The 72,089-nt window shown below is 38.2% G+C and overlaps 3 protein-coding genes and 2 pseudogenes across 5 annotated transcripts; 2 read left to right on the forward strand and 3 right to left on the reverse strand.

The window, feature by feature from the left end:
• The first annotated feature begins 12,837 nt into the window (after positions 1-12,837).
• LOC143592767 (putative inactive dual specificity protein phosphatase-like At4g18593) lies at positions 12,838-14,097 on the forward strand (annotated as a pseudogene). The gene is made up of 2 exons (XR_013145981.1): positions 12,838-13,077; positions 13,764-14,097. The product of XR_013145981.1 is annotated as a putative inactive dual specificity protein phosphatase-like At4g18593 (transcript).
• Positions 14,098-14,244: 147 nt separating this feature from the next.
• Positions 14,245-15,501, reverse strand: LOC143592768 (uncharacterized). Its single transcript, XM_077072604.1, has 2 exons — positions 15,138-15,501; positions 14,245-14,586 (listed from the first exon to the last, which is right to left on the reverse strand). Exons 1-2 carry the CDS (start codon positions 15,303-15,305, stop codon positions 14,341-14,343), a joined length of 414 nt encoding a protein of 137 aa, XP_076928719.1. The 5' UTR covers positions 15,306-15,501; the 3' UTR covers positions 14,245-14,340.
• An 860-nt stretch (positions 15,502-16,361) lies between these two features.
• LOC143592769 (cytochrome P450 CYP82D47-like) lies at positions 16,362-18,086 on the forward strand (annotated as a pseudogene).
• Positions 18,087-21,257: 3,171 nt separating this feature from the next.
• LOC143592766 (protein SCAR3-like) lies at positions 21,258-24,898 on the reverse strand. Its single transcript, XM_077072603.1, has 5 exons — positions 24,812-24,898; positions 24,618-24,685; positions 22,520-24,518; positions 22,360-22,461; positions 21,258-21,682 (listed from the first exon to the last, which is right to left on the reverse strand). The coding sequence occupies exons 1-5, from the start codon at positions 24,896-24,898 to the stop codon at positions 21,569-21,571; spliced, it is 2,370 nt and encodes a 789-aa protein (XP_076928718.1). The 3' UTR covers positions 21,258-21,568.
• A 10,920-nt stretch (positions 24,899-35,818) lies between these two features.
• LOC143592772 (protein SCAR1-like) lies at positions 35,819-36,969 on the reverse strand. 2 transcript variants are annotated; one of them, XR_013145984.1, is made up of 4 exons: positions 36,700-36,969; positions 36,156-36,319; positions 35,949-36,072; positions 35,819-35,874 (listed from the first exon to the last, which is right to left on the reverse strand). XR_013145984.1 is itself a non-coding variant. In XM_077072605.1 (3 exons), exons 1-3 carry the CDS (start codon positions 36,852-36,854, stop codon positions 36,062-36,064), a joined length of 330 nt encoding a protein of 109 aa, XP_076928720.1. In that variant the 5' UTR covers positions 36,855-36,969; the 3' UTR covers positions 35,902-36,061. The 2 variants fall into 2 exon arrangements, 1 of the variants encoding a protein (XP_076928720.1); XM_077072605.1 differs by lacking the exon at positions 35,819-35,874 and having other exon boundaries at positions 35,902-36,072.
• Positions 36,970-72,089: the final 35,120 nt, after the last annotated feature.

Below are 72,089 nucleotides of genomic sequence, written 5' to 3' on the forward strand. Positions count from 1 at the left end.
GGTTCCATAGTAACCCGAGAACCTCTACCAAGGTTTCATATACCTTTTAATATCAATGATTTGGAGGAACAAATATGATTTTGATGAGAACAAAGATAAAAGAGATAGAAGCTTAGGGTTTTCGGCTTGAGAGAATAAGATAATCTCAGATTCAAAATAATAACATCAATAATGCATGTTGATGCCTTTTAAACTTCAAAACATTAAGTCTGGGCCGAAAACCCGATGGGCCGATAACACGTGTTATACATGGGCCAAACCATCAAAACCAAGTTACTTTCATCACAAAAACTGTTATGGGCCATTCTGATTTGGGCCGAAAACAGATTTTCAAACCCAAACATGGGCTTACTCCATGTTTTTAAACCGATCTCTTATAGCATTCGTTTCAACAAGAGTGATCATGAGGTAAAAATAAAATTAATAAAAATAATGATAAGAATAGAAATAAAATAAATAAAATAAATCTAAAAATTTAATCACTTGGTCTTCTTGTAATCTAGCAAATTTTGGGATCAGATTTCAGTTTTGATAAACAGGCAACCTTCTAAGAAAAAAATTTGATCATGGAATCATATTGATTAAGATGCTTTCACAATGATTCATTTTCGGCATATTATGACATAGAGAAACAGGTCGATAGCAAGTATAAAGATACTTAGCATGATTTTCATTGCATAAGTGATACGAGTTATTATCAATTAGGCTTAAATATTAGATGGGCATCACTCATGGACCTGTAATGCCTCCTATCTCTTCTAAAAGCGTATTTGGCTTTCCCCAGATCACCCTAATTTGACTCCAACCCCTAGTGCTTGATCAAAAGATTTTCTTTATACAGACAAAAACTTTAGGCTTTAAGGTTGAAAGTTGAACTTACACGCCATCCGGACTTACATATCTTACATTCAGAGTGTTTAGGACTTATTTGAATGCCCCCCCTTGTAGTTCTAGTTTGACCCTTTAAGCTTTTGAAAACGAACTTAATAATAATATGTTTTTAATATCTTAAAAGGACAATATTTTTGGTGATCAAGACACTAACGGCCTCGTGTATGACTGGGTAATAACTTTTCTGCCTATTATTCAGAGAGATGTGTCTGGAGACATGCACACATCTTCAAAATGACTCTCCACGGTAAGTTTAGCAGATTTAGTTTATATCACTTCAACTTTACGCATTATGGAAAGCTACCATACAGATCAATGTCAGTTCAAAAGCCTTTTAAGCCTAGTAACTTCAAACGTTATGCACACATAAGCAATTTTACTATCATTTTCCAAAGGTTGGATCAATTTTCATTTAAAAACAATTTTGAGCTTCTAAGGAGCTCGTAACTGAATAATTACATCACTTCCCACTAAAGTTCCAGAAGACAATTTTAAATTCAGTCGCCCCAGTCACTTTTGTTTCTAAGGAAAATGGCTATCCTGTATGTCTACAGGTAGATAACAGGACCAAACATGTATAATAATACATGTCCCTCGAACTTTGAGTAATCGACATAATTTTAAGCGAGATAATTAAAACAAAACATGCCACAATGGCCCAGTTGCTTTCAGTCTTCAGGTGAATGGCTATCACGTATGTCTACCAGTAGATAACAAGACCAAACATATACAGGGTTATGTCCCTCAAACTTAAGTAACTGACGTAATTTTAATCGAATATGTAAATATATATATATATATATATATATTAATAAAACACACACTCTTTTTGAATTTTTAATTTTCTTCCCCTAAATTTGTGCAATAAAACATTTATGTACAAATTTAACCTCAAAAAGACTCAATTATCGAAACGAAGAATTTTAAGAAACCCCACAAGCACATTAAATCTGGTTATTCTAACCGGTTTTGTAAATAAATCAGCCACATTATTATCTGTTTGAACTTGCTCAAGATGAATTAATTTACGGTCGTAACAGTCACGAATAAAATGAATTTAATGTCAATGTGCTTGGTTTTTGAATGTTGAACATGATTTTTAACAATAGCAATAGCAACATCCTTATCGCAAAATATTGGAGTATCAAGAAATTCTAAACCGTAATCCAGCAATTGATGTTGCATCCAGATAACCTGTGAACAGCAGGCTGACGCAGCATCGCAGTGGATGTAGACACCATTTGTTGTTTCTTGGACTGCCATGAAATAAGTCAATCACCCAAGAATTGACATCCAGCAGACGTAGATTTCCTGTCAATATCATCTCCACCGTAATTGCTATCAGCAAAAGCATATAAGTCAAAATCTGAGTTTTTGGGATACCAAAGACCTAGCTTCGGTTGCCCTTTCAGATATCGAAAAATACGTTTAACAGCAATTAAATGAGAGTGTTTAGGATTAGCCTGGAAACGGGCACATTAACAGACAACAAACATGATGTCAGGGCGAATGGCGGTGAGATACATTAGGGATCCGATCATTAATCGATAGTAAGTTTGATCTACGGGATTCCCTTCAGAATTGGATGAAAGAAGAGGTCTTTCTGCATAGGAGTTTCCGCGCTCTTAGAGTCTTGAAACTCAAACTTTGCAAGCATGTCTTAGACGTATTTTCTTTGATGCAGCAGAATTCCCGTCGAACTCTGACGAACCTGTAATCCCAGAAAAGTTGTCATCTCCCCTAACGAACTCATTTCAAATCTTTTCTTCATGACTTCTTCAAATTTAGAGCATAGTGCAGTACTGGTAGATCCGAAGATGATGTCATCTACATAAATCTGAACCAAGATCAGGTCTTTCCCAGTAGTTTTGATAAACAGTGTTTGACCGATGGTTCCTCTCTTGTACCCATGCTCAAGTAGATGAGTCGTCAAAGTTGCATATCATGCTCGAGTCGATTGGTGTAGACCATAAAGGGCTTTGTCTAGTTTGTAAACATGAGTTGGATGCTTGGAATCAACAAACCCTGGTGACTGATCCACATAAATCTCCTCCTTGACTTCTCCATACAAAAACGTTGTCTTGACAACCATTTGGTAAACTGTGAATCCCATGTAGGATGCATATGCCTGAAAAATCCAAATGGCCTCAAGTCAAGTCACAGGAGCATACACTTCAGTGTAGTCTAAACCTTCAACCTGACGAAAACCACGAATAGCAAGCCGCACTTTATTTCGAACAATAACACTAGTATCATCTTGCTTGTTACCAGTGGCGGATCCAGAATCAGTGGATGCAAAAAAAGTTCAACCTAGAACTCGTCAATTCAAAATAAAGTAAGTCAAACCAAAATGGGTCAGGTCAAACCGAAACAGATTGAGTAAAAAATTTACATTAAACAAACTACGTATAGAAATGTAAATAATAAATTTCATTAAAGATAAACAAATTACATATTACAATTGACCTCTACGTGATTTCATCTTTTGAAAACGGTAAATTACAGCTTCATTCGTAACACTTAAAAATGCTTCTTTTTCAACACTAAAATCACATAAGCATTCAAAAAATCTTCACCAATTCGATTACGTAAATTTGTTTTTATGATCTTCATTGCCGAAAAACATCTCTCAACCATTGCTGTTGTAATAGGCAAAACTAATGTTAACTTTAATAATTGATAAACCAAATGAAAATATATTCTTTCCCTGTTTCCACCATAACTCTAGCAAGATCAGCAATACCTTTCATATTAGCAAATCTTTTATCTTTTCACACACTGTCGATGTATAAACCAAGTTGAGATGCAAGAACAATTTTGTCCCCATTAATTTTGTCCCCAATAATTCCAAATTTTCAATTAAAGTGATTGAGCAATTAACTAATATGGGCTTAATTGTTATTGTTCATAACAAAATTAAATTTGGGCGTAAAAACTTTGACTTAAAATTTTAAAAGTTAAGTTTGGGGCACTAAAAAAATTATGGACTTGAGTCTTTGGACCTAATATATTACAAATTTATAAAGGAAACTATGGACTTGAGTGGGTGCAAATGCTCCCTTTGACCGAACACTGGATCCACCCCTGCTTGTTATTGAATACCCATCTTGTATCTAACGCTTTCTTTCCAACGGGCAGCTCAACTAATCTCCAAACCTTCAGTTTCTCAAATTGATTCAATTCCCCATGCATGGCGTCCGCCCAGCTTGGCTCTTGTAGCGCCATTTCAACTGACTTAGGCTCAATCTGAGAGATTAAACAAGAAAATAAACAACTATTGATGTGTCATATCTGACTTCTCATTGACACGCCTGTTTCAAGGGGACCTATGACATTGTCAATTGGATTATCTCATTAAATTCTTTTCGGAATTGAATGACCGGGAACAAAGCTAGTAGAAGGTAAATTTGTTGGATCTTCAAGAATTTGAATAAGAGGGTTCTTCCATCCAGATGTCGCCATACTATGTGAGTATGAAATACTGGCAATGTATTCATTTGGTATGACATCTAGGAATAGGGTGCTTCCAAAAATTTGATAAATAGCACTCTCCCCCTTAACTAATGAACCATCGACTGCAGGCTATGGTGAAGAAACAGTCTCAGTGACACTTTCTTGTTGACTAGCTGGCAATGGCTGAGTGGTATCCAATGATTCCGACGTATCAACACTTAGCACTGGAGACCTATGAGAATCATTAGGAATGTCTTCTTCTTCATCAACTGAATGTGCAACACCAACATCCGAATTTTATGTATCCATAACAGGAAACACGTTAAATGGCCTAAACAACTCATTATAATCAAATAACCAGTCAGGACCGACACGAGCATCAGTCACATTTTCTTCTAGCTAGTGCACGTCATAAGACTCCACTATCTGCTTCGTTGACTTATTGTAAATTCTGTAAACGGTACAACCAGCATATCCAACAAAGTAACAATCGTCAGCTTTGGCTTCAAACTTTGGAGTCGTTTCAAGATTCAGCAGAGTGCATGGACTTCCAAAAGCTTTAGATTGAGTAATTCAGTTTTGAGTTCTTGAATTCCGTGCCGTTGTCACAACGAATACCCTTCAGCTTTAGATTGAGTTGATTCTCCAGAGCACCATAAAGCGTTTTATCAATTCTGCAGTCTCACTCTTATTTGACAAGAAAAATACCCAAGTGAAACGTGAGTAGTCATCAGTAATAACTAAACAATAAGAACTGCGAGAAAGACTCAAAACATGAACTGGACCAAACATGTCCATATGCAGCAATTGAAAAACTGATGAAATGGTATTAACAAGTTTTGGCTTGTGACATTTACGATTGTGTTTACCTAAAGCGCAAGCCGCACATTTTTCAATTGTTACAAAATCCTTGACAAGCAAGCCATGCACCAAGTCGTTTTTAGCAAGACGGTTTAGATTTTTAATGTTGGCATGACCAAGACGACGATGCCAAAGCATGTCATTATTATCTGACACTTTTGAAAATAAACAGGTGATTTCATCATGGACATTTTTGTTCATGTCGATCACGTAAGCATTATCTTTTCTTTGTGATCAAACAAGAATCCAATCTTTTGGTATGATAATACCAGGCTTTAAGATTAAACACTCTTTGTTAGTAAAATGGGTCGAAAAACCTTTATCACAGATATGCGAGACACTAAGCAGACCATGCTTCAACTTAGGAACGCAATTAACATTTTCAAATTTTAGAACACCATTACTTGCAATACCCTTTTGAGTGATCTTCCCCTTCTCTTCTCCCGCAAAGGAAACATATCCACCGTTAAATATTTGAATGTCGTGCCGTTGGGAGATGTCTCCTGTCATGTGCCTGGAACAGCCACTATCAACATACCAAGGTCTGATGATATTCCTCCATAGTTGTTCCTGCATGATGTTCGAGATTAGTTAGTTTTTGGTACCCAGTCCATAGTAATACTGGGTAAACCTGATTTATCTAACTTTGTCACGGATTACCATGACATATCTTCCCGATTATCTAAGATTGAACTTGATAGCTTGATCATCGGAGATTTAGGAAACCACTTATATATTGTTTTAGAAGCTTTGTTATATGTATGAATGGATGACTTAGTCTCTGGTTTGTGGGCGGAACACACATATGACTTTGACTTCCGAACTTGTTTCGATCCATAAACCAACTTGGTTCTTAAGACAGAAGCACAGTTTCTATCACTTATCCGAAACATGTTAGGCTTGGTTTGATGAAGACTAAACCTATTAGCCTTGTTTCTTTCCCAATCACCATCAAAGGGATTTGCCTCATGATACCTTGATTTAGTTTGAGAAGTATTTTGCGGCATATACCTCTGAAAATATCCATAATATGGGATATATGGACAGTGTGGATAGTTTCTACAAATATGACCAGGAATGCTACAGTTAAAACATGTTTGACGTTTAATGTAAAACTCATTGTGGTCTTCTCCTGGTCTAGATCTGTTGTGTGAGCTAGTTTGCTTTACTTGGTATTTACCACCTGACTTATTGCTTGATTTATCACAATTTTGAAAATTTGAACTTCCTTATTTAACAAACTTAGGAGATGAATATTTATGAGAACTCTTATTATATCACATTTATTTAAAAACACCCCACCGGATTTCAATGTTTTAGAAGAATTAACCACACATTTGTCTTTGTTGTTAAAAACAGAGCCCACACAAACATTTGAAGTCATAGAATTCAAAGCATGTAAATTTAAAAAAATATGAGAATTAATGTCTTTATTATTCAAAACAGGCAAATCATCATCCTCATCAGTCCAGTCCTCGACAATTACTTCATCTGCACGTGAAGTAAACACATTAGTATCATTCACCCCTAAGGTTGATTCCGTAACTTTTACTAAACTAGGAGCATTTTTGTCATTTTTAGCTAATTTACCATACTGCATGGTTTTTACCCTTTATTCCTACTATTTGGTAAGAGGAAGACTAGTGTAGTTCTCGTTATATGGAGGGGGTACAACACTGTACCATATACCCTCACCAGTGTTTTCTTTCCACCATAATTGATTTTCGATCATGGAGTTAACAACAGCACTGGAGCCATCGAATTTCTTAAAGTGTAGTTAAGCTCTTTCAAATTTATTAGTTAACTTGAGGATTTCTAACTTAGAGGCTTCCAATTCATCAGTTAAATCAACAATTTTCTGTTTAGAATCTAAGTGGTGATAGCATTTTATGCTAAAATCATATTGAAGTTTAGAAAAATCCCTTTTCTGTGCCTCAATTTTATCTTTGAAAGCTTTCTTAGTTTTCTTAAGAGTGAAATTTCAGATTTTATTTCTTCAATTTCTCTAAGCAAGTTACTATTGTGGGATTTGTATAAATATCCCTTATTAATACAAGCTTGTGAGCATAATTCGGAACTTACCCCAGATGAGCTGGAAGGAGTGAAGGTCATGAAAGCAAATTGAAGTTCCTTTACTTATTCCTCAGCATCATTCTCTTCTTTAGCAACTTCAATTCGGGCAAAGTTTGCAGTCTGGTTATTTATGTTGAGAGAAGCCATCTGATCATTCCAAGAGAATTGTTGAGCTACCAAACCTCGCTTACCTTCACATGTACTTGTTGCATTTTCTCCTCTTGCATTTCCCGCTGGGACCAGTGCCCTTTCTCTGTTTCCTTCCTTAGCTGGGTTAGTGCACTCACGAGCAAAGTGACCTGGCTCGTGAAAGTTGTAGCACCTCAGAGTATCTTTGTTAAATCCCACCTTCTGATTAGCTTGCACATTCCAGTTGTTTCTGCCCATTCTCTTTGTAAATTTCTTCGCGCAAAAAACTGCCATGACGATTTGCCAAGAGATATCCATTTCCTCCACATCATCAGGATGGATTTGATCCAACTCAGTAGCAACAACTGGTTGAACCAAATCTCCAGCAAGAAAGGCGTTGTAGCAATTCATGAATCCTGCCATTAAAGTGATGTTTTCTTGAGTCTCCTTTGAGATAGAGGGAATCTGATTGGGAGTCTTACTTGAAGGTACAACAGATGGTTGGGGCTTAGCAGCAGAGGTAGATTGTTGAACAAGTTGAGGAAAAACCACGAGAGTTGGTTGTGGTGATGCCTGAGTGAATTGACCCTAGCAGACTTAAACATAGAAAAGTTATTTTGAGACTGATGCAGTGGAGTGTAATGCCCCTGAGAAGATTTGAACATTGAGAAGTTGTCTTGCGAAATGAGAGCATTGTTAGAGGAAACACTGTAGCCGGCTGCATTGTAGGAGTTTACATGATTTATGGCACACTGCTTGTCATCCATGTCACAAGCTTTGATGATTTCCATTACTTTGTCAGAGTTAACCTATTGAGATCCTTCGTCTTCTTAATCACAGCAACATTCATATCCCAACTATGTGGCAGGGACTTGACCAGTTTATTATTTGTCTCAGCAGCGGTCAAGTTCATGTTTGCAGATCTCATCTCAGTCACTAGAGATATAAATCTCTACAATTGTGTTTCCAAAGACTCTCCCAGAACATGATTGAGCATATTGAACTTCTATCGTAAGAGATCTTGTCGGCTTATTCTCATGTCCTCATTACCCTCTTACACCTCAATAAGGGCTTCCCACAATGCCTTTGCATACTGTAATTCTCTAAATCCCAAGGCAATTTCGGGTGAAAGTTCCATGGTTAAAGTAGCAAGAGCCTTGTCGTCCTCTTCAATCTTTTCAAAGTCTACATTGCCGTACAATTCAACGGCTTCACAGCCACTTCTTCAGAGTTTTCACGTTGATAAGTGATAGCTTGAGGACCTCGAACAATGCTTCTCCAAATCTTGGCATCTTTCATCTTCACATACTTTTCAAATCTAAACTTCCACTCGGCAAACCCCTCATGAGACAGCAAACGGGGTACACGAGTAGCAGTTCCCATGATGGAGTCCAGTTCTTGATGCAGTGCAACATTTGATTGATTATTAGTTACTTGGTCCATCTTGGATAAATAGTTAATGATCCGGTCCAGTATATAAGTCCATATAATATTTCAGTTTTCCTAGGGTCCAACAAGAACATGCCCAGATGTACAGTCACAGCCGAGAACGATCAACTTTGACCGAGAACCAAGAAAGTCAACCGAGAACCTCGAAAATCAACTGAGAACAATCACTACAGTAGCTGAGAACTTGGAAAGTCAACAGAGAACACTCTTAGTTGACCGAGAACTCCCAAAAGTAAACCAAGAACACCAGTAATTGACCGGAATCTCCCAAAAATCAACAGAGAACACTCGGATTTGGCCGAGAACTAACATAATTCACCGAGAATGACGAAGTGATGGCCGAAAACGGTGCAAATTTCCTGAGAACTTCCAAGAAACCCAAGGAAGCTTTGACCAGATAACTTTGGTAACAAAATAAATCCTGAAATCTCTGGGATTTGAATTTTAACCAAAATTAAGTCAATCTTCAACCCAAAAGAACCTCTTTCCTTCTCCGACGAATAGATCAACGGAAAATCAAATACTCTGGCCACCAAACCAATCACAAAATCACAATACTTGAATCTGTGATATCACAACCGAGCCTAGAATAGGTCAATAGGCTCTGATACCAATTTTAAGTCCTGTTGAACGGATCTTTCAATGTGATATCACACAATCTCGTGATTAGGCGGAAACTAACACGAGTTGATTCAATAAGATGTAAACAAACACAATAGGAACACGATGAATATGCTTCAAAACACACGTATATTAAACGTCTAATGCTTAAGCACAACGGGTTACACAAAACCACCGATATCTCTCATGTCTCTCTCTATCACGTCTCACACGTCTAACCCTATAGTAAACCTAGTTGTATTGTTTATATAGAGACTACATACAAGTCCAATACTACCCAAAAGCCCACCGAGATCCATGTGATCTCGGTTTACAATATAAGCCCAAACAAATTACAAACCACATTAATACTAGCCCAACATTCAGGTCGGGTTATTCGGGTTTGAGAATAAAAGCAATTGACCCAAGAACCGACCTAAATAAGTTCGGGTTGTTCGGGTTTCGGGTTAATTCGGGTCGGGTTTCGAGTTAACAAGTAAAAAAAATCAACTTTAACAAAATCATAATTATATAAAACCAATATATTGTAATTTAGAGGACATCTAGTATTCAAATACAAAACATGATTGAATATATCATTAGTATAGAATGTGATTATAGGACATCCAACGTAGACAATCCGTTACAAACTAATTATAGATTGAATAGTAATGAACATAATTAGTATGAAACATAATATAGAACATGTTTATATACATTATTACCTTGAATCAATTATAACGAAAACAAAGTTTCTGTCAAATCGCTAATGTTATTGTCCAATGGAATTGAAAATAAAGAATGATCGATCAGTTATTAATATATATTAATAGATATAAATACCATTTAATATTTAGGGTTCATTAAATTGGCTTTTGAGGCTGATTAATACATGTTGAGTATAGTGCCTTAAATGGCGCTACAGTGATATACGCATGCTGAAGTTATAACATCGTCACATCCTTTGGTTAACCTACTTCTGGTTATTCGGGTCAATCCGAATGTGTGGATTTCAACCCAAATAGTTAATTTCGGGTTCGGGTTAGATGTTTAAACGGGCTGGATGGATTCGGGTTGGGTTATTCGGGTCTTGGGTCGCCTCGAGTCAGGTTTCTTATTCAGGTATGGTTACAAAACACACCCCTACCACATAACATATATGCCAAAAAAGCCATGTTTAGTGGCCCAAAGAAATCTATAGAGGTTCAACACTATAATGTGTTTTTCTTCTTAAATGACAAGTTACGTATTAAACTACGAATTTAAATGTTTACTTTATAGTTAAAATAGAGTCTTGCAAATTGTAACACCTATATCAGTAATCAACATCGTAACTATACTTGATTCTATGGTATGTAAATGCAAAAAAAAAAATGTAAACAAACCTTTATTATGTCTCTCCTTATATATCTAAAAAGTTAAACACTACAACTTTAAGAATTAACACTTCAGAACATTATTATAAAGTATAATAAAAATAAAGTAAATAAAAATCATAGAAATTAAGAAAATGGAGGTTTCTACAACAAAAGATAAAATATAGGGGGCAAAAGTAAAACAAATAAAACACCTAAAACGACATCGTTAAATACCTGGGATTCGGTCGTTTTTAGATTTTAAACCGTAACCCTGTGAACACGGACATAACATTGAACCCACATACAACAAGAAAGAACCCTAAAACACCGACTGATCCTAACCAGTAAAACATCCAAATCGCATAAAAGGTACCAACCTTACTTTCATTATGTATGGTTTTAATTGATGTTCATATAATAATAATAATAATAATAATAATAATAATAATAATAATAATAATAATAATAATAATAATAATTTGTTCACAGATGGAATCGAATTCGATTAGGCGTGGGTTTAAGAATCCCAATAGCCCTACTAGAATCCTAGTTTATAGATTTTTGTACAATTTTCAGTATTTGAATAATAAGACAGTGTTAGTATAACTCGCTAGACGGGTGGTGGGTTACCAACTAGCGAATAATCATATTGGAATTTTTATATGTAACTAGTATTTTTCCCAGTGTCCGTAAAATTCGGGCGGTGGTAAAACCCAAGCGTTGAGACAGTAAGTCGACACAAATTCGGTCGGTTTCGGTTACGTCGGTTATTGTACTGGATTTTTTATTTTTTAAACTTCCTTTTTCATTATATAGAAACATAGATATTACATCAACATAGCAGGTAGGCGGGCAACAAGCTGCGCCGCCACCCCTTTCTGAATTGCAAACCCTAACCTGCTAAAGACATACCCCTGGCCCTTTGGAGTCGACACATTGCTATGCACAACCCGTTGGACCCTGGTTAGGAAACGGATAGCTTCCGGTGCCAAGGAGCCAAAGGTATCAAAAGCCAGAGGGACAAAAACATGTTGGTTCTCTTCGCAGGCTTTAGCATGTTTCTCCACCTTCTTCGTTTCAGCCCTTTTCATTGCTTGCCCAGCTACAAACCCATTATCCCTCAAACCAACTAAAGGAGATACCCCTGTGAGGTCAACACAAGCGTGTTTCCCCCCGGCCCAGCCAAAGACGAGCAAATCTGCCGGTCGTAGAGTGGACCAATGGAGTGGATTCGGTCGGTAAAACTCAATCGTTGGTAAAACCCCACCGTTATCAATCCGGGCGTTGAAGCGGTCCCGTCACGTTCGTTACGGTATCGGAACTAAAAAAAGTTAGCATTCAGTTGGTCTCCGTTAAGTTTGCTATGGTACTAGTATTGAAACAAAATGCGATGAGTTTACGCAAATCCGGTTCGTCATGTTTGTTACGATACCATAACCAGAACAAAATTGGTTTTCGATCGATTTTTGTTACGCACGTTACGGACTTGAACTATAAAAAAAACAAATATCACCAATAAGGTGCCGCAAAGTGGCCCAATGGGGACTTTGTGGCACCAAAATTCCAAATTATTATATATAAATATAATAATAATAATAATTTGTCTAAGTTAATACATGTTTTGAAAAATTACATGTAAAAGTTCACATAAGTACTTCATAGTTCAGCTACTATAGTTCAAACATAAACAATTAAAAGTAAACATAACAAATTAATGTGAAATACCAATAACTAGGGTTATCGGGTTAAAACCAAGGTCCGATCGCCTTTCAAAAAATTTAAAACAGAAAAATAAAAAGTAAATCTGATTTGGGCTGACCAACGATTAGTTGCACCGAACCAATAAGCTAATAATTAATCAGTAGCCCACCGACTAGCGATTTTTTTTTCAAGGCAATTTTATTTTTATTTTTATTTTTATTTTTGTCATCTGTGGAACTTGAACCAAATATTTCAAGAATAAATGGTTGATTATTCATTTAATCTTTAACTGAATTGAAGTTGTAGGGTATAAACGAGCACTCAAGTGGCATCTACAATGGAAGCAGCCAATCACGCTGACTGGAATCTGAAGTGAAGCCTCAAATGATTTACCGGTGCAAGAAGTGTAGAAGAATTGTTGCTTCAGAGGATAATATTGTTTGTCACGAGCGCGGTGAAGGTCAAAAAAGCTTTAAGTGGAAGAAGAGGACTGGTGATGCAACAAACGGGCCGCTTGAATGTTCGTCCATTTTTGTAGAGCCTTTGAAATGGATGCAAGCAGGTCAGTAACCAAACTCCCTGTTTCGCTAGTGTTGCAAAAATGAACAAATGCGTCGGGTCGGGTTCGGTCAGGTTTCAAACTAATTTTTTTTAAATCTTGGTTTTTAAAGCATATGGTACTTTCTAATAAAATGGATGCAAGCAGGTCAGTAACCAGATTCTATATGAGGTGTAACGGGTCGGTTTTTGAACTGAAGTTTGTAAAATGGGTTGGTTTTTAAACTGAAGTTTCTTAAATGGGTCGGTTTTTAAACTGAAGCTTTTAAAACGGGTCGGTTCTTAAACTGAATTTACTAAAATGGGTCGGTTTTTAAACTGAAGTTTGTAAAATGGGTCGGTTTTTAAACTGAAGTTTTTAAAACTGGTCGGTTCTTAAACTGAATTTACTAAAATGGGTCGATTTTTAAACTGAAGCTTCTAAATAGTTAGTTATTAAAGCCTGATCCTTTTTAATAAAACGGATGCAAGTAGGTGAGTCGGTCTCGAACTAAAGTTTTTAATAAAATGGATGCAAGTTGTCAGTAACCAAACTTTTCATTCACTAGATATGCCAAAACGGACGGGCCTGAGATGGGTTGTTAACAGGTCAGGTCAAGTTTCAAGCTCAAGATTCTTAAATTTTGGTTTTTACAGCATAATCCTTTACCAAAGTATATTCCTTGTAACCATAATCATGTTATTCAACAGTTGAAGAAGGGAATGTGGAACAAAAGCTTCAGTGCATCGGCTGCAATGCTCGTTTGGGTTCGTTTAATTGGGCTGGCATGCAATGTAGCTGTGGTGCATGGGTAAATCCGGCATTTCAGCTCCACAAGAGTCGTATGGATGAATGTCCGTTTTAATATTTCCTACTTGGTACAAGTTTTGTGTTAGAATTTAATTACATCTTATGCTTGTTTTATTCGTTTTGCCATGTTATCACGATAAAATTTTTTATAATAGTATGCATAATAATTTTTCTAATTTTTTGAGCAAGGAATACAAGAATAACAAACGTACCCAATGTAGCGTCACCTTGATTTATTATAATATTAGGGGATAAAGTGGTCGCGTCATTAGAGATCCTAGAGATCTTGGCTTCAAAACCTTTTTATGTATTATTATTTTTGTTTTACTTATAAGTATAGTAATTCGGATAACGGAAAATGTAGATAAGAGAATCAGAGTAAACAACCATACGAAAGTACTAATAATAAAAAGAAGAAACAACGCTTATTTGCTAGTGTTTCAACACCACTTTGTTACATAATCGGAGTTTCTGAACCTACTGGCCGGTGGCAAACGCCTCTTCCGGGAAAACCTTGGTGATTCCCGCAAGACTCTTGAAATGAATCTTTCCAGTGGGCGGATCCTCGATGCTGATGTCATTTACCGGCGGCCACAACATCAACTCTTTAGCCTTCACTCCCTTTAGTTTCTTGATCCTCTTCTTCTCCACATAACCGGTGATCTCTAAGTCATAACTAACGAGCTTTTTGATCATCTTGAAATTATGCTCGACTTTTTTCGCCTGTTGATAGGGGTTTGTATTAGATTGAAGAAACTGAATTGAAATAACCAAAGAAAAACCGATTGGTTTTATACTTTTATATGTTCCTAGAAACCGAATTCTTGGCCAGGCTTCGGTTTTGTGTGCAATTAAAACTGAAAACCTTAACCAAATTCAATTTATAGACTATCATTCCAAATTGAATTTATAGAATATCATTTTTTGGTTTGAATTTTAAGTGATTTATTATAATGTAATAAATGGTAAATTAACCTGAATGTGTAAAACTACTAATAAAATGATTTGGGCTCAACTTTCTTTTTGGGCTAATTTTTTTGGTTTTTTGGCAAAAAGTTTCAATCACAGATGGTAATAATCAGTTATTATTTAGGCTAAAGTTTTGAGTTCCAAAATCATTATTTTGAATAATTTTTTTGGTCAAAAATTTCAAGCGCAAATAGTAAACCAAAACTGATCCAAGCCAAGCCCAAAAACCGAAACCAAACGGATTTCAAATACTCAAAAACCGAATGTTTAGTTTGAGCCCAACATTGACCCATGCACACCCGTACCTGCAAAATCCACATGTAACCAGTGGTCTTAACAAACCCGACTTCAATGACATTAGCAAGCGGTAGGAGACCCAATGGAAGGCCGTGCTCTTCAAGAATGGAGACCGCAAATTTAAGACCTTCTTCATGGCCTGTCTTCAACGTTGCTCCCTCTTTTGGGTCCGCCATTGATGTTGGATTAAAGCTTTTGTTTAACGAGTGTGTGTGGGTTGTGATTATTTGGCTTGATTTGTTTTATAAGGATGGTTATGAGAATGAGACAATGCTGGTGGGTAATTCGAGGTGGTCACAACTTTGAAACGTTCACCAGTGAATTGTCTGCTAGCATTGTGAAACATGATTACATGTTAAATCATTTTTATTGAACACTCATGATTTAGAGTGTGTTTGGAAAGTAAAAAAAACTACATAACCATATAATCAACTAATCAAGTATATGGTTTTATTTCTTTCTATCAAGATATAAGTTGTTAATGAATAAAGACAGATAAACAATCTAGTGTCGATGTGTCATGGACGTATCTTGATAAGCTCTTTGTAAATCGTACGATGTGATTTATGCCGAGTCAGTCTGACTATTATATTTGTGACGATTTAAACGGCTGAAAATAAATAAAAGAGTTTCATTGGAACAAGACCACTTGTAATGCTTTGAGATAACTTCCTTATTAAGAACATCTTAAATGGAAGATACTAAAAATGTCTAAAATGTGCATCTAGTCAGAAGTCATATTAGCAATGTATATATTTTATAAAAATACTCCTTTCTCTCTTTCAAAAGCTTTCTTTTCTTGTGAGTTCATGATCCAAAATTTATGTTCACCAACAGAAGGAAAGAAAGAAATATAGCTTGTGTTCTTCATCTAGTAAATTTGAATTGATTCCACAAGTCTACTACAACAAAATGAAGAAAATACCAAACATAGACTCATCAAATGATGTGACTACAAAATTATAACTAAGAGAAAGGTACATGCAGTTGTAAAACACTAGCATGACTTGTAGGTTTATGAGGGCAAACGTTATTCGCGTATTAAGTTGGATTGTTTTCTAGGTTATTTTGCGTATCCATGTAAAACACGGGTTTTCTTTTTTTGCTCATACGTTTGGTGTCATGTCTATGTTTGATGTCATGTCTTTAATAGTTGAAAACTCATGCATTGCCACTATATAAGGTCTTGATCTCACATTTTTGTATACATTCCATTCTTCCAAAACATTGATATGGATTTACTTTTATTACTCATAATATTTGTAGGTAGCATATTGTGTTTTCTTATAATTGGTGGTCTTAAACCATTAAGAAATGGTGTTAACAAGATCAACTACGGGTTGGGAGCGAGGGCACCTGAAGCTACCGGATCATTACCAATAATTGGTCACTTGCATCTTTTAGGTGGTTCCCAACTTCGTCACAAACGGTTGGGCTCTATGGCTCAAAAGTTTGGATCCATTTTCACCATCAAACTCGGTGTTCACCGAGTTCTAGTTGTTAGCAATTCTGAGATGGCCAAAGCGTGCTTAACTACCAACGATAGAGCCTTTGCTAGCCGGCCGAAACAAATGGCAAGCGATCTGATGGCCTACCACTATGCTAATGTCGGTGATGCACCGTATGGACCATATTGGCGTCACATTCGCAAGCTAATTGTGCTTGAACTTGCGTCTCATCATCGTGCACAAATGTTTGCACATACACGAGTCTTTGAAGTGAAGTCATACATGGTAGACATGTACAAAACTTGGGTTAGAGATAAAGGGTCTTCGGAAACAGTGATGGTTGACATGAAACAATGGTTTGGAAACTTAATTGTGAACATGGTTATAAGTATGATGTTTGGCAATAACTTTGCTCGTAGTGAGCACGACAGAGATCAGTTTCGGAAGGCTATTAGGCTGTGGATGAACATCTCGGGTGTGTTTGTTCCATCAGATTTCATTCCATGGTTGCGTTGGTTAGATTTAGGAGGGTATGAGAAGAAGATGAAGAAGACCGCAATAGAGATGGATGATGTACTTAGCGCATGGTTAGAAGACGAAAAAAAGAAGATGAACTCTACTTCTACACAGCAGGTAGATGAGAGCCGACAGCAAACCGTCTTCATGGCAGCGTTGTTATCCCGTGTTAAGGAAGAAATTAAAGAGGACCTTTATGGCTTAAGCACCGATAATATTGTGAAAGCTACAAGTTTGGTAATATTTTTTTATGAAGTTTTCTTTATTTGTGACATTTCGATCTAAGTTTTATTAGAACGTCGTTGTATTCATATAGATCTCTCAAGTACACCAAATGAATAGTTTTTTTCCATTTCATAGGCAATATTTGCGGGTGCTACAGACACGACACAGCGACTCTGACATGGGCTTTATCTTCACTAGTAAACAACCCTTTGGTGTTAAAAAAAGCTCAACAAGAGCTTGAAAACCATGTTGGGAGAGAGAGAAAAGTTGAAGAGTCAGACATGCACAACTTGGTCTATCTTCAAGCCATTATCAAAGTGACGATGCGTCTTTATCCAGCTGTACCGCTTTTGGTTCCTCGTGAGTCTATTGAAGACTGCATTGTAGGAGGTTACACCGTACCTAGAGGGACACGCCTTTTGTTAAATGCTTGGAAAATTCATCACGACCCGCAAATATGGACTAATCCATTCGAGTTCCGGCCAGAGAGATTCCTAACAAGCGAAAAAGACATTGATGTGAGGGGTCGGAATTTCGAGTTGATTCCATTTGGAAGTGGTAGAAGAGTATGCTTGGGGATGTCCTTTGCTCTTGAAAGTATGAAGCTGATACTGGCCAGCATAATACATGAGTTTTGAGTTCCAGAATTCATCAAATGAGCAAATTGACATGACCGAAAGTGGCGGATTAATCAGTCATAAAGACAGTCCACTTGAGCTACTCGTCGCACCTAGACTATCGCCACATGTGTATGAAGTCTTGCTTTAGGTGCCATCTGTTTGCTTGCCACTTGTCGTGTTATACGCTATTAAATAAATGAGTATTACGAACAGAAGGTTTGATGTATGAAGTGATAATTATAACAAAACTATAATGATTGTTCAAGTAAAAGTGAAAAACAAATGGTTTGCTGATAATATTGAGTATAAAATTATATAAACGTTTGTACTTTGTAGAGCTCTTGTATAAAACTATTTGATCACACGAAGTTGAATTAGGAAGTTCGAGCTCTAATCTGGCTTTTAGAGTCTACTTTGAATTTAAATTTATATTCACAAGTTGAAAGTAGGGTGCATTTGAGGTATTTAATCTCTTAGGGGGGGGGGCTAACTTTTCTCTTTAATCACAAATAGGGTAATAGTATTGATAATGGCGAATAAGGGGTTGAGTTACTTGAGTATAGGTGTGTAAGAGATGGTCAGAAAAGGTTGTCAGATTAGAAACCTTAATTTCTATTGATAGTGGCGAATAAGCTTAATCTGATTTGATAGTGGCGAATAAGAGTGATTTGACAAGAGCTCACGTGACAAGATGTTATTTATACAATTTCTCATCACATCTTCTCAACCAAAATACACCACAATCTCTAAATTTCTATGATTGATATAAAGCATAACCAGCTCATGATTATTTCTCAAAAGCAACAAATTATTGGCTAAAAGACTGGAACTAAAACGTCGTGCCATTTTTTAATGTGAATGAAAACAAATTATATGGACGGTGATCAAAGAGGTTTTGTGATGAAGTTTTTTTTAAGAAATGTTTATCTGGGTATTTAAATGGCGAGATATGAATGTAAATGTTATTTTTGAAAGATGTAAATGCATGTGATATGTGAGTGTGGCAGTTAAGAAGCAAATATCTCCAAAAGCTCTCACTGTGAAAATTAAAGAGAAGTGATTTTTAGAGATGATATGAAATTGATTTATAAGATGAATGATTTAAATTTATGAGCATTTTATTTTTGAATTTTGTGAATATGAATGCATTAGGTTCTCACCATGCAAATCAAAGTGAAGTTCTATCAACAAAGAATCTATCATGCATGCAGATTGCCTAGTTTTTCTATGCAAATTTTGGTAAAACATGTGAACAGACTTTATCTTCCATTAAATTAAAATGCATTTTTATTCGTCAGTAGTAATTACATATAGATGGGCTAGGCTTATTTGCCAATATTTAAGGAAATTAACCTTATTCGTTACTATCATTGAAAATTAAGGTTTTTGATCTGACACCACTCTCTGACCATCTCTTACACACCTATACCTAAATCCTTATTCGCCATTATCAAATACCATTACCCTATTTGTGACTAAAAATATGTCAACCCCTCAAGTGATTAAATACCTCAAATACATCCTACTTTTAAAAAAAATTCTCAAGTTTTAAATATCAAAATTTCAATACTAAATCCTATGGAAGGCATATGATAATGGTTAATTTGAGCTCAAATCGCATTAATGCCATCTTAGTTAAAGGCGAATGGAGGTTTCATAAGAAATTTTACGGCATCTTATCTTTGTTTTACGAGAAGAGGGGGATTATGGGCGTTTTGCGCCCTTTATAAACCTTGTTCCCAAACTAAAGGACCCCCAGGTCATTCAATGATTTTCGTTCCGTAAGTTTAATAGGGTGCATAAGCAAGGTGGTGTCTAAAGCTTTGTCTAATAGGGCTCAAAATGGTAACCAACTCGGTAATCTTGGAGAATTAGATGGCCTTTTCGGCAAACCATAATGTTATGGATGGCTCCTTATCATGGTTACGACGTATGACACATTACAACATCATACCACCCCTTACAACACCATACATCAGCTTAGCATACCATATAACACCTTACAACACTGTACGACATTGTAGGACACTTTACCACACCGTACAAAACCTTGGGTGGTGTTCTGTAATATATATATGTCAACAATGTGTTTGACTCGATCAATTGAGATTTCATTGATTCGGTTATGAAGCAAATGACGTTTGTAATAAAAAAGCGTTTTGGATTAAAAAGGGTACCATCCTCGGCTTGTGCATCGTGTCTGATCAACAATTTCAATATCCAAAAGAAGTCCCTCAACTTGTAATACAAAATGAATTGAGGTGAAACTATTCACCTTGTTGATTATAAAAATTCTTTGAAGAAAGTTACAAATTTTTACAAACCCTTACAACTTATTTTATTTAATTATTTAAAAAGACAATTAAAATAACGTAATTTTTTTGTCAAGAATGATCACCCCAATACTAAATTTATGTCAAAGGGTGTGAAATGGGCATTGGGCGTAAGGATAAAAATTTATGCAAGCTTTGGGATAGTTCCAAACGCCAAAGAACAAAAAAGTGAAAAACTAAAGAATTTACACACGCTACCTAGTTCAATTCAGTTGTTAACCAATTATAAATCATGAAATTATTTGTTCAGTCCTGCCTAGAATAATTTCATAAAATTTCGCAACGTATCTTTAATTTTAAAAAGTTGCAAATAATCATTTTACAACAAAAAAAACATTTTTTTCCTTTCTTTTTCTTTTTTTGCATTGTTGGGAAGATAATATATCTATTTTTTGGGCGATTTAAAAGGCCGACAATTTATAGGGAGGCAAAATGTGGAAGGAAGTGCGCATCCAATGTAGATTTTTCTAGGATGATTTTTTGGCTTTATTTTGTTTGCATGTTCACTTAACATCAATTTCATCACCACTGCATTGTTTTCTTATAACAAACATGTAGTTTTTTCATCACTGGTTTTTCACCTTTCGCTTTTGCTTTTATGTAAGTTACAAAGTTGGAATATATACTTTTAAACCTGTTTTACTACACTATTTACAATTAAAAACTATAATGTTAGATATAATCATTTAAAACACTAATAAATTTTGATATTTAGAAACAGATACATTTTAAAGTCCTACTCGCTCGAAGTTCGCTTGAAAAAAATGCTTGCCGCGAGAAAACTTATTTGTAAACGAGTTAAGAAATGTGTATTGTGTGCATGTTAGATTTTTTTTTTTTTTTTTTTTTGTCTTTTAATGTGAAAATAAAAATTAAAAAATTGATGAGCCAACTCGAGCTCAACTTTTCAGATCGTAAAAATTATCGAGCCAGGCCAAACCAGCTCAAGCCCGATTCCAACCTGGCTTGGCTTGTCTTGGCACGAGGGTATGAGACCACTTCGACGGTTTATATTTGATAATATTAACTAGTTGTGTGGCTATCAATGATGCATGATTATTGAACAAAAATAATAATGAAAAAAGATTATAAACTAATTACAAATAAAGATATAACAGTATTAACATACAAGTAACTGTAGGGCTGTAGAAGTCCAAGATCATCTCAAGTGTCACTCCAGTTATCTTCTCCATCATCACTTCCAACAACTTAACAGTTTTAAAAAAACATAACAATCTGACAGTTAGAATTGGGTTGTGTTTCATCTCAAACGGGTCAAACAAGTTAAAAGAACGGGTCAAACCTGGCGGATCGCGCTTGCCTTCTCGAGAATTGCAGTGACGTTAATGCTGGTCGGGCCAGCAGGTATGGTAGTTGGAGGAGCGGTTGATATTCGTCTTAGATTGCGTGACTGCACACAATAAAATTGTTAATGTATCTATGGGTGTTCATCGGTTTGAAAATTTTTAAAGTTGAAACTGAAAATTCAAATCGAATTCAAATTTAAAGTTGGCAGAACCGAACCGAAAAATGACCTGATTTTAACAAAAAAAAACCCAAAACAACAAATGAAATTCAGGTTCCTTGGTCTCAGTTTCGGTTTTAATAAAATAAAAAGGGATAAGATTTGGGGTATAAATGGGATGGGGCTAAAATGTAATCCTCGCTTTTAAGATTTTTTCGATCAAAACCAAAAACCGAGTTCAAATTCGGTTCGGTTTCGATTTTAAACCAAAAAAAATCCAGATTTTAACAAAAAAACCCGCAAAATCAAAATGCAATTCGGGATCCACTGTTTTGTTTTCAATTAAAATGGGATTGGGCTAACACGTATTTCCGGTTCCTCAGTTTTAACCAAACGAAGTTTCCTAAAACCAAAAATGAAACCGAAAACCGATTACCTAATTCAGTTCAGTTTAAAACCAAACTAAAAACCGAATATGTAATTTGGTTCGGGTTTAAACAGCTTCCATTTGGTTTCCAGTTTAAAAGTGTATAGTGAACACAACAATGCTTAAGTGCGGATTATAAATATTTTATAAAACATAAATGTATATAACTTAATAAAAATATGGAAAGACTGCATACTTTATCTCTAATCTGCTTTAGAAAATCTTCCCTTTCATCTCCCACTTTCCCATTAATAATGTGAGTAGATCCATTTTGAGCGTGTAAATTCCGCCAATCGGGCTACAACAAATAAAATACAATATTATTAACATGAAACCATGAAAAACATCGAACTTACCTTGGGCGTAACCTTAACGCTGCCTGTTTCAACAACGCTCTCCTGTTTTCTTGGAGCTGGCTTAGGCTCCCGAGGTGGTGTAGGCTGCGTGGGTGTCAGATTTCTTGAAGCTGACTTAGGCTCCTGAGGAGGCGTAGGCTGCGTAGGTGTCAGATTCAAAGCATAAATCAACGTCTCCGAGAGATCATCAGGGTTTGGCTTAATACCATTACCCCGCCATTCCATTGGCGGCAGAGGTGGCGTGGGCCCCTTGAGGCCATTAGTCTCCTGATTTTGTGAAGCTTTCACATAATCAAGATTTGGAATATCAAATAAAAGGCCATGTGGAGAAGACTGGAATCTGTGTCCATTCACTTGAGAAGTGGAAACAGATTCTGCAGATGAGATTCTATCAAAAGCATCATCTAATTCATGATCCTTGAGTCTGGGAGACTCACTGGAATCCCACTGCTCGGAATTGGATTCCGACGGATGATCGGATTCATATGGAGATGATCTACAAAACGTGTCATCATCGTCAAAGTCGGAATCAAACTCGTGTAATGAAACTGCCTCTGGAACCAACTGAAATGACGGAAACATGTTTCCATTATTATTAATATTATTATTATTATTATTCACATCGGGAAATGCCAATTTCAGTTTGGAAGTCTGAAATCCATCAATCGGTTGAAATGATATTCTCATATGTTCAAGAGGCGGTGAAGAAGGTGAGATGAGCGGGTTTCTGTTGCCAAATTGTTCTCGGAACGGTATCCCGGCAACGATTTGATACCCTTTATGAATGGTTGGATTCTCGGGCACATCAGTTTTCACTGAGTTTGCAAGTGTTTCGTTCCCGACAAGTGATATTTGTTTCCTAAAACCATTAGCTAATAATCTGTTGCTAAATTCAAACACACGAGATGAAGTAACAGGATCATCTGCACCGGGAAGTTGACCAGGTGACTCAGGTTTGACATCATTGATGGCGGTTTTAGCTTCTTCCACAGGCTCTGGACTAGTGGCAGCTGGCAAACCAAAAACAGGAGGTTTGGAAGGTTCTAATCCCAACAGGCCACCGTTTGTCCAGAACATTACTGGATTGCTGACTGTAGTTTGACCACCGGAAGTTGACGCAGATGGCTCAGTTGACTCATGAGTGATTACAGGTTCATTCAACACAGGCTGTGGGCTCGGTTCTCTAGAGCTGGCAGCGATCACTGCGTTTGTAACAACTCTTTCGACTTCATGATTCTCAATATTACATGACCCGTTAGCTTCAGCATGTGCTTCATGGGATATTGACATTGGGGTCAAGTAAGTTTTTTCCGGAACATGAAACTCAAAATCCATTGAAATATCATCTATTTGACTTTCTTTATTCTCAAAATCCAACCTTTTGTTGTCAACATCTGAGAACCGCTTCAATTCTTGCTTCGTGTGACAATCTAGATCGTTTTCAGATTCTGATTCAATAGTGTTAAGTGCATCCATGTAATAGTCAGTCTCGCTTTCAATCTCATCATGCTGACCCCGGAGAATGACAGGTGTCGGACTAGGTTGTTCTTGTTCGTCTTGAAAGTCAAAGTCAACATGGTCAACAACTCCGTTGCTCAGATCTTCCTTCTCACCAGTTGTACAAGGTATCTCTGTAGATTCATTCGGTTGGTTTGTAGAATCTATGATTTCTAACTTTTCATCCCAGGTAATGTAAGCTGACTTTGACTTATTATCATCTAATAGATAACCGTTGTTGATATTTTCATCAAGTGAAACCGAATCAAACTTATCATAATGAGAATTATGTTGCACATTTGAATCAGAAGACGCTTCTTTAGCATTATTGTCTTCTGACTGTGTTGAGCAGCTTGGACGGAAGATACACTCTATGTAGCCCGACCCGTTTTTTGAGTCAAAAGAAGTCAAATGGTCAACTTCAAGGTCAATTACAGGTTTTTGTGAAACATCTTGAGAAACGGAAGTTCTCTCTTCTAAGTTTACTGAGCCAAAATCAGTTCTGCAGAGGAAGAATTACAATATACATCATAAACTTGTTAGGGTTTTATCACATTAATGATCGCACAAAGTTTTCTAGTGCTTAAGAATATAATCATACCTTCCACCGTGCATGATTACTGGCGTGTCATGTGTCACGTCTCTATACCTCGATGAAGATCTCTTTTTCTGCAGGGTAGTTAAGCATCATTATTAGCTAACTAACTAAATGCAACAAACTCTATATTATTTATTCTAACAGATTAAATTCGTTATTATAAGAGTAAAGAAACCTATGTGGCATATGAAACATACCTTGTTTCTGCGGGCCTTCTTTTCTCTCAGGACCGTTTGAAGATGTGCTTCGTAAGGTCCAACTGAAGATCTTTTGAAATGTGACATTCGTCAATTTCAGGTTAACTCCGTTAATTCAAACTTAAAGATCATTGAATCTATAACGCACACCTCATTACATTTAAACTAGGGTTTAAATGACGCTTGACACTTACTACATGTGTAGTCTTTCGGGAATTGCACCGAAACGCAAACGAGTTGACGCAAACGATTGGTGAATAAACGAGAAACATTAAAACAATATTTATGTGTTAGGCTTATGTGTTATGTGATTACATTGTTTAAGAAGTTAACTCAAGATGCAAACTAATTACTTTGGGCTAGTAAACTAATAATTTGAAGTGGAGGGACCTATATGTAACATGATTATTATTAATAATATTATAAACCCTAGCCTCTCTTTCTCTCCTCTCCCTCTACCCCGATCGGACCCCCCCTCCCCCTTGCTCACGGCTGCCGCCAATCACACACACACACAAGCAAATTTTCAAGCTTTTGATTGAAGATTAAGGTGCTAGGAAGGTATAAACGACTATCCCTTGCATCCTTTATACTTAATTTCGATTTTTAATGGGTTAATTAAAAACCCTAGGGCCGATATTTGTATATAAGTTGTGTTCATATGTCTTGTTTGATTTGATGATGTATTGATGATGATTTGATAACTAGAATGGATATTATTACATGTTAATTGTTGTGTCTTTGATTTTGAGATCAAATAAAACCCTGACCATGTATGTATGGTGTAATTGATATGCATGGATAGTGATTATGGTGTCTAGAGTGTTATATGAACGGATTATGGTCCATAGATAGTTAATATGTTGAGTTTGGATGCAAACAGTTTCTGGACAGATTGTGTTGTTGATGTTCAATTGACTGTAACGGGGTGTAAATCTGAAAATTGATTGAGATAACTGATACAACAGTAAACTAGGTTGAGTCTAGTTTCTAAAGAATGTAAATTTGCAATTTTTGGACGTGTAAAAGTTAACCTTTATGATTTTACAAAAACGTTGTGCAAAGCTGAGTTGTTAGACCTGCTGTTATGTTGTTTTGTAAATGTTATATCTCATGAACTACGAGACCAATTGGGTTGGTTCCACTTCTGAAAGTTGACTTGTTGAGTTAGGAACCTAACCCAAGTGGTCTTGCATTTATTGGATTTTTCGTTTAACGGGAATTTCAAATAACATTATGTTGCGCATAAATTTGACTGTTATGAGTTTGCTGTGGTAAATTGATCTTTGTGAGAAATATGTATGGAATAAAAATACAAAAAAATATGTTCTGGAAACCTAACACATACATGCTTTTGTGATGATTTTTGGTAAATTAATTGTGATGCTATGATCGGTGGGATAGACTAGTTTTTCAAGTAGAATTCTGTCGTTAAGAAACTAGTTGCTGAATTTTGTGAAAGTTGCATGAAACATGGTGATTGCTAATTTATTATCGTGTTTTGACCAAATTGCCCTTGCGGGGGATAATTGCTAACTAATTGTTGTATTTTGACCAAATTGCCCTCGTGGGGAATAATTGCTAGTTAATTGTTATGTGTTGACCAAATTGCCCTTACGGGAAGTAATTGCTAGTGATGTACATTATGAATACATGACACGTAAATAATTGCTCACACATGTAACGTATCACAAATACACTTGTTAAAGTCACACACGATTCACAAACGAAACACGAAACATGTTGTGTGCATAGGTATTATGTGCCGAGTCTAGAGACTCGATAATAGTTCCGACACTTAGAAAATCTCTTTGTTGTTTTAGAACGCTAGAGAGAGTTTTTGTCGGTGACGCACATCCTTTGGTGAATTATTTTGGGAAATTCTTCGCAAACAGTGAGTTCACTTACCCCTTTTAAACTGTTTTCAAACGCTTTTCACTTGGGGAGATAACATACTCCGAAAACGCATTTAAGATTTTGTTAATATAGATTATATATCACTTGTAAAGACTAAGTGGCAAATGCAATAACTAAAGTCCTTCATTCACATCGAACCGTTTAATATTGGATAATAGCGAGTCATTGTTGAGTAGTACTACTGGGTTTGACAAACCCCACCCAACGCTAAACTCGACTGGAGGTCGAGTGGGTGTAATCTTGGCTAAACACATAGCATGGTCGGGATAGACCTGGTGGCAAGACAAATGATAAACAGTCAGCTTCGGTGTCGAACACTTAGTAATACTTGTTTTATAGGCTAGCTACCTATAGATATATAATTGACATAACACTATCTGGTAACACAAAACGCTGAACGCAAAAAGCTGAATGCAAACGCTAAACGCTTTATTTTATATAAACTTGTGAACTCACCAACCCCGTGTTGACACTTTTAGTATGTTATTCTCAGGTAGCCGAGGCGGGCGTGCGGTATAGGATCATGCATTGTTTGAAACGCTTTTGTTTATGCAAACTGATTTTTAACTGTTGTTATGGGGTGTTAAGTCGTCTGCGTGACGCAACTTTTATCTTTTGGTTGTTACGTTTCCGCACTTATTTTCAATTAAACGTTTTTACGGTTTGATTATAACTAATGATTCCGATCCTGTTAGTTCACACCCTCTGACGGTAAAACTCCGTTAGTGGATTTTGAGGGTGTGACAGATTGGTATCAGAGGCATTGGTTATAGAGAACTAGAAATTGCATGCATACTAGACTATAACCGCGACGACCCATTAGTTATAATGATACGCACTGCATAGATTTGTGTAGTCTTTGTTATCTTATCTCTTTACCCCTTTCACTCATACGCGCGCATACACGGCTTACCTGTAGAGATGTCGACGCCATCATCATCATCATCCGATCAGATGACTCATGCTCATGGGAAGGAATCGTAGTTAACTACCTCGTCGCCACCTCGTGTAGTCCCCGAACTCGAAGCTCCTGCACCGAAGAGGTATCGCTTATCCGGGGGCATGTACGAAAACGAAGTTAGCTGGGATTGGTACCCTAATATGATTAGGCGTATGGTCTATCGCGAACAAGTTCCCCCGCTACCCCACCCGAGCCATCCTGCTTACCCCAACACCCTACCACCTATAACCAAACCTGTAGAGCGTGTGCTCGCAGCTGTTGTTTCTTGTTTGGAGCGTGATGTTGGTTACATGCGCTATACGAGAGCGAACGTTTCCGGACTGTTAAAAGATGGAACTGAAACTAAGGAGGAAATTTCCCGCATGACAGCGGCCATGAAGGAGATGCAAGAGGCTAGCGACCAACAGATGAAAATTATGAGAAGGATGCAAGCCGAGATGATAGACTTGCAAGAGCAACTCCAAGTAGCAAGGACCCGAACAGAAATAGCACTAGCAACGTTTTCTTATCATCCAGCCGCTTCATGATCCATACCAACCGGCGGTCACCATCATCAACCCGGTCAAGCCGTCATTGTTTCAAGATATAGGAGATATCTAGGATTATGTTCCCTTTCTACTAGGTGGATGCTACTGTTTTACATGGTGTACTTCTCCAAAGGCTGGTGAAGATGCTACCGATGGACTAGACTACTTTCATAAAATCTTATACACATGCAAGGTTGCAAAGATCGGTAAGCGAATCCTAGGCGACCGACAGAGGAGTTGAGTGTACTTGGAGCAGCCGGAAAGTACTCGGACAAGGAAATGGCAGGAAGAAACGCTGGACACGGACGTGGTGACATCAACTTGACTGCAGCAGAACTCCAAACTCTGCTGAACGACCATGCGGCGGCCGCTCTAGCCGCACATGTACAGAACCAAGCTGGAGGTCCAATTGGAACGTGTACCTTCAAGAATTACCTTGACTGCAAGCCCGGTACGTTTAAGGGCACTGAGGGAGCTATAGGCTTCCTGCGTTGGGCTGAGAATGCCGAATCGGCGTTTGAGATGTGTAATTGTCCCCCTGCCAGTAGGGTCAAATTTGCTGCTGGAACACTTGAAGATTCTGCCCTCACTTGGTGGAATTCAAACGTGCAGATCCTTGGATTGGAACTGGCTAACGCAATGAACTGGGAGGAGTTCAAAAACATGATGCGAGAAGAGTACTGTCCGAGAGAGGAGATTGCAAAGTTGGAATCCGAGTTTTGGTCATTGAAGATGGTGGGTTCAGAAATCGAAGCCTACACCACCCGTTCTCACGAGTTAGCTGTGATGTGTCCACGGATGGTAGACCCGCCGAGTAAGAGGATTGAAATGTATATTGATGGGTTAGCACCGCAAATTCAGGGCATGGTGACGTCTTCCAGACCAGCCACGATTCAACAAGCGATTCGGTTAGCTCACAAACTAACGGATCAAGCAGTGACCCAAGGTGCGCTACCACCTAGAGGTCAACCACTAAAGCCCGTGACAACCCGATTACTGACAACAGCAACAACAACCCGAGCAATGGAAAGAGAAAGTTTGACAACACCAGATCCTCATCCTCGAACCCCCCACAGCAACAACACTACCGTAAACCCGAATTCACTCGGAGCTTCAACAATCAGGGTCACAATAACAATAACAACGGTGGCGGGCAGGGTTCGAGCGGATATGCTGGGAAATATCCGAAGTGCAACAGGTGCAATTATCATCATGCTGGGCCGTGTGACCGTGTCAAGTGTCTGAGATGCGGAAAGATGGGTCACCAGGCAAAGGACTATAGAGGAGACCTGCGGGCAAAGGGTGCTCCTAAACCACCTATGACGGCTAAGGGATGTTTCAAATGTGGTAAGGAGGGTCATTTCAGGAAAGATTGTCCCAAGCTGAAACAGAACGACAACAATGGAGGTAATGGAAGTGGCAGTGCTGGTGGAAACAATGGTAAAGGAAGAGCTTTTGTTATTGGGTCGGGTCAAGCCCGCAATGATCCGTACGTGGTGACTGGTAAGTTCCCTGTGAACGATTGTTTTGCTTCTGTATTGTTTGACACTGGAGCTGATAGGAGTTTTGTGTCGAAAGCCTTTAGTCAACTCTTAGACTTAACTCCAACCCCGTTAGATGCAAAGTTTCCAGTAGAATTAGCCGACGGAAAGTCTGTAGAAACGACTCATGTACTTGCGGGATGTAAGTTAAAACTGTCAGATCATGTTTTTGATATCGACCTTATTCCTTTTACGCTTGGTAGTTTCGATGTCGTGGTCGGCATGGACTGGTTATCTGAGAACCGAGCAGAGGTTATTTGTCATGACTAGATAGTCCACATTACTACCCCTTCCGGCGAGATCATTTCGATCCGGGGCGAGAGAAGCGGCATGACCACCAGCGTTATCACCCTCATGAAGGCGCAGAAGTATCTACGAAAGGGTCATCCGGCAATTTTGGCGCAGATTGTTGAGAAACCCGTGGAAGAGAAGCGAATTGAAGATATACCGATTGTGCAAGATTTTCCAGAAGTTTTCCCGGAGGATTTGCCTGGACTCCCTCCTATTCGACAAGTCGAATTCCAAATCGAGTTGACCCCCGGTGCAGCACCCATAGCACGAGCTCCGTATCGGCTCGCACCGGCGAAGCTTCAGGAACTGTCCACTCAGTTGCAAGATTTATTGGATAAAGGTTTTATCCGACCTAGCTCATCGCCATGGGGAGCCCCTATCTTATTTGTCCGAAAGAAGGACGGGACTTTCCGAATATGTATCGACTACCGGGAGTTGAACAAGGTGACGATTAAGAACCGTTATCCTTTACCCCAAATTGATGATCTGTTTGACCAGCTCCAAGGATCGAGTTACTACTCGAAGATCGATCTGCGATTTGGTTACCATCAACTAAGAGTGCGCGAAGAAGATATTTCAAAGACGGCATTCAGGACTCGGTATGGCACTATGAGTTTTCAGTTATGCCTTTTGGCTTAACTAACGCACCAGCCGTATTTATGGATCTCATGAATCGCGTATGCAAGGCGTACCTCGACAAGTTTGTGATTGTATTTATCGATGATATTCTCGTCTACCCCAAGGACAAGGCTGACCACGAGGAACACTTAAGAGTAATTATGGAATTATTGAAGAAGGAACAACTGTATACTAAACTCTCGAAATGCGAATTTTGGCTTCGCGAGGTTCACTTTTCAGGACATGTGATCAATGAGAACGGTATCCATGTCGATCCCGGTAAGGTAGAGGCCATCAAAAACTGGGAAGCACCTAAGACTCCGACTGAGGTGCGGCAATTCCTAGGACTGGCCGGATACTACCGGCGTTTCATCGAGGGATTCTCAAAGATTGCTCAACCCCTCACCGCTTTGACTCACAAAGGCACTAAGTACAATTGGGGTGACGCGCAAGAATCCGGTTTTCAACTGTTGAAAACCAAACTCTGTAGCGCCCCTATTCTAGCCCTACCCGAGGGAACAGAGAATTTTGAGGTACATTGTGACGCATCAATACAAGGTCTCGGTTGTGTGCTGATGCAACTCGAGAAGGTTATAGCTTATGCCTCTCGACAACTACGGGTTCACGAGAAGAACTACACGACCCATGACTTGGAACTCTAAGCTGTGGTGTTTGCCCTTAAGATATGGAGGCATTACTTGTACGGTACCAAGTTTACCATTTACACCGACCACAAGAGTCTCCAGCATATCTACGATCAGAAGGAGCTGAACATGCGACAGCGTCGTTGGGTCGAGCTGCTTAAAGATTATGATTGTGCCATCAAGTACCACCCTGGCAAGGCCAATGTAGTGGCCGACGCCCTCAGCAGAAAAGAAACAGATAAACCCAGACGAGTGCGAGCATTGCAACTCACGATTCATACCAACTTACCCGATCAGATTCGCGATGCCCAACTCGAAGCTTTGAAAGATGATAATCTTCCATCGGAACTCATGCGGGGCATGAACAGGCAACTTGAAACCAAATCGGACAGGGTCCGATATTTTGAGAACTGGATTTGGGTTCCACGGTACGGAGAGTTGAGAACTCTGGTGATGGACGAAGCACACAAGTTCCGATATTCTATCCACCCTGGCTCAGATAAAATGTACCATGACTTAAAGGCACTTTACTGGTGGCCAAACATGAAAGCCGACATTGCCACCTACGTGAGCAAATGCTTGACTTGTGCAAGAGTCAAAATAGAATATCAGAAACCATCTGGTTTGTTGCAACAACCGGAACTTCCAATGTGGAAATGGGAACACATCTCAATGGATTTTATCACGGGTTTACCTAAGACACCGACGGGATGCGATACCATCTGGGTGATCGTTGACCGGTTGACTAAGTCGGCACACTTCTTAGCAATTAAGGAATCGGACAAAATGGAAAGACTGACTCGTGTCTACATGAAGGAAGTAGTGTCTAGACATGGAGTGCCTGTCTCAATTATTTCTGATCGAGATTCCCGTTTCACTTCGCACTTTTGGAAGTCGCTACAGAGTGCCCTAGGCACACGCCTTGATATGAGCACAGCATACCATCCTCAGACGGATGGGCAAAGTGAACGAACTATTCAGACCTTAGAGGACATGTTGCGTGCATGCGTGTTGGATTTCGGAAAAAGTTGGGAACCTCACCTACCTTTGGTAGAGTTTTCGTATAATAACAGCTACCACGCAAGTATTAAAGCAGCGCCGTTTGAAGCACTGTACGGACAGAAATGTCGATCACCTCTCTGCTGGGCAGAGGTGGGTGACAGCCAAATCACTGGTCCAGAACTGGTACTCGAAACTTCGGAAAAGATTGTTCAAATCCGAAACCGCATGGCAGCAGCACGAGATCGCCAAAAGAGTTACGCCGACAAGCGCCGAAAACCTCTCGAATTTCAAGTGAATGACCAAGTGTTACTTAAAGTCTCACCTTGGAAAGGTGTGGTTCGCTTTGGAAAGCGAAACAAACTCAACCCACGATATGTTGGTCCTTACCGGATAACGAAACGCGTTGGTCCGGTGGCGTACCGACTAGACCTACCAACGGAACTCAGTGGCGTACACAATGTTTTTCACGTATCCAATTTGAAGAAATGCCTATCTGATGAAACCCAAGTAGTCCCTTTGGACGAACTGCAAGTTGATGAACAGCTACGCTTCATTGAAGAACCAGTTGAAGTTTTGGATTGGGAGACCAGAACACTCAAGCACAGCAAGATTCCAATCGTTAAGGTTCGTTGGAACTCGAGACGTGGACCGGAGTTCACGTGGGAATGCGAGGATCAAATGATGAAAAAGTATCCTCAACTTTTTGAAGGGCTGACCAAACACCGGAAACCGCGAAACCCGACAAACCGTCAGAAATCACAGGGGGTATGAAGTAAATTTCGGGACGAAATTTCTTTCTACTAGGGGATGATATGACAAACTAAAAATTTTTCTTACTTTTTCAGACACTCATCACGACTTGACTCAAATTTTCGGGACGAAAATTCTTTAACATGGGAATGATGTGACATTCGTCAATTTCAGGTTAACTCCGTTAACTCAACTCCGTTAATTCAAACTTAAAGATCATTGAATCTATAACGCACACCTCATTACATTTAAACTAGGGTTTAAATGACGCTTGACACTTACTACATGTGTAGTCTTTCGGGAATTGCACCGAAACGCAAACGAGTTGACGCAAACGATTGGTGAATAAACGAGAAACATTAAAACAATATTTATGTGTTAGGCTTATGTGTTATGTGATTACATTGTTTAAGAAGTTAACTCAAGATGCAAACTAATTACTTTGGGCTAGTAAACTAATAATTTGAAGTGGAGGGACCTAGATGTAACATGATTATTATTAATAATATTATAAACCCTAGCCTCTCTTTCTCTCCTCTCCCTCTACCCCGATCGGACCCCCCCTCCCCTTGCTCACGGCTGCCGCCAATCACACACACACATACAAGCAAATTTTCAAGCTTTTGATTGAAGATTAAGGTGCTAGGAAGGTATAAACGACTATCCCTTGCATCCTTTATACTTAATTTCGATTTTTAATGGGTTAATTAAAAACCCTAGGGCCGATTTTTGTATATAAGTTGTGTTCATATGTCTTGTTTGATTTGATGATGTATTGATGATGATTTGATAACTAGAATGGATATTATTACATGTTAATTGTTGTGTCTTTGATTTTGAGATCAAATAAAACCCTGACCATGTATGTATGGTGTAATTGATATGCATGGATAATGGTTATGGTGTCTAGAGTGTTATATGAACGGATTATGGTCCATAGATAGTTAATATGTTGAGTTTGGATGCAAACAGTTTCTGGACAGATTGTGTTTTTGATGTTCAATTGACTGTAACGGGGTGTAAATGTGAAAATTGATTGAGATAATTGATACTACAGTAAACTAGGTTGAGTCTAGTTTCTAAAGAATGTAAATTTGCAATTTTTGGACGTGTAAAAGTTAACCTTTATGATTTTACAAAAACGTTGTGCAAAGCTGAGTTGTTAGACCTGCTGTTATGTTGTTTTGTAAATGTTATATCTCATGAACTACGAGACCAATTGGGTTGGTTCCACTTCTGAAAGTTGACTTGTTGAGTTAGGAACCTAACCCAAGTGGTCTTGCATTTATTGTATTTTTCGTTTAACAGGAATTTCAAATAACATTATGTTGCGCATAAATTTGACTGTTATGAGTTTGCTGTGGTAAATTGATCTTTGTGAGAAATATGTATGGAATAAAAATACAACAAAATATGTTCTGGAAACCTAACACATACATGCTTTTGTGATGATTTTTGGTAAATTAATTGTGATGCTATGATCGGTGGGATACACTAGTTTTTCAAGTAGAATTCTGTCGTTAAGAAACTAGTTACTGAATTTTGTGAAAGTTGCATGAAACATGGTGATTGCTAATTTATTATCGTGTTTTGACCAAATTGCCCTTGCGGGGGATAATTGCTAACTAATTTTCGTATTTTGACCAAATTGCCCTCGTGGGGAATAATTGCTAGTTAATTGTTATGTGTTGACCAAATTGCCCTTACGGGAAGTAATTGCTAGTGATGTACATTATGAATACATGACACGTAAATAATTGCTCACACATGTAACGTATCACAAATACACTTGTTAAAGTCACACACGATTCACAAACGAAACACGAAACATGTTGTGTGCATAGGTATTATGTGCCGAGTCTAGAGACTCGATAATAGTTTCGACACTTAGAAAATCTCTTTGTTGTTTTAGAACGCTAGAGAGAGTTTTTGTCGGTGACGCACATCCTTTGGTGAATTATTTTGGGAAATTCTTCGCAAACAGTGAGTTCACTTACCCCTTTTAAACTGTTTTCAAACGCTTTTCACTTGGGGAGATAACATACTCCGAAAACGCATTTAAGATTTTGTTAATATAGATTATATATCACTTGTAAAGACTAAGTGGCAAACGCAATTACTAAAGTCCTTCATTCACATCGAACCGTTTAATATTGGATAATAGCGAGTCATTGTTGAGTAGTACTACTGGGTTTGACAAACCCCACCCAACGCTAAACTCGACTGGAGATCGAGTGGGTGTAATCTTGGCTAAACACATACCATGGTCGGGATAGACCTGGTGGCAAGGCAAATGATAAACAGTCAGCTTTGGTGTCGAACACTTAGTAATACATGTTTTATAGGCTAGCTACCTATAGATATATAATTGACATAACACTATCTGGTAACGCAAAACGCCTAACGCAAAACGCTAAACGCAAACGCTAAACGCTTTATTTTATATAAACTTGTGAACTCACCAACCCCGTGTTGACACTTTTAGTATGTTATTCTCAGGTAGCCGAGGCGGGCGCGCGGTATAGGATCATGCATTGTTTGAAACGCTTTTGTTTATGCAAACTGATTTTTAACTGTTGTTATGGGGTGTTAAGTCGTCCTGCGTGACGCAACTTTTATCTTTTGGTTTTTACGCTTCCGCACTTATTTTCAATTAAACGTTTTTACGGTTTGATTATAACTAATGATTCCGATCCTGTTAGTTCACACCCTCTGACGGTAAAACTCCGTTAGTGGATTTTGAGGGTGTGACATGAAATAAGTTGGATCAGAATGTCTTTTAAAGCAAGATCCTGGTCCTCCGATATCAAACCTGAAAGTCAACCATGAAGGTCAACACATCTACCAGTATAACCGCACCACAAAACACATATTCATTATACATACTTATCAAGTTTAGACAGACGCGGAGGATCACGACAATCCTCATATGGCTCCATAACGCAACGTGGCAAATCACTGTAAATGAAATGGTTGTGTTCGGTTCTGATTCGCGTATGCTAGTGAGAACCTGCAACATATCATCAACAAAAAATTGAAATTCAAGTTCAAATTAGTATTTTAAACTCATAAACACGATAACCATTATCTTACCAGCTGTGTAAGCAAAATGTAAGTGACTCCTCTGTGCTAAAATCGCCTTCTCTAACGGAGGAAGTGCGGCTTCAACGGCGTGTACCCGTTGCACCATTTTATGACTTCTAGAAGACGTAATCAGCACTTGCTCTTGTAATCCATGGAAAACCTCTGCTGCAAATCTATACATTCAAATTTCAATCATCTTATTTCAGTTTCCTAAACCTAAATTCAATTTTATAACCAACACTACCGGGCTGTTTGGTAGCCTCTTAATGGTGATAACAGACCACCTCTTAATGGTTCATAGTCTCTTAATGATTAAGAGGCAACATTTTAGTCCGAACAGTTAAGAGGAATTTAGTAGCCATTAAGAGGCGGCACGCCTCTTAATGGCTTATAGCATCTTTCCTAACCGTTCGGACTTAAAGGTTGCCTCTTAACCATTAAGAGGCTATGAACCATTAAAAGGTGGTCTGTTATCGACCATTAAGAGGCTACCAAACCGGCCGTAAATGAATCAAATCAAATCATTTGAGTTAATAATAATAATAATACTTACTCAGCCAGATCGCCTAACTGACGGAGGATTCCGACAAGTCCGGCAACGGCGACGCCGTCGAGGAGGGCCTTGGGATCTTCACGGTTAGTGTCCGTGTAGAGGTCGGGCGTACCTAGAGCGTACTGGTTTCTGACCTGCACTCTGACTAACGGCATGTTAACGGAAACCGTATGAGTGGGAAAGTGTGTGTGAGAGACAGAAGATATAGATTAAAATGAGAGAGAGAGTAGGAGTAGGTGAGTGGATGGAGGCAGGTTAACTGCTGCTGCAGTTGTTATTGGAGTGAAAGAAAGAGAAATATAATAATAATATCAGTGTTTAGATTCAATGAAATGATATAATAATATTATTATTAACAGACCAAAGGGAGACGAGGAGGAAGATGACATTGCCAACTCTACAAGCCAAATTTTGGTTCCTGGGTGAGTATCATTGTTGTTAAATGTTGCCACCTAAATTACTCTTTTCTCCTTGCTGTTTTTCTCTAATTACTAGTTTTTTTATAACAAATTTTATAAAAAAAGAAGTTATACCCTTAAAACTAGTTTTTGTTAAATACTAAAACCGTATCCGGATTCGATCTATATTATAATTTTTTATAATATTTTTAAGTGAATGTGAGTAAAGAGAGAGAATAGATAATGATAAATGTATAAATATAGTAAGAGGCAACTTTAAAGAATAGTAACTAATTTCTATCTATATATATACTATACTAGACAGGTGCCCGCGCGATGCAGCGAGTGTTTGAACTTGTTAATCACGTAACAAATATAAGTGTTTATGGTTCGGTTAAAACCTTGAAATCGTTTAAAGCGGTCATTGGTTTGACTTCTTTTTCTTTTTTTTACTTTCGGTTTGTTGGTCGGTTTCAAAATTTTCAAAACGTAGTAAACGGTTGGTTGGCGGTTTATACTGGCAACCAGCCATAGACCAGACTGTAAATGTTGAATGCATTTTAATGTTTTTTTTATCATTAATTATTAGATATGTTTTGTAATATATATTAGATATAGTTAAAATTTAATTGAACATAATCATTTTATTACAAATAACTTGGCTATACAACTTCAAATTAACTTAATTGCAGCATAATTAATTTTGTGATCTTTGTTGTTATTATTTCACGTCCTAGATCTTCTATTAATATTTACCATTCATGTGGCTAAAATTATCATTTTTTATTTATGATCCTCTCAAATATCATATTATGTTAGTGTTTAGTTAAAATTGTTGGTGCATTTAAATTAATAATTATTTTAAACTAAATTTATTATTAAAGTTTAAATTGTGAAACCAAACTGGAACCAAGCCGTTAGTAACGATTCGGTTTCAACTTTCAATGGTTGAGTTTGGTTTTGGACGACAAAAAAATCAGTATTAACGGTTGGACTCACAAATTTAACTTAAAAACCATCAAAACCGACACTGAACACCCCCTACGTAACATATTAATTTATTTAAAATTTAAAAAAATTATAACAATATCATTGTCACACCCCCATCTTAGGCCTAGGAGTGCGATCAACAATTAGTACCACAATTGTAAATAAATCAGAGTTGCATTAATTTGCGGAAGACTTATAAAACTTTAAGGATCGAAATTGTAACATTTATATATACATTCAAAAGACGGGATTATAAAACACCCGTTAGAGTTGTTAACAAAACATTACTTGTTTATATTTACAAACCACCATATTAATATGTTAAGTTTACAAAATATAAATCCGAGCCATCGGATATATAAGTAGCACTTCGACACTCCAAGCGCTAAACTTGTTCACCTGCAAAATGTAATAAAATACGTCATCAACGAATGCTGGTGAACACGCTGGCGCAAAAATAATTTCTTTTACTTTATTAACCCTCGAGACTACGCCTGCCTCGGCCCATCGTGACTTAGGAATAACAAAGTTAAATAACACATTATAAACTCGAGCCTCTACTCTAGGTCACCTCAGTAAACACCGCAGCGTTCGACTTAGTTAAGTACCCGTAAATATACACAACGGTCGTACTCCCTGCAGGATAGCGTCCTACGACCAAGGGTGGTGCGATGTGCCCATTCATCGTGTAGTACCACCTATGTAAGGATCCAGACATACGTATACCACAGCCTGAGGTCTAGGTTTATACCCTTATTTATAACGGTTTTAGGAACACGTAGTTCCTTGTAAACAATTTCATATAACATGTTTGACTCGTTTGAAAAACAAGTTTATAAAAGTTTGGGGGCGTATTCACCTTTTCTCTTTGGAATCGGCTTCACTCACCGTCCGAGGTTCTTTCCCTTATTTATCTCGCACCTATAGTACGAGTATAAACATTTGTTAGTCGGATACACGATCCGGCTTAAGACCTTTAGTCTTATTTTCTAACTCAACCTCGATGAACCTTTAGTCATTTTCTTTTACTTGAAAACCTTTAGTTTAAAAGTAAATTATAAACCTTTAGTTTATATAGAAACCCGATGTTTCTTCTTCTTTAAGAAACGTATTCTTTTTCTTTTATTATTTAAGAATACTCATTAAATAATATTTTCAGAACAAAGAATATACATATATACTTACACAAATATATACGTATTTAACAATATCCAATATTCATTCTTTCATTCATTTCTTTGTTATGTTTTCTTTTCTTTTATCGAGGTATCGAGTATAACCTCGACTTAAGGCTTAAGCCTTTAATATAATATTATATTAAATTGAATTGGTCGTTATGCCTAACCTTTATCGGCGTATTAAACCCTAGGAATTCGAGCAGCACTCCGACGCCGCTTCACTTTCTCGACACTTTAAACGATGAACACCAATCTTCAATAATTGATGGCACGCCTTTCAAGAACAACACCTTCCTTGGTCGAATGTGGGTGGAGGGTGGCACGTACTTTGAGGAAATGTCGACACAGAAATCGAGGAATCGGGAACGCAAATCGAGGAATTATGGCACTTTTATCGAGGTGGATCGAGTATACGATTGTGGTTTTGTAGAGAGATGTTAGAGAGAGAGAGAGAGAGGAAAGCTGGTTTTGGTGTGAGTTGGAATGAATCCCGGACCTGCTATTTATAGACAAAGTTTTGGATCCCATCGCGGTACGCGATGGGTCCATAGGCTAGCTCGTCGCGTACCGTGACGTAGCTCAGCTGAGTCAACAAGTAGGTCTGCCACGGGGCGACGCGTGGCAGCCGTTGCGCCACGTGGCGACACGTGGCGACATGTGGCAGCAGTGTTGCCACGTGGTGACACGTGGCAGCAGGTGGTGCCACCGCGTGCCACGTGGCACACGTGTCACGCTGTGTCAGAAGCTCCATCACGGTACGCGATGGGCTTATCCTTTTGTCCATCGCGTATCGCGATAGGAAAAGAAATCAGATTTTTCATTTTAAACCCTAAGGTTTGGAATTTGGCATTTTCAGTCCCTTAACTTTGAAAAGTTTGACATTTTGAACTCGAAATTTTCACAATGTTACATCCTCCCCACCTTGAAACAAATCTCGTCCTCGAGATTGCTCTACTCGAATAAGTAGGGGTATTTCCTTTTCATTTCTGATTCGAGTTCTCATGTATATTTGGGCCCTCTACATGAGTCCCATTTTACTTTCACTATTTCAAAGTTCGTCTTTTTAATTTCTTTGTTTTCGAATCTTCAATTTGTATTGGACGTTCTACGAATTTTAAGTTCTCGTTTATTTCTACGTCTTTTAATGGCATAGCCAAAGATTCATCAGTTAAACACTTACGCAGATTCGAAACATGGAATACATCGTGTATCCCTTGCATTTCCTCGGGCAGTCGCAATCGGTATGCAACAGTGCCGATTCGTTCAAGTACCTCGAAAGGTCCAACGAATCGAGGACTTAGCTTTCCTTTCTTACCGAAGCGAAAAACGCCTTTCCAAGGCGAGACTTTTAATAACACTTTGTCACCAACTTTGAATTCCAACGGCTTACGACGGACATCGGCGAACTCTTTTGGCGATCACGTGCCGTCTTAAGTCGTTCTCGGATTTGGGGAATCTTGTCGGTGGTTTCTTGGACTATCTCAGGTCCAGATAATTGATTATCTCCGGTTTTAGACCAACACACGGGCGTTCTACACTTTCGACCATATAACGCCTCGAATGGTGCGGCTTGAATACTTGTGTGATAGCTATTATTATACGAGAATTCCATTAGGGGTAAGTGGTCATCCCAACTTCCACGTAGATCGATCACACAAGCCCGAAGCATGTCTTCCAACGTTTGAATAGTCCTTTCGCTTTGCCCATCAGTTTGCGGATGATAGGCAGTGCTAAGGTTAAGTTTCGTACCAAGAGCTTGTTGGAAAGCAACGATGTTGTTCACATAAATACGCGCTAGTCTATCCATTGAGTACGACTTATTGATGGGTATGAATTGTGCGGACTTTGTTAAACGATCCAAAATTACCTATATTGCATTGTGTTGTCGAGCCGTCTTTAGGAGTTTAGTAATGAAATCCATAGTGATTAACTCCCACTTCCATACGGGAAGTCGGGTTGCTGAAGCAATCCTGAAGGCTTTTGATGTTCAGCCTTGACTTTTAAACAAGTTAAACGTTTCGCAACATGCGAAGCGACATCCCTTTTCATTCCATTCCACCAATAGTTTGATTTGAGATTGTGACACATTTTATCACTTCCGGGATGCATCATATACTTAGATTTGTGAGCTTCGTTCAAAATTTTCTCACGTAAGCCTCCAACGATTGGTACCCAAATCCTATTACCGAGTCTAAGGATACCATCGTCCCCTTTGACTAGCGATTCAATGGTGCCGTTACGTTTTTCGTCGGAGATTTGGTTTTCGTTGACTGCTTGAACTTGGGCTGATTTGATTTGTTCGAAAAGATCAATTTGAAGTTCTAGACGCAATGCTCGAACTCTTTTAGGCTTTTCATGTTCTTTGCGACTTAAGGCATCGGCCACAACGTTGGCTTTGCTTTCATGGTAAACAATCTCACAATCGTAATCGTTAAGTGTCCCCATCCATCGCCGTTGGCGCATGTTAAGCTCTTTTTGATCAAAGATGTGTTTTAAGCTTTTATGATCAGTGTACACGGTAAATCTTACTCCATAGAGATAGTGCCTCCATATCTTAAGTGCAAAGATTATGGCGCCTAACTCTAAATCGTGAGTCATATAATTCTTTTCGTGTACTTTGAGTTAACGAGAGGCGTAAGCGATTACTTTCTTTCGTTGCATTAGTACACATCCCAAGCCGGAGTGAGATGCGTCACTAAATACTACAAAATCCTCAGTACCTTCTGGCAAGGCCAGTATAGGTGCTTGGGTGAGCTTTCGTTTAAGTATATTGAACGCCTCTTGTTGCTTCGTTCCCCATTCATACTTGATGTTCTTTCGAGTTAAGGAAGTTAGGGGAACGGCGATACGAGAGAAATTTTCAATAAATCTACGGTAATAGCCAGCCAAAGATCTCGGTTGGCGACTTTGGGACCTCCCACTTAGAGATAGCTTCAATCTTAGCGGGGTCCACTTGAATACCGTTGACATTAATGATGTGACCAAGAAATTGCACCTCGTGCAACCAGAACTCGCATTTCGAGAACTTGGCGTACAACTTCTCGGTTCTAAGAATTTCAAGCAAAGTTCGGAGGTAGACTTCATGATCAGCCTTTGACTTAGAGTAATAAGTATGTCGTCAATGAATACGACAACAAATTTATCCAAGTAAGGCTTGCAAATACGATTCATCATGTCGATGAACACAGCTGGGGCATTAGTAAGTCCAAACGGCATAACCGTGAACTCATAATGTCCATACCTTGTTCGGAAATTAGTCTTTGGAATATTTTCGGATTGGACTTTGTGTTAGTGGTAGCCGGAACGAAGATCGATTTTTGAAAAGAAGCTAGCACCTTGAAGTTGGTCAAAAAGATCATCGATTCGAGGGAGTGGATAACGATTCTTGATTGTGACTTTGTTTAACGCACGATAATCGATACACATACGCATTGATCTGTCCTTCTTCTTGATGAATAGAATTGGCGCTCCCCAAGGTGACGAACTTGGTTAAATGAAACCTTTCTCCAGAAGCTCATCGAGTTGTTTCTTTAATTCCTTCATCTCGGTTGGCGCTAAGCGATATGGAGCTTTGGCGATCGGAGCTGTACCAGGAACAAGATCGATCCTAAACTCTACTTCGCGATCATGAGGGATTCCGGGAAGTTCATTAGGAAAGACATCATAAAAGTCAGAAACGATTGGAACATCTTTGATTTCCTTTGGCTTGGACTCTTTAGTGACGTAGGCCATGAATGCTAAGCATCCTTGATTCAAACATTTGTTAGCCCTAATCATGGAAATTATGCTAACTTGGCCAGCGTCTTTGTCCCCTTATATTCGAATCATTCGTTTATCGGGGGCTTGAAGTTCAATGGTTTTGCTATTACATATAATACGGGCATGGTTATCGGATAACCAATCCATACCAAGTACAATGTCAAAACCAGCCAGACTCATAGGCAACAAACAAATAGGCAGAATATAACCAGCTAGGAGAATTTTTCCGTTTTCAAGGGCTTTGGAGATTTTAACGATTTCGCCACTAGCAGTCTCGACGCTTAGAGTTTTATCTAATTTTCTTAATGGTTCGTTTAATAGACTACAAAAACTATAATCTATAAAACTCAAATTGGAACCAGAATCAAATAAAACTCTAGCATAGGTGTCGTTGACTAAAAACGTACCGGTGATGGTTTCCGGCATGTCAGCGGCCTTCTTTGTGTCGAGTACGAAGACTCGAGCGTTTCCCTTCTTGTCTTTGCCACTTCCACCCGCACCACCGGTCGCGGTTTTGTTCTTTGGGCATTCGAAACTCAGATGGCCCATCTCCTTGCAGTTGTAGCAAGTCATCTTTTTCTTCCAGCAATCAGCAGCATCATGACCCGTGCGATTGCATGATTCACAAACTTTAGGAGGCGGAGCGAAATTACATCGTCCGTTGTGATACCTCCTACAAGTATTGCATTGCGTGACGTTTGAATTGAATCGACTTTGGTTTATGCCCTTGCCTTTGAATCGATTGTTTCCTCCACTCGTTCTTCCTTGAGTTGTTGTTGTTGTTGTAACCTTCTTATCTTCCTCTTTATTGCGGACTAAACCGCCCATCAGATAACCGGCTAACTCCATTTCAGAGTCAGCGGTTTGAGGTAGGTGAGACCTCACCATGTCGCGGATTTCCCGCGGTAGTCCCCAAATTTATCGTGTGACTTTGCTGGACTCAGGGTTAACCAGCTGGGGAACAAGGCGACAGTACTCATGAAACTTGGTATTGTACTCTTAGAGATTTGTTCCTACGACCTTAAAATTGAGGAATTTTGTTTGGATTTGGTCGGTTTCGTGCATGGACAAAACTTTTCCATCAGCAACGCTTTAAACTCATCCAAAGTCAGGCCATATCATCTCTCTCCCTTTGCTCATCAATAGAGCATTCCCCCACTCAAGTGCTTCACCCTTGAACATAAGGGCAGAGTATTGGATCTTTTCCTCATCGGAGCACTTGCTTGTAATCACAATGGTTTCCATTTCCTCGAGCCACCTTAAAGTTGCTATGGCTCCTTTATCACCATGGAACTCCTTTGGTCCATAGTATTTGAAGTCTTTAAACGAACAACCGCCGATTTTGAATTTCTTGAACTCCTGACGAATGCCTCCATCAGCGTTTGACTCATGAACACTACCCTCTTCATGAGAGGGTTTTGGACGGGATATTACAGATTTTGAAGGGTGAACGGATTGAGAATGCTTGGTTTGTCTAGATTGAGAATGTCGAGAATGAGATCTAAACTCCGATTCTTCCCTAACTGCTTTCTTAATCGTATTTTGAATTTGGTTTAAAAATTTGTCAGGAATGGGTTCCTCTTTTTCTTTATCGGGGCCTTTCCCCTTGTCTTATATTTCTCTCTCTTTTCGAGCATTCTCGTTGTTATTACTTTGTTCAGACATATTTCTTTTTCTTTTCAATTTAGTCTGAAAATTTTAACAACACTTCTTTAATTACACACACATATTTTATTACACATATATATATATCACAAGGATATATATATATATATTTATTTCATAATACACAAACGTATATATATCGTTCCAACGATATATATAGATTATCCTATCTTTATTCTAAGAACATTTCTACGTTCTTTATTACACATATTTCACATATCATACATACTATATTACACATAACTTCCTACTCTACCATCTTCAATCCTTCATAAACTTTCTCACCACCTTTGTTATTTTGTTGCACTTGCGAAGGAGTGTTTCTCCCATGTTCTTCTTTTTCTTCCCTTCCTCAGCCACCTTCTTCCTCTAGTCGTCGGTTTCGCGTAGAGCACGATACAAATGTTCTTCATATGACTGCGGAACTACGTTAGGGTATCCATACTGTGGAGGTGGGTCGCGGTAACCCAATTTCACCATCTCATAGTGGTTCCTTGGTTCTGGATACGGAACGTAAGTCATGTCGGATGCAAGATAGAGGTAGGTCTTAGCATCCATGTTCAGTTCTCGGATCTCATCAGCTTGCTCTTCAATTGATGGAATTTCTCCTTGGAATGGTGGGAAGCTTGACGAAGCTTGATTCCTGAGTTTCTCAAGGTATTGAATATATGGATCAACAAAACCGTAACTTGGGTTTTGGGAAGTGAGTGATCCATTCATTGATGTTGTCATATCATTACATCGTCCCAAGAAGCCACAGTATAGCCTTGCTGACCGCCTTGACACTGTTGAAGGTACGTGTCAACCTTTAAATACTGTATTCTTTTTTATGAGTGTTTGGCTAAGTATAAATTTTTTATGTAGATCCGTTGATCTTTAGTGATGATATATCGGAGAGGCTATCTACTCCAACTCCTCATACTGAAAAACCATCCTCCCCTTTTTCAAGGGGAGAGGCGGAGATTAAGTTGTCTACTCCGCCGAGTGACCTCAATGTGGGGGTCCGTCGACCTTTCCTTCAACTGAAACTATCGTGGAAGATTGGGTGCCAACCCCGCCAGCCGATACTTCAACGGGGAAAGCTGAAACCGATACTCGTTTTGACTATCTTTTTCAGGCTGGGGGTGGTGCTGGTGATCAGCAGGACAATCCTGCTATAAATGAAGAAAATGTTAGGGATGTGGAGTCTCCTCCTCCACAACAGCCTTTCCCCCCCCAGCTCGCCTTAAACCTTCAGGTACCCGTTATTACAGGGATACGGGCTTAGGTGACAAACATGAGCTATTTGTCCCTCCATGGGGCATTACTAATGGTTCTCGGTTTTCCCCACCGAGAACTTGTATGGAATTTGTCGAACACTGCACGCCCCCCGCTGAGATGGCATACCAGCGTGACCTTTCCCGCCATGATCTTCATACGAATGTAGCTTATCATCAGGCTAACGCCTTGGCCGGCAGCCAAGAGATTTTAAGTGAATGGCGTACGTTAGGTGGGAAGGTCGGTGAAGCTCGTCGAGCCGCTGAGGCTGCGATGAAAGAAACTGAGGAATACCGCATTGCTGCTCAAACTGCCAAATGGAAACACACTGAGGAATACCGCATTATTCTCAGTTTTAGTAGGCCTTACTCCTCTGAATCGCTGCTTCAGGGGGCAATCTGCAACTAGGTGCCCTAATTGATTACACCTAAAACAACACCTATGTTCAACCTTTTTATCAGCAGGTGTTTTAGATGTCGAGGCTATATTACCGCCTGTTCGTCTCACATATGGTGGGACGTACGGGTTTAGTGGAGTACTCCTTTTATTTGTTTTACCTTTTTCTCCACTCTTGGGTAACACAACCTCCTCTTTTGCCTTACCAGACTCGGATGACTTATCCGAATCTGATGAGACTAGACTTTGATCAGAAATTTCAACACTTGAAACAGGCGAACTTGTTTCGCCTCTACTAACATTTGGTTCTTTAATGGTTACTTTAATTGGCACTGTCTGAGCAACCTCAAAGTCAACAGATTTCTGAACACTAGGGTTAAAAGTGTAATTGTGATTGTACGGTGGTGGAACCTCATGATAACCGATTCCTCCCCTCTTGACTGAGGAACCTTGATCACTAACAAGGTGATCAAGTATAGCAGAGGAATTTCTGAACTGCTCCAGTTTTCGATTCAGTTCCACCACTTTCACCTAGTGGTCAGCAATCTGTTTTTCTCTCTCAGCAATTAGTTTGGTCTTTTCTTCCAAAACCTCATAACTTAAATCAATCACTTCAATTTTTTCAGCAAGTTTAGTTTTTAAACTTTTAACATCTTTTTCACAAGCTTTTATTTTAATTTTATAATTATTTTCTCTTGATTTAATAAAGTGATGATCTTCTTTTAAGGTTTTAAATTCAGCATCCAACCTAACATACTGATCAGTTATGGTTGCTAGTTGCTCAGACAAGTTCTCACATTTTGAACATATAGGTTTAGAACATACCTCGGAGAGCTGGTCATTGTCATCTGCCATAAGAGCTTTTTCTTCTTTGGTAGCCCTCTCACTTTCTTCAGTTTCAACCTTTGCCAAATTTGCCTACTCAAAAGTTTCTTTAGAAAGCAGGTTCCAGTTGTATTCACCATCTCCTCTGGAAATCATTGCACTATAATCTTTTCTTCCCTCATTATGTTGTGTAGACTTTCCTTGACCACGTTCTACACGCTCATTCCTACACTCATTTGCAAAGTGACTGTTTTGTTGACAATTGTAGCATCTCACCTTTGACTTGTCGAACCCTGGTCTTCCTCCGACAAACTTTCTACCGGTCTTATTCATAAACCTTTTCACCCTCCTCACAATCATGGCTATCTGCCATTGTAGATCCATTTCTTCCATATCGTCAGCATCAATCTGATCGTAATCTTCATCCAACATAGCTGGATCAACAATCTTCCCTTGAATATAGTTCTCATAGGAAGCGATAAAAGAAGCATAGAGACCAAACTGCTCTTCAGCAGACTTGACACTCATAGGCATCTTGGAGTAGTTGTTGCTGGGAACACTTGAAGAGCAACTACTCTTGCTTACCTGGGGTTGAGAACCACTCGATCCAGCTGCTACATAGAAAACATCCCCATTTGTGTTAACTGACACATGCCCCTCATGAGATGAGTTGGGGCCCGACTCTCCCTTTGTGTAGTAGGCAGCCGATTCAGTCTTCGATCCTGGGCTAGTGTTGACTTTAGCTCCATACATACCTGGATCTTGAACCTGATCCATAGAGGTCTCTTTTCTGGCCATGTTAAGCTCAAAGGTTCTGAGCTTGTTGACTGCCGTTTCTAGATCATATGTGGGAAAGTCTTTGTCTTCCCTCATCAGCACAGTGTACATCTCCCATTTTGGTGAGAGAGCATCTAGAAGCTTCTCAACTATTTCTTCTTCTCGGTAGGAAATGGAATAGTTGCTCAATTCAGTCATCAGATGGTAGTATCGAGTGATAATATCATCTAAAGATTCATTCTTCAAATACTTGAAGACTGAGAACTGGGTTTTGAGCAATTTTATCTTTGAAGCCCGGATTCCTACATTCCCTTCAAATCTGCTCTCAAGAGCTTCCCAAAGCTCTCTTGCTGATGTGTACTTTCTAAACGTATGAAGGATATCTTGTGGAAGAGCCATAGTAATAGCAGCATGAGCCTTGCTCTCGGCCTCATACATCTTTTTCTCTTCTTCTTCCATTTTACTATACTTCTTGATTTGGTCACGACCTTCATACTCCATAATTGGTGGAATATAACCATCCTGGATGCATACCCACATCTTCGCATCCTGGTATTTGACGTACTGTATGAACCGATCCTTCCATGCAACGAAATCGGTTCCCTTCAGCAATCTTGGGGCCTTGGTAGCCGACCCTGCTTCAACTTCCACCTTCACTAACTCAGAGATGTTGATCGACGACATCTTTCCCGAAAAGTAAGAAACCTGAAAAGTTAAAAGTTTTTTTTTTTTTTTTTTTTAAAGTACTGTAGGCGAAGTTACGGATAACTTCGCTTGAAGTAGGCGAAGTTGTAGAGAACTTCGCTGAAGAACTTCGCTAATAACACTGCTGATTAACTTCGCTGATTCTTAACTTCGCTTGAGGTAAGCGAACTTAAGAGGTAGGCGAAGTTGTAGAGAACCTCGCTTGAGTTAAGCGAACTTGAGAAGGTAGGCGAAGTTGTGGATAACTTCGCTTAACCTTATATCTTCGCCGAAACCCTACGCACAGTGACGGCAACTTCGCCTAATGAACACGAAGTTTCTGCAGATCTGTAAATCGGATTTTAACGAGGTTTTTGACGGTGTAAAGGCTTGAACACGATGGTAGGAGGTAAGAATGATCAAAAACACCAAAAACACGTCCCGCGAATAGTCGAAACGGGACGATTTCTACACCCGCGTGAATATCCCGAACCACACAATCGAGCAAAAGCTCTGATACCAATTGTTGGTTCCCTGGACGGATCACACGAGATATCCCGGTCTACTCAGGTGCGGAATCCCTGCGTAGATCGTTACGAGCGTAGAAAGCAAACCAAACAAACACGATACGATAAACGAACACGTTATATTGATAACCGAACACGTGATATGATATCACTATTACAGACTCACGTCAACTCGATCGACTCAAACGACTAACTTGAACAACCCACCTTAAACCAAGCCGTAAGTTGTAATATAAATACACGACAACTTCGCATGATATGTTCAGGCGAAGTTGTCCATAACTTCGCTTGTTCAACAAGTTCGCCTAGGCGAACTTGTTAACAACTTCGCTTTAAACAAAAACATAAATAACAATACAGACTCGATTACAGACACTAGACTATGAACTACTGACATTCATGCACCAACACTTCTGAAATTCAGACTGCTTATGACTCTCTCCTTCAAGCTCATGAGGAAGCGACTGCGGAATCAAAGGAATTCCGAGCACGGGCAGAACGTTTAGAACAAGACCGTCAATGGTTCCTTACTCGGGGAGTTAACGCTGTAATTAATAGTTTATCCTTTGTTGTTTTACTCACGATTTTGATATTGGGAACTTATGTTCTTGTCCTAACAGGTCGTTCGCCATATCAAAGGAAGTAAAGAGCTGACTGACAGTTTTGCCAATGTGATGGCTGCTTCCTCATCACTTGGGCGCGTTATGGGTTTTCATGAAGGGATGAACTATGCTCGAAGTAACCGCACATTCAAAGATCACCCGCTCTATGGCGTAGACGTTAAACAAGATTGAGTTAACCAGGTTAAGGAGCATGACGCTTTAGTCTTCCCTCTACAGGATATACTTCCGGAATTCGCTTCCGCATATGATGGCGTACAACTTTTGAAGAACTATCTTGGGGAAGAATCTGAAGATGATTCTTCGGAAGATACGTCTTTGAAGGCTCCGGAAGACCCATCCTCCTCAAACCCTTAGGATAGGTTTAACAGTACTATAACTTGTAATTTTTTTCTTTTCCTTCTTGTAATTTTTTGGATAATTAATGAGGAATATTTCTTTTGTCTTTTATGGATATTCTACTTGTCTGATGGAAATATCTTTAGAAAATACTTTTGATATTTTACATATCTTTTTTGAGTGTTTGAAAGTTTTGGATAACTATGTTGACGTGGCGGAGAGAGAAATTTCTTGAGGGTAACTGACAAGACGTGTATGACGTCGTTGACAGTCTGTTTGTACTATCTTGAATTTCCCGCCTGACGTGTAAGCCATCCGGCGGTCCACGGTTTCTCTCTCCTCTGTCATTTTATGGATCGCATTAATTGCGATGAGTATAAATACAACCCTTGCACTCTCCATTTAAACTTTATCACTTTCAAATTTCTTCTAAACATTCGAGACTTTTCACTCTTCTCTGAGATTTCTTCCCCTTCTAAGGTTTTCTTAATCTTTTTAAAATTGAAATGGCTAAAGAAAAGAAGGGTACCCCTACTATCAACGAGGTTGAAGTCTGCCTTAAATAAGAGGATTATAATGACGTTGTTAACGTGTACGGACTAACGACGGAGTGGGAACCGGAGCGGCCTGTTAGTGGTTCTATCGCCACTAGTCCTCCTCCGAAGAAGATGGCTATCTATGTGGATCATTTTACCACGGGGAACTTCCGAATTCCAATTACCAAATTTGTCCAATCGGTCTTAACAACTTATGGGATTCATCTGTCTCAGATCCATCCCTTCGGGATGTTGAGGATTCGACACTTCGAATTCTGTTGCCAGACTCGCAACCTTGAACCAACTGTTGGCATGTTTGCCATTTTTTATAAGATGACCTTCCGTGATGGATGGTACAGCTTTGCGTCTGTGGAAAAGAGGGTTATAGGCACGAAATGGCTTCGTAGCCTCCATGGCTGGAAACCGAAATTTTTCTGGATCCGGGAGGATGTCATTCCTTTCGCGATGCATAAACGAAAGGCGAAAGAGGCTATGCCGGTGGTTGCGGTCGTCGCTCATGAAGATCAGGCATGGTACCAAATGCTGATCTCCACACCGACTCCCATGCGCCCAATCCACGAAGGAGCGATGGTATGTGTAAAGATGAGCCGTCTGTGGTTGTTTCCAAATCTGGAACCGTACTATGAGGAGACCAACAAGAGTAAGTTTGTTGTTATCTCTGTTTTGTCATCAAGTATTTTCTAACTTGGTTTCTTGCTTTGTGTAGGTGAAGGTTCCGCCTTTAGCACTTTGTTGGATCGCGAGGGCGGAATGATGGTACACCGCCCAATCGATAAAAGGGGTGCGCCCTTTCTTGAGCGCACCCGACCTAACTTTGTGTTTCCCACTGCATTCCGCCCCGGAACCCAAAGTTTCCGAGGCGATGTATGCCAAAGGTGAGGCATATGTTAAAGATTGCATCCAGAAAGGTGAGGGCATTTTGAAACCCAAAAATGTGACTGCTATTACTTCCAGCAGAGTGATTGTGCTCTTATCGTCTAGCGAGGAGTTATCACATTCTGGAGAAATACGTTCGACTGATGTTAACAAAGTTGTGGGCTCAACTGAAGGTCTCACCCGTCAACGAGCTGCGTCCCACCAGACAGTGGATCAATACGATGCTACCACTGTAGCAGAAGGTAAGAGACCTGTTTCTGAGGATGTCACTGTTGAGGGTGATCGTCCGGTCGTTGACACGGGCGCCTTCAAAGTGGCGGGCAAGCGCAAGGTTAATCCGGTGAAGATTGCTTCGAAGAAGAAAAATTCTAAGAAGACAAACCCTTCCACCTTGGGAGCCCGGTTGGAACAACTTGATGTGGAAGACCCATCGCTAGGTATGTAAAGTTTATCTTACTTTTTTATATGTTTTGAATTGGAATATTCCTAACCCATTGTTAATGTTTTTCTGTAAACCTGGATAACATTTCCGAGGGTATTTCCGGTTTGAAAGATTCACCTGTTCATCCACCACCACCACCTACTAACACCGCTACGGATCCGGTTATCGTGGCGGACGATTCCCCATTAAAAAAGAGGGAGGCCAACACAACTGTTCATGCTAAGGCGTCGCCTTCTTGTAATGTTTACCACTTCAAGGATCAAGGGGGCATAAGCACGTTTCCTTATGTTTCCCAAACCTCTCCTACTCCTGAGGAGGAAGACCCCACCCCTCATCAACCTAATTGGTCCTTACGTTGGGATTTGACATTCCGTGACGTGGACGTATGTTTTGAGTTCCTGGGGGAGTGTCTTCCGCATGTTGAAAAGGAGAGACGTCGCCTTAGTATCCGCCAAGAATTGCTGAACTCCCATTCTTATTACTTGGCGAATATTATGTCCATTACCCATGAAATAACCAGGGACTGGTTGGCGATGAATGAGCAATGGGACGAACTGGCGGCCTCTGCTTCCAACGCCAAAGATGAAGCCCTTAAGGCTATAAATGAAGCTAGAGAAGCTAGCCAGGCCTTGGAGGCGGAGAAGGTTGCTCGATCCGCTTTTGAGGAAGCGAGGAGTGTTCTCCAGAAACAATTGGATGAACAAGCCAAGGTGATGGAGGCCCTTTGAGCTGAATCGGTGGCCAAGGACAAGCGTCTACTTGACCTTAATGCTAAGAACCGTGCGCAGGCCTTGGAATGCGCTGGTCATAAGATGGAACTTGTCCAGGCCAAAGCGGATCAACGGTGCCTATTAGCTGAAGCTGTCCCTAAGGTATGCACCTTATTTTTGTTAAAAATAATCTAAGTGTTTAAAATTATTTATACATAACTGCTTAACAGGTCATTGCCAACGTTCGGGCAAGTGATGAGCTTGGGAACTGTGTGGCTATCCTTCTTAAAGCTTCAAAGCAAGCTGGTCGCCAGTTAGGTTTCGAGGAAGGCTATAAGTTCGGCTCAACCTCTAAGCTTCCTGAGGAATATGTTCTGGCTGGCCTAGATACTGCTGCTATCCTTAAACAGAAGACCAAGGAATTTGATACCTTGAAATTTTCTTTGGCCGAGCAGATATCCGAGCTTGCGGATAAAAAAGATAGCATCCAGCAACTGAAGTCACTTCTTGACTCTGACAAAGAAGATTTAGAGGAAGAAGAACATGATGCTGAGGATGATGGTGCGGAGCATAACGATGCCGCGCCATAGATAGATTTTTTTCTTTTTCTTTGTATGTAAAACTCCTCTGAGTTTTGTAATCCCATTTTTTTATGAATAAAGAAGTCTTGTTTTTTGTATCCGGCACACTTTTTTTATTTTTTATAATATAAGTGTTTTTAGAGGATCTTCTTTGTGTACGAATAAAGGATTACATAATAATACAAGTCTCAAATGACTGAAATGAAAATTTTCATAACTGAGGCATAAGCCGAATTACAAGAAACGAAATTACAAAGGTTCTTAACATCTAGTAGGCGCGCTGGCCAAAAGACAAACCCACTACATGTAGGATTTCCTCAGTTGGGCCCCATTCCAAGCTCTAGGGATCTCTGTCCCGTCAAACCTTTCAAGTTTATAGGCACCTTTAGATAGAACTTTCTGGATTCTATAAGGTCCTTCCCAGGTAGGGGCCAACTTGCCCAGGGGCTCTTGCCCTGAGGCTTCGTTATTGCGGAAGACGAAGTCACCCGCGTCGAATTCGCACCTTTGGATCCGCGAGTTGTAATATTTTTGCAACTGGCGTTTATAATTATGTTCGCGGATTGATGCCAATTCCAGTCTCTCCTCAAGGAGGTTAAGGTTCATCCGGAGTTCATGATCATTATCCTCGATCATGAGGACTCTGGCGGATGGTATTCCGATTTCGGCCGGAATCATGGCCTCTGTGCCATAAGTTAAACAAAAGGGGGTTTCGGAATTACTGGAATTCTTTTGAGTGCGGAAAGCCCATAACACATGGGGCAATTCATCGACCCAACCCGTCCTTTTAGTTCCTAATATGGCCTTAATTCCTTCTTTGATGGTCCGATTGGTTCGTTCAACCTGACCATTCGCCTGCGAGTGAGCTACTGAGGTGAAGACTTGAGAAATGTGTAATTCTTTTAACCATTCTTGTAGCCCACTGTCCGCGAACTGAGTTCCGTTATCACTAACGAGTTCCAAAGGAAGACCAAACCGGCATATTATGAACTCCCATAAGAATTTCTTAACGCTTGCTGCCGTTATGGAGGCGACCGGTTTAGCTTCTACCCACATCGTGAAGTAGTCTATTGCTACTATCAAGAATTTGACTCGTCTAGGGGCTCCGGGGAAGGGTCCCATTATGTCAATCGCCCATTTCTGGAACGGCCAAGCCGAAGTGACTGGAACTAACTCCTTCTTTGGTCGTAGCGTGTTAGATGCATGACGCTGACATGAATCACATTTTCTTATTTCTTGCACAACATCCAAATGCATTCCGGGCCAATAGTATCCGACATTCATTAATTTGGCTACGACCATGCGCGGGCCAGCGTGAAGACCACATATGCCTTCGTGAACCTCTCTGATTAAATAGTTCGCGTCCCCAGCATCCACACATCGAAGTAGTGGTCCGAGGAAGGAACGTTGGTATAAAGTACCGTCATGCATTTGATAGTTCAAGGCTTTGTGTTTTATCTTCTGGGCCGTGGTTTTACCCTCCGAAAGTGCTCCTGATGACAAGTATGCCATGATGGGTGTCATCCATGATTCTACTCCCGTTTGAATCACTAAAACTTGATGTTGCAGAACACACGGGCGATCTAATATTTCGATGCGGATGTTCTTGGCAAAGTGTTCGAAGTTTGTTGAAGCCAACTTGCTGAGAGCATCGTCGGATTTGTTCTCACTTCTCTTTATATGAATGACTTTGCAGGAAGAGAACTGGAGCATAAAATCTTTTGCCTGTGACACATATGAAGCCATGATATCATTTTTTGCTTCATACGTGCCATTGATCTGTCCCGCAATCAACATGGAATCTACCCGAGCTTCCAAATGTTTAACCCCAAGCTTTTTGGCTATCCGTAAGCCTTCCAAGAATGCTTCATATTCTGCCTCGTTATTGGTACTTTTGAAATCCAACTTTATGGCATATGTAAACTCATGGCCTTCGGGATTGACTAGCCTGAGGCCTGCGCCACATCCTTCACTGCTTGAAGCTCCGTCCGTGAATAAAGACCAAATCTGTCCTGATTCCGGAGGTACTTGGGGTTGTTGCTCGATTAAACATTCTTTTTCTTTGTGATGCGGGACTTCTGTAATGAAGTCTGCCAATACCTGCCCTTTGATTGCTGGCCTAAGTCTGTATTCTATTGTGTGTTCACCTAGCTCGATGGCCCATTTGGCCAAGCGTCCAGAAAATTCTGGTTTACTGAGGACATTTTTGAGCTTGTATCCGGTTAAAACATTGATGGGGTGCCCTTGAAAGTATCTGCGGAGGCGACGGGCGGCATAGACCAGTGCCAAAACAAGTTTTTCAAGCATGGAGTATCTTGTTTCCGGGTCCGATAATGTTTTTCTGACATAGTAGATCGGCGTTTGAACGTTCTTTCGGTCTGTTAGAAGGACGGCCCCGATTGCAATGTCTGAAGCTGATAAATACAGCGTTAAAGGTTCTCCCGCTTGAGGTGTTGTTAACGTGGAAAGCTCTATTAAACATTTTTAACCTCCAGGAAAGCCTGTTCCGCCTCCGCGGTCCATTTGAATTGTGCTTTCTTAATGCAGTTTCTTAGTGTTGAGATAAACGGATGTGATTTCGCTGCATGGTTTGCCAAGAATCAATTCAAAGCAACCAATCGACCATTGAGTGTCTGAACTTCCTTGAGAGAAGAAGGAGAAGGCATGCGGGCTATAACTTGAACTTTATCTGGATTAGCTTTGAAGCCCGCATCCGTAACAATCACTCCGAGAAACTTTCCTTCTTCCATTCCGAATGAGCATTTGGTTGGATTCAGCTTCATGTTAATACTTTTTAAAGTTTCGAATGTCTCTTCAATGTCTCTCAACATCTTGTCTTCCTCAACACTTTTAATCACGAGGTCATCCATATATACTTCTAGATATCGCCCAATTTGATCTTTAAATGCTATATCCATTAGTCGTTGATATGTAGCTCCCGCATTCTTTAATCCGAAAGGCATCATTTTATAACAAAAGGTGCCTTGATCGGTTCGAAATGCCGTTTTGTCTTCATCACCCGCAGCCATGCGGATCTGATGGTAGCCTTTGTAAGCGTCCAGGAAGCACTTGAATTTGAATGGTGCCACAGCATCAACTTTGAGGTCAATTTCAGGCAGAGGATAACAATCCTTGGGACATGCTTTGTTTAGATCTTTGAAATCAATGCACATCCGCCACGTTCCGTTGCTCTTGGGAACTATGACTGGGTTAGTAACCCATGTCTGGTAGCGGATTGGACAGATGATCCCGGCTTGTAAGAGGTCCTGGACTTGCTCGTTCATTGCCTTTGTTTGTTCCGGACCCATCTTTCGTTGTTTCTGAACAATTGGTGTAAACAACGAGTTTACCCTTAATTTGTGTTCCGTGATAGTCCGCGGGACACCAGTCATGTCCGCGAGCTGCCATGCGAACACATCAACATTTTTTGACAATAACTGTTTCAAGAAATTCCGCACTATCTCGGAAATAGCAGGTCCAATTGTTACAGTTTGATCGGGGAAATCTTTGTTCAAGACCCACTTTTCTGGTTCAGTTCTCAACGTTTGTTTTGGGATCTTGATGGGTTTTGAGCTCTCGGTTGCAAAGCAATGCCGATTGACATGAATAATTGCTATACCAGTGCAAGTCGGGACTCATACTGCACCGTGTGCTGTGGACAGGTGGGCATTGAAGTCACCAATTGCTTCTCGTCCAAGAATGATGTCATGCTTCGATACTGCTGGCAAAACCAGAAATTCGACCTCCTCGGTCCTCGAATGAATTCCGTCGCTTAAAGTAACTGGGAATGAAATTACTCCTCGTGGATGCATTATATCCCCTTCAAATCCCGACACTGGAGCATGGATGGGTTTCAATCTTTCATTATCTTCTTCGTCAAGCTGATCAAAACATTGTTCATACATGATGTCCGATGTGCTGCCGGTGTCGAAGAAGACGTAATGAGAGCGATAATGCCCGAAAAGAGCAGTGATGATCAGGGGATTCTTATTGTTCAGGCCCCCTTTAATTCGAGGGAAGATCACTGGCTCATTCTTCCACTCTTCATCATCATATTCTTTCCTCTTATTCCTTGTATGGGACTCACCTTGTATCATATGAACGTTCAAGTCTTTAATTTGCTTCTTACTCGGGCCTTGGATTTCCCGAACAGGCGCTTTACCATTATCAGGTTTCCCATTTTTCACCAGGTGCCCGAGTTTTCCATATTTAACAGCCGCCTCAATTTCATTTCTCAATGATCTACATTCATTCGTATTATGACCGATGTCATCGTGATACGAACAATGCTTATTAGCATCTAAGAATGACCTTCTTGTCAATGGTTGTGGTTTTCTAAAACATATATTCTCTGTTGTGAAAATTTCGGCGGGAGTCTTTAAAAGAGGAGTCCAATTGTTGGGACCTCGGTTTGCGGGTCCCGCTTTGTTCTTGTTGACTATGAGGGATCTTGCATCAAATGGTTTTGACACTTCCGCACTTGGCTGAAGCCTTGACCATATAGGGCCTTTCGCCTGTCTATTAGGTCTCGGATTCTTAAATTCGACTTTAAATTTTTGCTTCGGGTTACCATTCCTCAATGTTTTCTCAGTGTTAGCATACACCTTTGCTGCAGTCATAAGGTCGTCCCACTCTTTTGGCATTCCATCTCTGCCCGTAAGTGTGCGGACTAAATCATCACATTTGACGTTTTTGCGGAAGGCACCGCGAAGCATGTCTTTACTGATTCCGCCGATGTTCAAGCTCTCGTCGTTGAACCTGGTGATAAAATCTTCTATGGACTCGTTATCACGGCGGACAACATCTAAAATTTCTGATTGGTCTCGCGTATGTTTCTTCTGCTGGCTAAACTGCTGAGAAAAGTTTTTCACCATATCGTCCCAACTAGAAATTTCACCGTCGGGTAACTTTTCAAACCATACTCTTGCTGCCCCTGTTAGTGTCAATGCGAACATATGACACCAATAAGGGAGCGTCCAACCACTGACACCACCTACTACCACGAAGTTCTAGAGATGATCACTTGGATCAGTCATACCATTGTAGTTGCCTACTGATGTAGGTATTTTGGCATTGAGAGGGAAGGGTGCAGTGGCAATTGCTGCTATGAATTTAGATTTTTCGGCAAAGGCCGCCGGGCGATACGGTTTAGTGAAGTCACGCTCAGCATTACTGTGGTATTCGGTGTGACGGATTATGCCCTGCGAATGACTACTTCTTGCCCGTGAGCTCATCATACTATCACCAGTGTACACACTGTATTCTCCTGGTTGGTAAGTTGAGTCGTAACTATCAAATTCTTCCAAGTAAGATGGCATCCGCATATTTATGCGAGGACGAGGACGTAACCTCGGTAATTCACCAAACTCTGGTTCCGTCGATTGGCTGTAATGGAGCTGACTTCCTCTTACTGTTGGTGGAGGAGAAGGAGATCTCCTGGGAGATTCCTCGTAATTCAAAGTGTGGGCCTGAAATCGTTCATCACGTTTTCTGCGCTCATATTCAGCCACCAAACTTTGTTGTTGCACATGAAGCCACTCCTCGGGAGTTAGCTGTCCTCTAGATTTGGAACTACGTTGATGAGACCTTGCCATGTCAGAGTTTCCTGAATCATCTTCCAGATCCAATACTGACTGGTTTCGGCGAGTCTCTTCCGTAATCCGTCTGAGGTTACCCAGATTTGAACCTTCTGGTGCCGAGCCAGGTCCCATATCTGTGGGAGTGGGACCGGTTGGTGTTGTAACATTTCTAGGGTAAAACCCCCAGGTGTTACATTGGTGATTCTTGACCCCGGAGTTGTGACACGCTCAAGAGTACGGCCACTTAGAGTCGTAATACGTGCAAAAACACTAAGACCCGGAGGTGCTTTTGTGTTAGTTACACGTGAATCATGTGCAGGGGTTCCCGTCGGCCCTTCATGAAGTTTACTCATATCAAACGAACCAAAAAACCAACGAAAACTATTGTTGTTCTAACACAAAACACGGATGGCGCAAATGAAGAAACACAGATCCACTCCCCGGGTATGGGTCCTGGATCTAATGAGTCTACAAGGTAGGATACGATAATTACAACTAAGATATGAATATAACTTCCCAAAGTCCAGTGACAGGAACCTACAAAACGGACACCGTGAGTCTCGCTACAGGAAGGACAAGAGGGGGGGTCTTCCTGTAACCACCCTCCGGCGTGAGAATCAGTAATGTTCGTAATGGAGAAAGTACTGAAGTATAAAGACTAAGTGTAGTCAGAATATAGGTGAGTGAATGAATACCTCATACCATTTGACAAGGTATTTATAGCCGGAGGATGATGGAAGATGATTGGGGCAGCTGTCCTCTTCTAGAAGATCTTTGGTAACCGCCTTGACACGTGTCCTCTTGTGATAGGTTGGGCTATACGTCTCATGTGCATGAGTATAACAACCTGGACACGCGTCACCAGCGGATAGGATGGATCGCGCCTTGGCCATGTGCACGGTTATAACAACCTGGCCAGGTGTCCTTTGTTCATTGGTTAGTAGGTCACGTATTCCCAAAGTAAGAATCATGAACCTCCTTCTAGAAAGTACTTGAGTGGTGACAGCTGTCCCGCTGGCACTGTCTTCCGGATGTTTAAGCGGACAGATGTCTTGTCCTGCGGATGACTTTTGAGGATGCCAGGATGTTTCCGCGCGTGTTGTGAGGATGTTCCTCCTCAATCGCGATATGCGGGTGATCCATGTGTCCCGCGGGTGTCCTACAAGAGGATTTTCTATGACCCGCGGGTAGTACTTAAGGGTATTTGGGTCTTTTTGGTACCCTACCTCTACAATTATATATTGCCTAATTACACACAATTTGGCCACATAGAACACATTAAATAGGTGTGGCCAAAAGTAAGATAATAGCCACACCTGAAATTACAAAAATTAGAGTCTATAAATGACCATTAGCCACAACATAAACATTTTTGTGTGACGAAAAGTTTGACAATAGCCACACTTTATATTACAAAAGCATTATGTGTGACAAAAGGTAAAGAAAATGGCCACACCGCAAACTACAAAAGAGTGTTTGAGTGGCAACTTCACAGTTTTAGCCACATTGACAACAACCTCCAGTGTCTATATGATATTATTAGCCACACAGTACCTAACTATGTGTGACGAAAAGTTTGACAATAGCCACACTTTAAATTACGAAAAGCATTAATGTGTGACAAACGGTAAGACAATGGCCACAACACAAACTACAAAAGAGTGTTTGAGTGGCAACTTCACATTTTTAGCCACATTGACAATAACCTCCAGTGTCTATATGATATTATTAGCCACACAGTACCTCACTATGTGTGACGAAAAGTTTGACAATAGCCACACTTTAAATTACGAAAAGCATTAATGTGTGACAAACGGTAAGACAATGGCCACAACACAAACTACAAAAGAGTGTTTGAGTGGCAAGTTCACATTTTTAGCCACATTGAGAACACCCTCCAGTGTCTATATGATATTTTTAGCCACACAGTACCTCACTATATGTGACGAATGGTTTGACAATAGCCACACTTTAAATTAGGGAAAGCATTATGTGTGACAAACGGTAAGAAAATGGCCACACCACAAACTACAAAAGAGTTTTTGACTAGCAAGTTCACATTTTAGCCACATTTACAATAATCCCCAGTGGTTATAAGATATGATTAGCCACTAAGAACTTCAATATGTGTGACGAAAAGTTTTACAATAGCCACACTTTATATTAGGAAAAACATTTTGTGTGACAAACGGTAAGACAATGGCCACACAATAATATACAAAGGAGATTTTGAGTGACAGGTAAACATATTTAGCCACTTTGAATTTAATATCTAGTGTCTATATCATATAATTAGCAACCCTAGTATTAAATTTAAGTGGCCATTTCTTTGCTATATTCACACGGTATAGATCACAATGTAAGCTTAACACAAACCTATTGGCAACATTAATATAAAATTCATGTGGCTGAAACATAAATTCATGTGGCTATATAGATGTAATGGTCACTCATAGTAAATTGACATGTGGCCATTTTCTACCATTTATCCACACTTATTGGAGAGGCTTCTTGATGGCCAAGAACTAATGTCTGTACCCTTTAGCCACACTTATTGCCACATAAGGCCACTAAAAACTGTGTGTGGCCATATCATACCCACGGTGTCGCGACCTTTGGCCACATATGACCTGAACCAAATATGTGTGGCTAAAGGCCTATGGCCACACTTTTTTCGTGTTGTTGAAGGTCAATATTCACGTAGTGATTGTAACGTACAAAAGACATCATTCATGTTTTGAAAAAACCGTATCGTACCATATGTTTTTAAGGTTGTAACTACTAAAGATCTGTTTAAACATATTGTCGTCACCGCAGCATCGCGCGGGTATACTACTAGTATTTTATTAAATTAAAGGTTTTAACATGTTTTTTTAGTCTTTTTTTTCACATAGGAAATCTTTATATCTTTTTTTATGGAAAATTGGATTGTAATAATCCCAACTTAATGCAAATGGCCGATAATAATCCCAACTTTGAAAATAGCTGTCACTGATCCCAACTTTCACACTATTTGTTTTCATTGAACCTCCGTTAAAAAAAACTTAACGACGTTAAATTTTTTCCAAATTTCAAATTGATTTTTTAGGGCTTTTGATCGGAATGAGAATGTGAATCGATTGATGTAAAACTTAACTTGAAATGGCGCGTCAAACAGCTTGATTTTTGTTAATTAAAAGTTTAAACAACGGAATTGAAGCATCCTTTAGTCGTTTGGACCACCGTTTGGAGGTAAATTTTACATTAATCGACTCGTATCCTCATTCCGATCAAAAGCCCTAAAATATCAATTTGAAATTTTGAAATAACTTAACGCCGTTAAGTTTTTTTTTAACGGTGGTCCAATGAAAACAAATAGGGGGGAAAGTTGGGACCAGTGACAGCTATTTTCAAAATTGAGATTATTATCGGCCAAATGCATTAAGTTGGGATTATTAAAATCCAATTTTCCTTTTTTTATAGTTGATGTTGAGTAGCGACGTGAATTTTATTTTTTATTTCTGAATTTAGTATAATTAACTTTCTTTAAAAATTTCTAAATTTAACTACATATATTGCAAATTCCGACTCCCACATATTATCCCCCATTTCTTTCTTGACGCCCAAAAAAAATTGTTGAGACTCTATTTGAAGATTTAGTGACCCGATTTGGAAAAAATATGCATGAGTCCTAATTGGAACACTTTTGAAAGTTGATTACTATTTTATGAGATATTCTCATATAGTAAATAACATTTAATTGAAATTAGAGAGAAAATTTTAGTGCAATTTTAAGCTTGTAAATAGTTGACTGGATGTGAATGCTTTTACATTGTTTAGTAAGCTAAATGAAATTGTGGGAAACGTGACCACTGACATTTTGAAGTTGCATGTCATAAATCATGATCTAACGGTTACCCGATAAATACTCTGTATTAGAAAAGCAATATAAAAGTATGATAATACTAAGGAAAACGTACAACCATGATTTTGCATATATTCTAGCTGATAAGTACTCAATCTCACGGCCAAGTTTGATCACATGAATAAGTTCTCTTGCACTGTGGCAAGTCTAATTTTTTAGGTTTTGCTTGTCGGAATGCTCTAGCTTGTTATTTGTGGATCATTAGTCTAGAACTCGTGCATGCGGATTCTCGGTTCAACATAGTTGAAGTTTTCTTAGAAGGAAAGATTCATTTTAGTGTGTTTTTTTATAAAACTTTAAATGTTTTGTTTTTCTTTTTGAAAACATAACTATGATCAATTTATCGTTTTTTTATAAACTAACTAGAGTTTAACGGTGTAACATCTTGCTTTTGATGAGAATTAATAAAATAAATTTCGTTTATTTTATATTGTGTCGTTTATCAGTTTAGATAATAACTGTACACGGTTGGGCTTGGACTTTAGAAGATGGAATATAAGACGGAATGGGCCTTAGGTCCAAGGGCTTAAGGGAGTATAAATACCCCTTAAACCCTAATCCTTTCCATTTCTATCCATCTCTACACCATAGCCTACACCTTGAAAAACACACACAAAACCATCCTTTAACCCGAGCCTAGATCCGAAGTTGAAAATCCGAGATTTTTGGTGCTAGAACGTTGTGACAAACCGAACCTACATCAAAGACCAGCTCGTGTTCGTAGTTCGACTCGTTTAAGGTACGTTTATATCTAGAACTTGTTCGTTTAGTATCGGTTTCTATCTAGAAATCTTAGATCTGTGTTTAAATGGTAAAAACGAGCCCAATGCATCAGACCTTACTGAAAACCATTAATGATTAATAGGTTAATTGCTAACCTAAAGAAACCGTAGTATAGATGCCTAAATCGCACCCTCTAAAACGCGATGTATGAATGATTTGATGGTTAGGGTTTGTTGGCGCTGGGATTCCGAATCCATTGATACCAAAATCGTGATGTTTCATTAAGAAACGAAGGTTTAATTGCAGATCTTGTACCTGCTGACTGCTATTGTTCTTGGTGATTTTGACTTTGACCCCGGAGTCAAAGTCTGGATAAGGTTGAGCCATTCGTTATAAAAAGGTATCGAATTAGTTAATCAATTCGATAGCAAGATAACGAATCAGCTCTCCAGTTCGTTAAGATCAAGTAACGAATCAAGTGATTTGTTACTACCTAATTCGTTATAATAAGATAACAAATCAGGTCACATCAAAATAACAAATCAGCCAGCGAACCAGATCTTGAAAGATAACGAATTAAGTTAGCGAGTCAGATAACGAATCAGGTGATTCGTTACCCATCAATTCGTTAAGTTCTGATAGCGAATTAGACCACGAACCAGGCTGTGTTCAGGTAACTAATTAGGCTTAATTCGTCATAACGAATTAGTTAACGAATTAAAATAATAATTTAAACTCTAATGAAAAATGTGTTAAGACAGTTAATGGAAATAAAATTTTTCCAAGCTGACCTGGCAGCTTAACCCCAGCCAGGGGCTTTGCCCCTTGGACCCCGCTAGGGGCTGCCGCCCATAGAACCCCGCTGCCAGGGGCGCTGCCCCTGGAACCCCGTTCGTTGTGGGTTATATAAAGATAGAAATACGATATGAATCATAATAGTTAATTAATACATGTAATCATTATACAATTACCCGTACACAGCTCAAGAAAGGAAATAACTATTAACGGTTAACGTAACCGCATTCAGGTGAGTTTCTAGCCTCATTTCCTTGTTATGTTTTCGGGGCTGTGTGCATACTCGATGTGATAGTTAATACACTTATCTTAACTGGTAAGTGTATGCCATGTATGATTTATATGTTATGTATGTATATCTTAAATGCGAATGAAAGCTTGTCGATACGTGAACGATCTTCGGATATTGCACGTGATGACAAGGGAGGTATGCATATGATAGTTGAATGTGAATGATAGATATGTGTATAATGTATGAATGTGTATGAATGATCAAAGAAAGTATATGTATGATATGGGTATGTAAAGACAGTATGCACGAAGATGAAGAAAAAGGGATCAGACCCTAATAATATCTGAGATAGAGAAGAAAGGGATCAGACCCTAATAATATCTGAGATAGAGAAGTAAAAAGGGATCAGACCCTAATAATATCTGAGAAAGACAAGAAAGGGATCAGACCCTAATAATATCTGAGATAGACAAAGGAAAGAGGGATCCGACCCTAATAATATCTGAGATAGAAAAGGAAGGGATCGGACCCTAATAATATCCGAGATAGAAAAGGACAGTAATTTATATAGTATGAAAGTAATAAAGTACGTATGTATGTACTTATGTAATGAAAGTAAAATAGTAAAGTAATTATTATGTGTATTCGGGTGCATAATTGAAGGTAAGTGCATGTATGGTATAATGTGTGATTAACTAGAACTCACTCAGCGTAACTGACTTTTAGTATGCACGCAGGTTAACAGATTGAGACAGCTGGTTTGAGATGGACACATGACAGGTTGAAGAGGCTGGCATTTGAATATTGTCATGATGTTTTGAATGTTATAATTTATGTTATGTTTTAAAAGGCAAATTATGGATAATTGTAATGAATGGTTGATGTTTTATATTATTCCGCGAAAGTTTTAATTAACTCTGATATTTAGAACTGTGTTTATGAGTAAATCCAACACCAAATGTAGGGCACCGGTAACAGGGCCTTACAAACGGTGTTAGTTTCATGTAACGTAATAGTTTTTTATATAAAAAATAGCCTAAACATAGTACTTTTTATATATAAAACTTAACACTGTTTTAGATTTTTTTATAATATTTTTACCATTTTAATTTATACTAAACGTTTTCACCATTTTAGCTTCTTTATAGTTATTTAATGAAATTATTAAACTTTATCATAACCAGCAATATATAATAAAAAGTATGTGAGGATTAATAACAAAGTAATTGATAGTAGGGTTTTCCATGATAGTGAGGTGATAGAAGAAAATGATTATATAGTAAGATATCAAGTGCACTGGTAGTAAGAGTGAGCCCCTTCAACTAGTGTTACCAAATACCAATAAACAAAAACCAAAGTTTATTATTAGTTCGTGTAAAATAACAAAAGTTTGACTAAAAGAAGAGAATATTGTAATGTGATATTATTAATTTAAGTAAAAGAAATGCTTAGATTGGGTTTTCTCTCATGTTAAAGTGTCATATTCTCACCTTAATAAATATAAAAAGACTTCCAATATTATAATGGATTAAAACTTCACACCATCAAAATCTAACCAAAAATATACTGCATTTACTTTCCATACATACGCTCTTTTTTTACACCCAAATTTTTTTACCTAAAATATCATAATTTTGCAAGAATTTAAACTTACCACCATCTCTGTTTTAGAAGGACATGTGTGTTTTCTTTTGGAAAATAATCTATTACTTTTTACATGATTAAAAATGGTTAATAGGAAAACAAGACTTCCCACCATCAAAATTGACAATCTACGCAGAAGCACGCGATTTTTTTTTAAATCTATATTTTAAAAATTAAATACAAATATTTTTTGATGCTCCATATTCATTAAAAACCAGTAGCGGATCTAGACCAAAATTTAATGGATAACATTCAATTTTTTTATACCATATTTCATAAAATAACCAAAAAAATTTCTTACCATATTTGATACAATAAGTGAAATATTTTCTTACCGTATTTCATACAATATTTTTTTTAACTTGATGTTGGGCTGATATCATCGCTTTCTTAGATTTTTTATTTTAAAAAAGATTAGTTACTAAGATTTTTCCGTTTCATCTCCCAAGTTCCATAAATTTAAAAGAAACAAAATTTAAACCATAAGCCCAAGGTCAACTTAAATTTGCAAATAAACCTTAAATCTTTGATTAATTTCGGTTTAGACATAAAGCCCAAATTCCTAATCAATTTCAATTTACATTATCCAAATATTTAAACCATAAACAATTATTTAAATATATTCAGTACCCATAAACAATTTCAAATTAACAATTTATATAAACAAATTGCATTTACAATTTTAGATAAAAGTAGAAGAACACCTAAATTGAACAAATATAATTAAATCGTAAAAAAGGGATTGAAGAAGCATTGGACGTCAGATACTCGGTTGTAGGGTGGAGGTCCAATGACCAGAGAAGGGCAGTTGGGGGTCGGGGACGTGTAGGGTGGAAACAACTGCTGAATGAAACTTTGTTTTGTTGAATGTTTATGTCCGTCCTAAACCAAACGTCCAACATCAGGGAACAACGAACAATAGTTTTATTTGGTTTGGACTTTAATTTGCAGGACTTTAATTAATTTTAGGTTTTAATTTGGTTGGACTTTATACAAATAGGGATAACGTTATATTTTTTCAGGGGTAACAAACTACAAAAACCGACCAAAAGATTAATGAATTTACACTACCGACGAAAGTTAAGGGGTAGCGGAGGCTACCCCTAGCTACAAGCTAGGTCCGCCCCTATTAAAAACACATTAAATAAAATTGAGTAAACAATGCATTACAAGTTGCTATAGCTCAAGTAGTTGAGATGAGACATCTAAATACTTTAATTTAAAAAGGGGTGATCTTAGGTTAAAGTCTCACCTATGACCAAAAAATAGGAGGTTTCAGGTTGTGCCAGTAGGTTTTTTAATATATGATGGGTTTCTTTCTGAGAGTGGTCTCTAGTATTTGGGGAATAAAGATGATCGAGTGAACCAGTGGTCTGCCAGTAATTCAAATCAGCTGTTAAAAAATAATGAATGCATTACTACTATTTGTATGGTTATCGTTTCTCAATTTGTATATATAACCCTTCAAAACTCTATTATATTTTTTTTGTGTTTTAGATTGTTTCACTAGTCTTACTAAACATTGATGCATTTTATAATTATTAAACCCTTATTTCCTTAATTTATAAACAAAATATTTATTGGTTTGTTTCTGTACAGATTTGATGATTAACATGAGTTAAACGTGTATTGATTTATATTACAAGTGTTTAAACTGAGCTGTCAGCTTCAAACGGTTTAATTTTACGGATTCATTTAATTTGTGAAATCGTTATTGCGTGAACTCATTAATATGTAAGATATCAGGAAAAATGTTATAAAACTTGGTTGTTACAACTTTTATTAAGAATAAATAGATGAAACAAAAATCATTCAAAAGTTAAAAAAAAAAAAAGGAAGAACTTATTACTTGAAAACATCATCCTTATGCCCGTTCTTGCGACTTTAAAACTAAAGCCAATCATCCTGCCTTCCAATGTTTGATGACTTTTATTATATCATTTAGTTTAAATAAATTAGAAAAAAAAATTGTTAAATTGTATTAAATGTGTGGGTGTTTTATCTTTTTCTTTTTTGGATGAAGGGACTTTTTTTAATGAGGGTAGGTTGGACGGGCCTTTTGTATTTGTATATTGTCTTTGCCAGGGTGTGTAGATGTGGTTCCCATGATACTTCAAGGGGACAAATTGAATTAATTATTCCGCCGTGATGTGGGCCGGTTTATAAGTAGAGTCAAAACTCTATGCGATTAATTAAAGCTTGTTATTTGTGAATACATTTTTTAAAGGCATTTGCAAATATGGATAACAGAAAACCTGATTAGAAAATCCGAAACCTGACATAATTGTGATAAGTTTTAACTGACCCATTAGGGTTTGGGATTAGTTTTGAAATTTCTCATGGGTTTGGGACTTGTAATATACCCAATTACCCAATAACATTGGCTCATTTACCCGATTATATGCCCGATGTACCCGACATAATTTTTTTTATATTTATTTGTATATATATAATATATTCTAAATATACTGTAAATCAATTCTTCTACGTATGAAATTTGAACGAGGATACACTATCTTTATAATCAATTATTCATATTCACTAACTTATCAATTATCATACAGTACATGTATATATCCTTACACTGTTAATTGGTACCGAGAAATGCGAGAAATGAATATAAGCCACTAGTTTTATTTTAGGTTTTAAAATCTTAAAGATAAATAAAACAAATGTAAATGCAACAATAAATGCACTCTCACTCTTCAATTAATACAACTAATATAGGCATAATAAATCTCTCTATAATTAATATATTTACCTAACTAGTTTTAGTCCCCCGTATTACGGGTTTGTTTTACATTATTCGTTTATAATATTTATATATTATGTTGGATTTTAATTTATTTATTATAAGAAAGTTATAATATACTTCGGAGTTGATGATAAAAATGTTCACAAATAAATTAGATGTTATAACCCGATTTAAAATTTATCCAGGTTTGGTGAGACCAATGACCCGCTTATTTTTTTATTGTTAAATTGTTTTTAATTTATAAATAATATCTACTTTAAAATATAATATATTAATTTTTAATATATCCTTATTCTATAGGATTTTCATATCAAATATTTGGTGAGATTAAATTTTAATATTTTAGATGTTATAACCCGTTTAAGGGCTATCTGGGTTTGGTGAGACCCATACCCGTGAATTAGAGTAAAATGCATGAGAAAACTCAATTTACAAATAAAGCAATTTGATAGCTTGATAGAATATAAGGAGCAACCAGAGAGTTTTTAAAGGTATCGTTAATATATATTTAAGATTTAACGATTAATAAAATTGTTTCGTAAAATAAAAGCATATTAGAGTTTTTTTTATTTATAATCTTCAACAATATTACATAGCATAATATTTTGATGATAACATTTAAAATTATATTCTTTTCAATCTTTATTCTTTAACAAACACGCTTTGATGTTGATTTTGAATTTTACCAAGTTTTTTGAATTTTGCCATGTATGTTGTGAAATATGTTCTAACAACATATATTAGTATAATATGTAAATATTTATTTTTATAAAAATGAATAGATATAATATAAATAGTGTTTAAAGGAAAAATTAATAATTTAATCATGTTATAGATATAATATAAATGAATTATAAAAGGAAAGTACATACTTGATGGTCATTGACATATATTACTTTTGGAGGGAAAAAAATTATGAGGATTAACCACAAAGTAACACGTGTCTACAGTTATTTTACTTTATTAACATAGTTAGATTTAATTATAATAATTAAAATGATAAAAACAATAATTTAGTTTTATAATTTATTTGCATCTTCTTCATTTTATCCAACAGAAATACAATATTTACATAATACTAGTTCTTTATATTAAAAATACAATTTCTTTCCACTCAATCTGTTAGCATATATCAACGCGTAATTTTAACTATAAATATCAAAATATAATATATTTTTTCAATTGATATATCTAGAAAAACTATTGTAATAAATAATAAAAAAAAATATGTCATACAAATGTGTCCATTAAATAAAAACAATAAATATACAACCTACACAAAATTATATAACCTACACTTGTTTTGAGCAATAAAAACGTACATCATACAAAAAAGAATACAATTTACATAAATAACTCGACATCAACAATTATATAAACTACACAAAGATACACATATCCTACACGTGTGTAAGTTATATGTTTTTCGTGTGTAGGTTATATGTTTTCTTATTCTTATAACGAGGGTGAGTTTTATGTTTTTGTGTATGTTGTATATTTCACATTTAATGCAAACATATGTAAGATATTTTTTGTATTATTCATCACAATGCAACTACGTGTTGATAGATATTGATAAGTTGAGTTGGAAGAAATTGGCTTTAAATAGAAAGAAATTTTAATGTGTGAATAAATTGTATTTTTGTAGGATAAAATTTTCGTGTGTAGGTTATATGTTTTTCGTGTGTAGGTTATATGTTTTCGTGTGCGTGTATATTTTTATTGATGATGAATTTTGTTTTTCAGGTTATATGTTTTCATATTCTTAGAACAAGTGTAGACTATATGTTTTTGTGTATGTTGTATCTTTTTTTGTTGATATTTAATGCAAAATGTGTAAAATAGTTTTTTGTATTATTTATCACAATGTAACTACGTGTTGATGGATATTAATATATTGAGTTGGGAGAAATTGGTTTTGGATAGAAAGAAATTTTAACGTATGAATAAACTGTACTTGTGTAGGATAAAAAATCAAGAGACAAAAAATAAGTTATAAAAAGAAATGAATTCTTAATATTTGTCAATTATAGTAATTTGATTAGTTATATTAATTAAATAGATAATTATTATGGTTTATTAGTTATATTAATTGAAGAGAGATAATGCATTTATACTTTCTTAATTTATCTTTAAGCTTTTAAAACATAAAATAAAACTAGTAGCTCATATTCATTTCTCGCAGTAATATCATTTCTCTCCTGAACCATCCCCTATATATATAGAGGATGGATATTTTGAAAATCCTGATGAGTTGTAAGAACTTTAAGAACTCAATATGAACCACATATTTAATTGAATGAGTATGAAATATGTGCCTAAGAATAAATTTTATTAAAAAATTAATCAGGAGAGAGAATAAATATTTTTGATGATTACACAAGTTTAAATGTTAGTTACACATGTGTAATAAGTCGATTCGGTGTGTAAAAAAATATTGTAATTTTTTTACGTTAATTACACTTACGTATTACATATGTGTAAAAACAAATTTAAAAGAAAATTGTTACGTTGAGTTCTTTCGAGTTCTTAAAAATCAAAATGGTTCTCAAAAGAAATCAAACATATATATATATATATATAGGGGATGGATCTTGCAAGAAGTGATATTACAGCGAGAAATGCGAGAAGTGAAGGTGTAACTCCATTAATCCCTAATTTCACTCCCTTTCTTATGTTGTTACCTACATGTATGTAGGTTCGTTGTATTTTTGTCTTAATACACATTCAAACCTACCTACACACATACAAATGAACCGAGCCACATTCAAACCTACGTACCTACACACACACATACATATATACTGACATACGTACACATATACAAACATATGTACCTACACACGTACATACACACCTACACAACGCACCTACACATAAGAAAGTGAGTGAAATTAGGGATTAATAGAGTTACACATTCATTTCTCGCATTTCTCGCTGTAAAAAACTTTTGAAATGATCCAATACCTATATATATATATATGGGATGGATCATACGAGAAGTGATATTGTAGAGAGAAGTGAATCTCATCCGTTGATTACACACATCAAGGGTTTTAAAATAAAGGATGATTTTTTTTTAATTAACTCAATAATGTAATATGTTGTTTTATATTAAAAAGTGCAAAAGCGTCCAAGTGTCTAGGATTATAATGTGTAATGTAGGTAATCCCTGGT

The sequence above is a fragment of the Bidens hawaiensis genome, unplaced genomic scaffold (genome assembly GCF_021521415.1).
Source record: "Bidens hawaiensis isolate Kalapana, Puna unplaced genomic scaffold, B.hawaiensis_p1.1 tig00041198_1, whole genome shotgun sequence".
Lineage (NCBI taxonomy): Eukaryota > Viridiplantae > Streptophyta > Magnoliopsida > Asterales > Asteraceae > Bidens > Bidens hawaiensis.

Coding starts and splice junctions, on each gene's coding strand:
- LOC143592766 (XM_077072603.1), bottom strand. CDS start 24,898: ATGTCACATTTCAAAAGATCTTCAGTTGGACCTTACGAAGCACATCTT. Junction 24,686..24,811: donor AGAAGGCCCGCAGAAACAAG/GTATGTTTCATA, acceptor ACTACCCTGCAG/AAAAAGAGATCTTCATCGAG. Junction 22,462..22,519: donor GCGTTAAGGTTACGCCCAAG/GTAAGTTCGATG, acceptor TATTTGTTGTAG/CCCGATTGGCGGAATTTACA.
- LOC143592768 (XM_077072604.1), bottom strand. CDS start 15,305: ATGGCGGACCCAAAAGAGGGAGCAACGTTGAAGACAGGCCATGAAGAA. Junction 14,587..15,137: donor GTTACATGTGGATTTTGCAG/GTACGGGTGTGC, acceptor CCCTATCAACAG/GCGAAAAAAGTCGAGCATAA.
- LOC143592772 (XM_077072605.1), bottom strand. CDS start 36,854: ATGCCGTTAGTCAGAGTGCAGGTCAGAAACCAGTACGCTCTAGGTACG. Junction 36,320..36,699: donor CAGTTAGGCGATCTGGCTGA/GTAAGTATTATT, acceptor TTGAATGTATAG/ATTTGCAGCAGAGGTTTTCC.